This window comes from Sorghum bicolor, chromosome 8 (genome assembly GCF_000003195.3).
Source record: "Sorghum bicolor cultivar BTx623 chromosome 8, Sorghum_bicolor_NCBIv3, whole genome shotgun sequence".
Lineage (NCBI taxonomy): Eukaryota > Viridiplantae > Streptophyta > Magnoliopsida > Poales > Poaceae > Sorghum > Sorghum bicolor.
The window spans coordinates 43,418,646-43,490,734 of NC_012877.2; the positions used below are offsets into that span (position 1 = coordinate 43,418,646).

General features: G+C 44.0%; 1 protein-coding gene across 3 annotated transcripts; it reads left to right on the forward strand.

Moving 5' to 3' along the window:
• LOC8063242 (protein WVD2-like 7) lies at positions 17,604-42,029 on the forward strand. Of its 3 annotated transcripts, XM_021445608.1 has the most exons (8): positions 17,604-17,920; positions 18,039-18,626; positions 18,708-18,931; positions 19,034-19,106; positions 19,200-19,258; positions 19,611-19,701; positions 40,373-40,489; positions 41,528-42,029. In XM_021445608.1, the coding sequence occupies exons 1-8, from the start codon at positions 17,837-17,839 to the stop codon at positions 41,660-41,662; spliced, it is 1,371 nt and encodes a 456-aa protein (XP_021301283.1). In that variant the 5' UTR covers positions 17,604-17,836; the 3' UTR covers positions 41,663-42,029. The 3 variants fall into 3 exon arrangements, with proteins under 3 accessions (XP_021301283.1, XP_021301282.1, XP_002442118.1); XM_021445607.1 differs by having other exon boundaries at positions 18,708-19,106; XM_002442073.2 differs by lacking the exon at positions 40,373-40,489 and having other exon boundaries at positions 18,708-19,106.

Genomic DNA, 72,089 nt, shown 5'->3' on the forward strand with positions numbered 1-72,089 from the left:
ACGTGGCAACAATTGGCAAAGAGAACTCGTACTTCTTCCCCTGAGGAGAAATTAATACTATACCGATTCCTGCCCCCCAGTCACACGTGGATCCATCAAAGAAGAGCGTCCAAGGAACGATCTCCAAAGTTCCTACTACACCACAATGCTGAGTCACAAAATCGGCCATAATCTGCCCTTTGACTGCCTTAGCCGATTCATAGCGCAAATCAAATTCCGACAGCGCTAAAATCCATTTGCCGATTCTACCACTCATAATCGGCATAGATAGCATGTATCGGACTACATCATCTTTGCATATAACAGTGCATTCGGCCGATAGCAAATAGTGTCTCAACTTGGTACATGCAAAGTATAAGCATAAACATAATTTTTCAATTACCGAATACCTTGTCTCAACATCAACCAGTCTTCTGCTTAAATAACAAATCACACGTTCCTTCCCTTCAAATTCTTGAATTAGAGCCGAACCGATGACCATTCCATCGATAGACAAATACAATTTAAAAGGTCTTCCTTGCTGAGGTGGAATCATAATTGGAGGATTTGTCAAATAATTCTTGATTTCGTCCAATGCTGACTGTTGCTCCCTTCCCCATACAAACTCTTGATTGGCTTTCAACTTAAGTAAAGGACTAAAAGCACGAATCTTACCAAACAAGTTAGATATAAATCGCCTGATAAAATTTATTTTGCCGATCAGAGATTGGAGTTCAGTCTTGTTGGTGGGAGCAACTATTTTGTTGATAGCATCAATAGATCTCCTACTAATTTCAATTCCTCTCTGATGCACCATGAAACCAAGAAATTGTCTTGCCGATACACCAAATGCACACTTATTGGGATTCATCTTTAAACCATGTTTCCTTGTGCACTCCAACACCTTTCGTAGATCGGCAAGATGCTTTGTGAAATCTCTAGACTTAACCACCACATCATCAATATAGATTTCCACCAACTTGCTGATGAACTCATGAAAGATAAAATTCATAGCCCTCTGATAAGTAGCACCAGCATTTTTCAAGCCAAAGGTCATGACTATCTATTCGAACAACCCAACATGACTAGGACATCTAAATGAAGTCTTTGGAATATCTTCTTCAGCCATGAATATTTGATTGTATCCTGCATTGCCATCCATAAAGCTAATGATCCGATGTCCAGCTGCAGCATCAACTAGCAAATCGGCAACTGACATTGGATAACCATCCATCGGTGTAGCCTTGTTAAGATTCCTGAAATCAATGCAGACACAAAGCTTCTCATTCTTCTTGTAAACTGGAATGACATTACAAATCCACTCGGCATACCGACACTACCGAATAAATTTAGCTTCGATGAGTATCTTAGCCTTAATATCAGGAAGAATATTAGGATTGCATCAGCGAGCTGGTTGTTGATGCGGCCGAAATCCAGATTTGATAGGTAACTGATGTTCAACAATCGATCGATCTAAACCAGGCTTCTCAGTATAATCTCAAGCAAAGCAATCTTTATATTCCTTTAACAAATCGGTTAATTGTTGCTTACACTAAGAATATAACTTAGCACTAATAAAAGTAGGCCTTGGCCTATCACCATTACCTATATCTACTTCTACTAAATCATCGGCCGATGTAAACCCCTGTCCTAACTTTCCATCATCGGCGAACCTATCCATTAAAACTCTTCGTCAGAATCGACTGCTTGGATCGGTGGAATTTCATAATCGGCGACCTTGAGGAAATCCTTCTCCCAAACCTCTCCTGAAATGCATCTGGTCTTTTCATAAGTATCTGCTTCTGCCGATGCAATGACATATGAAGAATCCCCTAGGACAATTTCAATTTTGTCACCTACCCACTGAACCAAGCATTGGTGCATTGTAGATGGGATGCAACAATTGGCATGAATCCAATCTCTGCCCAACAGCAAATTATAAGCACCCTTTCCACTAATGATGAAGAAAGTTGTCGGCAAGGTTTTGCTGCCGATAGTCAACTCAACACATATGGCTCCCTTGACTGGAGACACATTACCCTCAAAATCCTTTAACATCATATCGGTCTTGGTCAAATCTTGATCTCCTTTGCCAAGCTTCCGATAGACTGCATACAGCATGATATTGATAGCAGCCCCACCATCAACAAGTATCTTGGTCATCAATTGTCCATCAACCCTGCCTTTGACGAACAGAGCTTTAAGATGTTGTCTCTCATTATCAGTGGGCTTTTCAAAAGTAGCCGTCATTGGATCCAGAGCCAACTGAGCTATCTGATCAGGAAAATCTACCCCCTCATCATCACTGAAAGGCGCAACGAATTCCATCGGCAACATGAACACCATATTAACATCTGCCGATGGACCTTTTCCTTTAGGATCTGACTGCTGCCGATCTCCAGACTTAGTAGAATCCTCTTCTCTGCTCAGTTCTTCTTGTTGCTCCCGCTGCAACCTTCTTTTCTGTGTCCTCGTCAACCCCTCTAGACACCATGGAGGAAGTTGTAGTTGCTTTACCGACTGGCGACGATTTTCCCTTGATTCCATCCGATAAGTATTTGCATCACTACAGAATATGAACTCATCGGGAACTCGTGCATCCACCATCTCCTCGAGCTCCTCTCGGTTTCTTGGAAAATAGCCAATACGTTCACTAAGCCTATCGTGCACACTGAGTCTGCCCCCAGTCGATCATGAACTGATGTCCTTCCTCTAATCGGCCCACCAAAACGCCGATCATTGTTTTGATACTGCCGATCTGGTCTATCATACCGATTATAGCCATTGCACTCAGGGCAGTCTCTAACAGTCGGTAGCTTGATGTTTTGCTCCCAACAGTGAATGAAGACCGGGCAATTCCAATGATCTTTATGCCGATTCCAATCGTGTCGGCGTTTTTCTTCTTCCCAACGACGATCTTCCTATTGGCGTTGATACTGATCTTCACGCTGCTGCCAGGTTTCTCGATGCCTTCTATGAGTGATTACAATGCCAGATCGAGGAGGCCTTCCTGAGCTGGTTCCTTCCTGGATCAAGCCCTTGCCTTTGGCATCGTCGACAGTAATTTGATGCTGAGGATCTACCGATGCACTTCTTTCAGCTGCTTCTGACATCAAGACTTTAGTCTTTCCCTTAGCATCCAACATATTTGTAGGGAAAGGATGCTGGTCGATCTTCATCGGCTTCTGAGCTTTGGAGCTATAAAACTTAATTCTCCCACACTCTATGGCCGATTGCAGCTGTTGCCTAAAAACCTTGCACTCATTTGTACTATGAGATGTTGCATTATGCCACTTGCAATACTTGATCTTCTTTAACTCTTCTGCCGATGGAATCACATGGTTGGGTGACAACTTAATTTGCCCCTCCTGAAGTAGAAAGTCAAATATCCTATCGGCTTTGGTGATATCAAATGCAAACTTTTATAGTTCTTTATGCCAAAAAGGGCAAGACATCAGCTTCTTATTCATTACCCACTCTGCCAAGCCAATGATTGGTTCTTCATCAGAGTCTGAGCTTGTTGCCTCATCGACAAATGACACATTTTTGTTCCACGCTCTCTTAGGTTCAAAAACTTTGATATCTTGGTCAGAAATCCTCTACACTAAATGACTCTGACTTTCGAACTCTTGAGAAGCATACTTATCTCTGATATGTGGCAACAATCCCTAGAAAGCCACATCAGCTAGCTGCCGATCATCCAGAACCAGACTATAGCATTTATTCTTGACATCTCACAACCTTTGCACGAAGCTCTCAACCGATTCATCGTTGCGTTGCTTCAGCCTGACTAAATCGGTAAACTTCTTCTCATGAACTCCAGAAAAGAAGTATTTATGGAACTATTTCTCTAGATCGGCCCATGTGGTCACTGAGTTTGGAGGTAACGAAATAAACCAAGTAAAGGCCGATTCAGATAAAAGATGATGAGAATAAACGAACCCTTAACTCATCTCTATTAGCAGCTTCCCCACACTGGATGATGAACCTGTTAACATACTCCATGGTTGACGTGTCATCCTGCCCAGAAAATTTGGTGAAATCTGGCACCTTGTACCGATTTGGAAGCGGAATTAAGTCGTACGCAGCAGGATACCGTGTCCGATAAGAGTAAGTGTTGACTTTGGGTTTTATCACAAATTGATCTCTCATCACCTCAGCTATCTTATCGGCCCAATAAGCATCGGCATCTTGCCAATGAGCTGGTTGTGGATCTGTCATCTACTGATAAGCTTCCATGTGTCTCTGCGGTGCACGATCTCCAAGGAGCATAGGATTAACCACCGCCTGTTGACCATCAACTTGCTGACCAAGATTCATTGGCTAGTTGATTAACCCTTGATTCTGAAATCCAGGTTGCATTGGTCACTGTTGAAATCCCATAGCCTGATGATTCTGCTGAGGCATCTGTGGAAAGATAAACTGCCCTGTCTATCCATTATTGACATTCGTCGGCGTAGGCCCTGCCGATGGCTGATAATTGGGCATCATCATTGAATTGACATACCCTGACTGTGTCATAAACCTTTGCTGCGTCGGCATTGGATCTGCCGATGCATTAGGCATCTGGAATGTTAGTATGTGAGAATTCCCAGTAAAAGGTTTTGCAGTAGTAGTTGTAGAATATTGGGGATTCTGGGACATCGGCGATACTAGAGATACCGATGCCATAGGAGCCTTGCCTGTCATATCAGCCACTTGAGGTGTCCCAGAGCTATTTGCCATAAACTCTGGGGGCATACCATATCCCCACGAGCCTTTAAACACAGATCCTGACATTGTCGATGCCAATAAGTCTATAGCGAGTTCAACTTGTCCCTCTGATGTTGATGGATTAGTCGTCATTGGTGTAGATTGCGCATTAGTCATCCCTAATGTGCTCGGAGGAGAAGTAACTTCCGTACCCACAACGGCCGTAGTAGCCGATGGAGCTGTAACCGATGATGCTCCTGGCTGATGATAGGCTGGGCCCACATAAGATGGTGGTACTTTTCCTTCTTTCAAAGTTCTAGCCACAACATTGAAAACTGTATTGGACAGCACAATAGATTGATTGATTAGAGCACGATTAATAACACTATCACCCATCTCTTGTAGTTTAACAGGATTGGCTTCAAAAGTGATTTGCCGAGGCATCGCAATGCTTCCTTTTGGATCACCTCGCCACTCCTGTTGATACTGAAGGATTTCAAGCATAGCTGCTTGTAGTCCTCCATAGCTTTTGCCATAGCTTGCTTCGGTTCATCTCTAAGATTGGCTTCCGTCACGGGGATGACGTTCTCCAAGTCGAAATCGGTGTTCGACATGTTGATCTTGATGTTGAATCTCTGTCCCACTGGGCGTGCCAAAAGATGTGTTGGTGCAAAAGTAGATCTGCAAACACAAAGGGCTAATACCCGATTTCAACGTTAAGGCATGCCAGCCGATTTGACCTTACAATCGACAAAGGTGACAACACGAATACTTTGGTCCCGACAATAGCGATGCGCCCGGATGTCACGGCCAAGAGGTATTCACACGAAACTCGAGAACTCGTCGAGATTGACTCGATGAATTCCTAAGAACTCGTAAGTAAAAAGAAAATACGCAGGTTGACGAAGTCGTCGAAAAAGTAGATGCTGGAATATATGTAAGAACTTGTGTTGGATTGATTGTGTATTCTTACATCGCTGCGGGGTCTTATATTTATACCCTGCCCAAAAGAGTTACAATCAGACACGACTAGGACTTGAATTCCAAATTGAACAGAATCCGCATATAAAACAAACTCTAATAACTATGGAAAACATTAATTTATCTTCCATAACCGATCGGTACACCACCACTACTTGATCGACAATTCTTGCATCTCTCTTTGTGACCATCGGCAAACCACCTCTCATATCCATCGGCAACCACCAGCACCAGTCATCGGTATTGATCCATCATCACTCCTCGACTTGGCCATATTCTGTCGCTTTATCATTGGCACCAACCTTCATAGGCAACTCTTCTGTCAATCAGTCACCTCTTTCCTACCTGCTGATATACGCCTCATTGACTCTAGATACGCATCCAAAGATACGTGTCCAAAAATGGTGTCAACACCTAGGTCCAGGTAGAACTCTGGACAATGTACTTTGATGGGTCACTCATGAAGATGGGGACTGGGGCAGGCTTGCTATTCATCTCACCTCTTGGCGTCCACATAAGGTACGTCATCCGAATACATTTTTCTGCATCTAACAATGCTGCGGAATACGAGGCCCTCATCAATGGGTTAAGGATCGCTATCAAGCTCAGGGTCTGATGCCTCGATGTTCGAGGCGACTCTCAGCTGGTCATCGACCAAGTCATGAAAGCCTCAAGCTGCCATGACCCAAAAATAAAGGCTTACTACAAGGAAGTACACAAACTTGAAGACAAGTTCCATGGCCTCGAACTCATTTATGTCGCACAGTGATACAATGAAGCGGCTGATGAACTTGCCAAGATTGCGTCCACTCGAGGCACTATCCCACCAGACACGTTCTCAAGGGACCTGCTCGAACCATCTGTCGACCTAGGCACGGGGGCTAGCGTTGAGACCTCTGTTCCCGAGCACATCGACAAGATCGAGGCCATACTTGCAGCAACAGAATTGATGGAAATCGAGCAACCCCCTTGACACTCCAGTCGACCGTTTGATTGGCGTACACCCTTCCTCGACTGCCTGATCCGGGGTGAATTACCAGAAGATCGAGCTGAGGCCCGCCGTATCGCTCGACGAGCCAAATCATACGTGATCTACGGCGAAAGCAAAGAACTGTACCAGCGAAGCCCGACCGAGATCTTGCAGTGCTACATCACCATAGAAGAAGGTTGGAAGCTCCTTGATGATCTACACTCGAGGGTTGTGGCCACCATGCGGCTCCTAGAACCCTCGTCGGCAACGCCTTTCGACAAGGCTTCTACTGGCCAACTGCCATCGCTGACACCATCGAGCTTGTTCGTTCATGCCACGGGTGCCAATTCTACACCAAGCAAAGCCAGCTCCCCGCTCATGCTCTACAGATGATCCCCATCACTTGGCCGTTTGCAGTATGGAGCCTCGACATCGTGGGCCCTCTCCAAAAGGCACTAGGAGGGTATACCCATTTGATGGTGGCCATCAACAAGTTCTCAAAGTGGATCGAGGCTCGACCCATCACAAACATTCGCTCTGAGCAGGTTGTCCTCTTCTTCACCGACATAATCCACCGGTTCGGGATACCCAACATCATCATCACCAACAATGGCACGCAATTCACCGGCAAAGTTCTTGGACTTCTATGATCGGCATCACATCCGTATGAACTAGTTTGCAGTAGCTCACCCTCGAACTAACGGCCAGGTCGAGCGTGCCAATGGCATGATTTTGCAAGGCCTCAAGCCTAGAATCTACAACCGGTTGAAGAAGATTGGCAAGAAATGGGTCGAGGAACTCTCCTCGGTCCTGTGGAGCTTAAGAACGACGCCGAGCAGAGCCACGAAATACACCCCGCTCTTCATGGTCTATAGCTCTAAGGCCGTGCTTCCAACAGATCTCGAGTACGGGTCACCTCGACTCAAAGCCTACAATGAGCAGACAAACAAGGAGACCTGAGAGAACGCGGTCGACCAACTCGAGGAAGCTCGAGACATAGCCCTCCTCAACTCAGCAAGATATCAATAGAAGCTTCATCGCTACCACGACAAGCACGTACGCAAAAGGGACCTAAACGTGGGTGACCTCATCCTACGTTGACGACAAAGCAATCAAGGACACCAGAAGCTGACTAGGAACCTTTGCTTCATCGATCTAGGCATGGAGCCACTCCTCGTTCTCAGCATCTGTTGATATTTGGTAACGCCATGAGCAAATGATCCACAAGCTCACGGATATCGGTGAGCATTTCACCTGGGAGGTTATCTAGAGTATCGTATTTATATTTTTACCACTGGGAGAAAGCGTGCATCTAACTAACCAAATCTATTGCTACTACCATTTAGGCTATAAAGAATGTTTCTCGATGTGAGCGATGTATAGAGAAGACTGCAACCGTAGTCTCGTTCTAACCTTGGTAAGGATGATCTACTGTTCTATTGGGGAAGCTTACAGAATCTAGACACCACAAAGGATGTTCGACCCGCACCTATAAACCCTATCCTTCCTGCTAACGAGATATGGGCTGCAAAGGTAACTCGGAAATGTCATGTTCCTCGCTACTACCACGGTCCAGCTAGACAGGGGATATCTATGAGTACCCTAGCCCAAACACCACGTTTACGCTAGCAATGATTACTCCAAACTCAACCGAAAGAGATTAAAGTAAAGTCATAAACCAAAGAACAATAAGAACAAGCCTCGGGTTAGGAGACTTACTAGAATTTAGAAGTCGAATTATTGAAGAATCCTAGGAGCAAGCCTCGGGTTAGGAGACTTGATCCCGCAGGTACAACCTCGGAGTAGACACCGACAGGCCGGGCTTCCTCTGATCTACACCTCCACTCTATCTCTCTCAATCTAGTAGAAACTAGAAGATCTAATTCTACTCACATTGGATGCTAAGGCTAAAAGAAATTCTATTTAGAGGAGAGGTTATCCTTCTAGGGCACCTCTCAACTCTATGATGAACTTGTCTCCTCTAGGGGCCAGGGGGTCTGGTTTTATAGTCCCCTCAGGTGAACGTGGGCCGTCGGATCAAACCGACATTGATTGAACGGTTATCCTTGATCCTTTAGGTCGGTGGAGCGTAATCCCCGAAGAGAGTGCTGATTGGACTCTAGGACAGGGTGGGCGCCCTGCCCCCAAGCCCGTTCGCCTTCTCGTTCGTTCCCATGGCTTTTGGAGTCTTCTAGATGACAGAAAATTGCGCGGCACGTTAATATCTCTATGTAAACCCGACGTGTGGGCCTTTCTTCCGTATTTCTTGATAACCCCCTGCAGAAATAGACAAACACCAAAACTCATGGAATTCTGTCAGATAAAACCCTAAGTCTGGGTGTTGGTTGCATTTGGATCCTTTTCTTTATTTATTTGATGATTATATTTGGTACTTAAGGACCGTCAACAACTCCCCAAAGCTTACCTCTTGCTCGTCCCTTTGCAAGGATGAACTTAAGAGTTTCTGTAGTGCTTTCATGCCTTAAAAGTAAGATCTCATCTCTGAGTTAGAGTAAACTTGTTTAGACTTAAAACTTACTCATTTTACCTTTCACCATGGGAATTGTAACCGTCACTTGTGTCTTGAGTAGTTAAAAGATAGAACGGTCAAGTCAAGCGCCATGTCTCTTATTCTTGATCAGCTATAGCTCTGGAGTTTTTGCAGATTTTCAAATAAAACTCAGAGATTCCTTATATGATTCTCTCAAATCTCTCTTTTGTGGTATTTCTGGATCCTTTCCAAGGCAGTAATGGTATATGCCTTCTCTCAAAGTATGTGGTTTTTTGGTATGAGGCATAGTGATATTGCCTTCTCTCTCACCCTACTCTAATAAGGTTTTGATATCTAGAGCTCATAGGTGGGAGACAGATAATACATACTTACAAGACATTTATTGCATAGTCAAACCATGGATCCACAAGAACAAGTCAATAAGTCAAATCAAGATGTGCATGTGTGGCGAGTGAATGGTGTATGGTGATGATGGTGATAACAATGGTGAAAGTCTAATTCTACTTTTGCTCTTTTAAGGGGATACATACCTTTCTTGCACTTTGAAGCTTTTTGAGGAGAATGAGATGCTCTATATATATATATATTTTCTCTCAGGTGGGTATCTTGTACCCCTAATTCTACTGTCGGACACTTGTCCATTTTTACCTCTCGTCTCACTTTTTCTTTTCTTTCGAGGTTCCGGGCACTTGCCCCTTTTTATTTCCTCGTATCCTTCTTTTTTATTTTTTTAGAGCACTCATCTCCTGAAATAATATAGCAAGTGGTAGTAACCAAGATAACTCGAGCATTTATTTCATAGGGAAAAACAGAAATGTTTTTGGCTATTCTCTCCCGAATTAGGAGTAGAATACTTTTAGGTGAATCTGGAGACAGAATTTAGTGGATGTATGTGGATGCATACTTCTGCAGTAGAAGCAGCATGTATGAGTGAACGTGCAAGTGAATCTTGATTTTAACCGCATGACAAGCTCCTAAGGGTCTACACAGCTTGACCACACTCAATGCTCATAAGCAGTAAAAAGTAAATGTGTGGCTCAAAGTCTAGCAAGCATGTATATATGGCTGTGGTAGGATTTTAATCTCTCATCATACAAGAACTCATCATGTGTTATTTCAAAGATTTTTCAAAGATAAAATTCTCCAGAATTATAGCATCTCTAGGAACAGATAAACAGCAGCTCAACCTTCCCATATCATATCCGTTAACGACTTAGACTTCAGATTAAGTACTCTTCCCACAAGTTGGCAGAACCTTGACAGCAATTAGGATGTCCTCTGTCTGCTAGCCTTCTTTGATCCTGGAATTCTGTGGAGCTCAAATAGACAATAAAGCTTTGTGGAACTGGTTAAGTGCTAGCATAAATATCTAGCCTTTATCATGTGGAGCCTCCTTAATAAATGTTATTTATTTAGCAGGATCATGCACTTATTATTTTTATATTTTCATTGTAAGTTGAAAACATATTTATTTTATGCCACCACAGTGAATGTACCTATGAGTTTTATGCCATGAGCATACTCACATGGAGCTTACTATTTTTAAAATTTTTATTTTCTTTTCAAGATAGCATGAACCTGATTAGCTAAGCAAACTATTTTAAATAGTTGAAAGGAAAAAGGATAACTACCAAGTTTACCTCTTGGCAAGGCGTTCGGTGTTTTTAAGTCCTCCGAACGGGACTCTCTGTTTTCTCAGTCGTCCTGGGATTTGCTAGGTGGCGTAGTCGGTGGTTCCGGTGGCGCCTCCTCTTCGTGTATAACTATCTTCTCTCTCCACACCTGACTCGGTGCTACGGTCTCCTCAGGACAGTTCTGTTCAAGTTGTATGTCTTCAAACCTTATCACTTCTCCTTCGTAGTTTGCCCATCCTTCCTTGATGATTTGCCTCCTCTGGTTGCGGTTGCGTCGTCTTCTTCTTGTCCTGACCTCCTTAGAGTCTTCAACTATATAGTCAAGGTCAGTGAAATAGCGGCGTACCTTCTTAGATGGGAAGTGCATGTGGACTTCTTTGGTTCCAATATAGATGATGGCTTTGATAGTGTTGAAGAACGGTCTTCCAAGGATGGTGGTTGGATCATACTCGTCTTCTCCCATGTCAATGACCTGAAAATCATCTGGAGTTGAATATATATTGGTTGTAGGGGCATGGTTCCATGCAGGAGCTGATAAGTGACTACGGCCATTATGTTGTCGTCAGATCCGGTGTCGTAGAGTGTCTTCTAAAAAGAGTATCCATTGATTGTGCATTCGATGCTTGGAATACCAGGGTCGTCCTTCTTGATTAGGAAAGGCGACTTGAGTCGATGATCTTGACCTCCTCCGACAAGGATCCAATGTTTTAAGTCTTCTAGACAAGACTTCTCACCATCTTCATCCTTTAGGTGCATCATTTGATTAGGTGTGGACCTTGACGTCTGCACCTCTTGATACGGAGTCACCTATGTTCTTTGTTTGCCCAGCAATTCGAAGTGCGGTGTTGGCAATATCCTGTTCAATGTGTTTGTGCTCGTAGATCTAGGTCCTTCACTTGGTGGAGTCTGGGAGTTGTAAAACTCCTCCATGTTTTGCTTGAAGTGTACCTGTTCATAGAGACAAGGCAGAGATCAAGTGCATGGGCCCTGTTGGTGGAAAACCCCAACAGAACCAAAAGTGTATTTGTTCTTCTCTAACCTTAAGCATACTAAGCAAGACAAAGTTGATGGATCATGAATGTAGCATTTGTCAGCTCAGATGGCTCAACCTAATGGAAAGATAATCTATCTATATTTATGTTTTGTTTAAATCTTCCGAAGATTGAATGTGCAACATTTTAGCTTATATGATTAGGAGTGTGGGATCACGAAGGTAGTACTAAGAACAAAGATTAAAGGACTAGACATGTTGAATTAATTGGGTTGGTTAATTTGGAGCTACAAATCATACATGTTTGTCTCTTTTATTCATGTGTATGCCACAACCAAGGAGAAGCTTATGAAAGTGATAGTCGCGTACCTTAAGATGTTACCTTACTTGAAGAGTGATGGTATAGTATCACCTTGTGAAAGCTTTCCTTTCTTAGCGGTTGTGCATCTTGTTTGTGGCACTCTCCATGGATCATCTTTTTATGATGAATGAGCTATGTCCTTCTTGTGCAAATTGTTAAACTTCATGTGTCTCCTTTATCTCCAATGAGTTTATATCTCAGGACTTCCCAGGTTGATATTGAAAGTTTTCCAACAGGGGTTAGTTCGACAAAATATACCAATGTCTACTCAAGCAGTTTTTAGTTCAGTAACAAAACTAGACTCCATGTCTAATCAGATTAAGGAAGGCTGTTTAACCTAAGCACCACGCTTAATTTAAAAGCCAATAGAAGTATGTACAGTACTTCCAAACTAACACTTACTAGGATAAACAAAGGTAGCGTGATGGCTTTTATAGAGATCTACTCAAGTGGAGTTGTGCGACTAATATTTAACAAATTAAGCATGTCTCAAAGGTAGGGACAACCAACATAGCAAGATGGCAAATGATGTTTTTATGTAAAGTACTCCCCCAAGCTTGAATTTTGCAAAATTCAAGATTGGATGAATTTAATTCAGTGTTGCAAGATGATTGGTTGGGCATACCTTGCGATTGTCATTCCTCGGATCTTCTTGCTCCAATCCTAGAATGGTTAGTGACACGAATACCCAAAGAAATATTTCTAAAATTATCTCTATATGCTCAATACACAAGGCAATGTTGCAAATAATTAGAAGTTCATGTTACGATCTCATAAGTGCTTGTTTTAGGACACTAAGCTTGTCCTTGGGAAACCATCAATCAACTCAACGAGATCTGCAATATTTATTATAGACATATGTATCGACAACCGCTCTTTTAAAGTTGTTATAAATAGAAAGGAAGAGAGGGTTGGAGATCTCAAATGTGGTGATAGCACATGAATTTTTAATGCCCCCTAGCCATTGATGTTGCTCTTCTCGATCCTCCTTCTTATGCATGGGATGTCTAGAGAGATTCATAGGATTATCAGGAGGTTCAAGAGAAAGAGCATAGTAGAAATTATTAAACTCAAGGATGGGTTGGATAGCCGAATCATGGGATTGAAATGTTTGGAAATTGGCTATTGAATCTTCCTTTCCTCGTCTGGGAGATGATTCCTTCTCTATCTCTAGGATATTTTTATGAAGACTAGTGCAAGAAGGATGTCCACAAATGAATACATACCTTCCTTTACTAATAGATAAAGAAAGAAAGACTCTACCAAAGTTTATATGATTAAGACCAATGTGAAAATATCAAGAAAAAACATGGTCTTGTAGGGCTAGGTCTAAACTAGAATTTATAGAAAGATCAAAAGATTCCCTAGGTCTAGCTAAAAGTTCATTATCTTCTTGATTAAAAGATAGGACCTCAGCTATAGAAAAGGGTTGGTTTTGACCTATTGCAATGAACTCCGGACACAGATCATAATTAGGGGCAGGACTTGTTGACTCCCATGGTCTATGGCTGGTCTCCGAAGGTGCAAAGAATTCAATAATAGGTATGAAATTTAAGTTATCCATAAAGATAAAAATAAAAAGATAAAAGAATAAAAGTATAAAAGTATAATACAATATAATAGCAAGACTTAAAGTTATTTCAGCAAACCGTCTTTCTCCCCGACAACGGCGCCAGAAATGCTTGTTGATATTTGGTAACGCCATCAGGAAATGATCCGCAAGCGCACGGATATCGGTGAGCATTTCACCCGGGAGGTTATCCAGAGTATCTATGAGTACCCCAGCCTAAACACCACGTTTACGCTAGCAATGATTACTCTAAACTCAACCGGAAGAGATTAAAGTAAACTCCTAAACCAAAGAACAATAAGAACAAGAACTTACTAGAATTTAGAAGTCGAATTACTGAAGAATCCTAGGAGCAAGCCTCGGGTTAGGAGACTTGATCCCGCAGGTACAACCTCGGAGTAGACACCGACAGGCCGGGCTTCCTCTGATCTACACCTCCACTCTATCTCTCTCAATCTAGTAGAAACTAGAAGATCTAATTCTACTCACATTGGATGCTAAGCCTAAAAGAAATTTTATTTAGAGGAGAGGTTATCCTTCGAGGGCACCTCTCAACTCTATGATGAACTTGTCTCCTCCAGGGGCTAGGGGGCCTGGTTTTATAGTCCCCTCAGGTGAACGTGGGCCGTCGGATCAAACCGACATTGATTGAACGGTTATCCTTGATCTTTTAGGTTGGTGGAGCGTAATCCTCGAAGAGAGTCCTGATTGGACTCTGGGACAGGGCGGGCGCCTAAGGTGGGAGGGCGGGCGCCCTTGCCCCCGGGCCCATTCGCCTTCCCGTTTGTTCCCGTGGCTTCTTGAGTCTTCTAGATGACAGAAAATTGCACGGCACGTTAATATCTCTATGTAAACCCGACGTGTGGGCCTTTCTTCCGTATTTCCTGATAACCCCCTGCAGAAATAGACAAACACCAAAACTCGTGGAATTTTGTCAGATAAAACCCTAAGTCTGGGTGTCGGTTGCATTTGGATCCTTTTCTTTATTTATTTGATGATTATATTTGGTACTTAAGGACCGTCAACAGCGTCGGTCTTTGAGATGTCGGTGACAAAGTCATGGGACACTACCTCCATATCATAGGAGAAGCCCGAGAAGACAATTGCCATAGCCTGCTTCACCCCAGTATGGAGTGTGTCCCGCACTCGGTCTCTCAGAGTGGTGCCTAGGTAGCATAGCTGGTCGACCAGAGCGTCGCCTCGAGCCGCCTCCCCCATCTCATTTGCAGGCTCGAGCTCCCAAGAGCTCGACCTCTCCCTCAAGCTGTGCCTTAAAAGATTGGGAGTCAACCTGGGCTGCCAACAGATCATCCTTAAGCCCTGTAGAGACCGAGACACGGAATCAGACGATAGAAAAGAAAACAAGCTCCAACAAAGCAAACACAAAGGCATAGAAGACTTAACGCGGATCTTCTCCTCAAGAGCCATATTTTCACCAACCAGGTCGGTGTTGGCCCTCTCAATCTTCTTGTAGGAAAGGGCCAGCTCGGTCTTGTCAACCCATAGGTCCTCGATTAGCTTGCCAAACTGTAGGATAGCGTCCTCTTTCTCCCGCAACGCCTTCTTTAGACGATCGACATCGTTGGAAAGGTTCCGAGAGCGGGCCTGCTCCGCCACGAGATCCTCCCGGGCCTTCCTCTCGGCCTCCTCCACGATGCCTCAAGCGATCTCGCTCGTCAGAAGTGCCTCCTTCATCCTAGTGTAATTGCTCTGAGCGGCGGCAAGGTCTGACTCCACGAGCCTCTTCCCTTTGTATAGCTCAATAGCTTCACCCTTATACCGAGCTGCTTTCTCCCGGGCTTTAGCAGCCGCTTCCTCGGCCGAGGCAGCCTGCTCCCTCAATCGAAGGGCCTCCTCCTGGGCTTTTTCTGCTGCCTCCTTAGCGACATGGGTGTCCTCCTCTGCCCGATAAATCTTCCCATTGAGGCCGGCTAAGGTTTTCCAAGCTTTCGTCAGGGCGGTCCCCTTCTTCTACTTCTCCTCCTTGGCCGCAGCGAGCTCCTTGTACGCCTTAAGGAGCTTTTCTTGCGACTCGAGGAGCTAATCCTTGAGAAGAGGGATCTACTCCTAGCCACCCCTTGTCGCATGAATGAAGCCCGATTTCAGCCGAGAGGTTTCCTTCAAATCCTACAATAGAACGCGAGGTCGTAAGCACACCAACAAGGTATAAAGATCCGAAATAATGAAAGTCGAAGACGTCCTTACAAAGAAGGCCTGGCCCAAGCCGTTGTTGATGATGTCGGACATGAGACCCACGATGTGCTTCATCCAAAGACGAAGCTCTTTGAGATGCTCCCATTTTTCAGATTCCTCGTCACATAAAATCTTTAGACGTATATTTGTAACTTTAAATAAATTTATTCAAAAATTAGATTTAAATATCTATCTAATGATACTAATTTTATATTATAAATCTAATTTTTGAATAAATTTATTTAAAGTTACAAATATACGTCTAAAGATTTTATGTGACGAAGAATCTAAAAAATTTTGCAAAATTTTTTGGGAACTAAACAAGGCCCAACACCATAGACTGATGTTGCCCATGCGAGCAGCCTACCTCTCTCTCCACACATACACACTATGGCCTGACCTTATTTAGATCCAAAAACTTTTTAGATTTTAACACTGTAGTAATTTTATTTTTATTTAATAAAAATTATCTAATTATAAAGTAACTAGGCTTAAAAGATTTTTCTCGTGATTTACAGGTAAACTGTATAATTAGTGCAATTTACAGACAATAAATATCACAAATTAACGAATGTGCCACCAGAGAACGCAGAGAAAGCAAGGGGTGGACTGTGACAGGGAGCACCCCGCCATGATGCGCGGCGGGGTTGCATCCCGCCATGATGCGTGGCGGGGGTACTCTTTGCCACGTACCCCGCCACGTGTTAGCCACGTCAGCAGTTGTACCTCTAAACCATGCCACGTCAGCAGTAGTACCCCGCAGCCATGCATGGCGGGGTTCTGTGTATTTGCCCCGCCATGCATGGTGGCGGGTCCAAACAGCCTAGTTTTAAAAATATTTTCATAAGCGGGTTAAATTTGAAATATGTTTCAAATTTGGACTAAAAATAAAAAAAATCACCAAGGGCAGATAATTTTAAAGTCTTCATTGAGATCATGGATTTCTAAGGTGTACCAAAGGTGACCCGCTTGTAGCTCTGACAAGAGAAGCATGAGTGTTAGGAATAAACCCTCCAAGTGGGATCATGGTGGGGAGCCGACGGAGCGGCAAGCAGCGAAGAGCAGGGTGAGGCAAGGCGGGGTCCATGACGGGGTGTGGTTGGCGTGGCCAGACAAGACTGTAATGGGGAGCAGCTAGCCTAGGAGGACCATGCAGTACTTGCCTAGACAACATTCTACAATGAACTTTTACTTAAAGTGTTAAAGAAGACAAATTGTAGATGTTGTTGTGGGTAATCTAAATCATGGAATGGGTCTCTTGTTAGGCCTGTTTAGTTCCCCACTTAAAAAAAATTTATTTATCGAATCTTTAGACACATGCATGGAACATTAAATGTAGATAAAAAAATAAACTAATTATACAGTTTGGTTGAAAATCGTGAGACGAAACTTTTAAGCCTAGTTAGTCCATGATTAGCCTTAAGTGCTACAGTAACCTATATGTGCTAATGACAGATTAATTATACTTCATAAATTTGTCTTGTAGTTCTAGACAAACTATGTAATTTGTTTTTTTATTAGTTTCTAAAAATTTCTTCCGATATTCTTCCGATACATAGTGACAGTCGAAAATTTTTCATCTCCAATCTACACAAGGCCTTATCCTTGGTGCTGTCGGAAATAGTTGGATCTGCTCTGGCCGCATAACGGTCAAAGAACTGTGCAACGGTCGCCTGGGCGCCGCGGTTGCGCGGTCCATCTCGTCCAGCTCCCGTAACGTACACTTGCCAGCAATTCAAATCGAACGGACCACCGAAAGCTACTGCAATTACACTCGCTGCTTCCTCTCGGTCTCCCCCACCCGAATTAGAAAAGGCGGCGCTGATCGCACCAATCTGATATCGATCCGCCCTTTGTTCCCCTCAATTGCGTGCGCTTGATTTGCCCCCAAGGGAGTGTCGCAGTTCTCGCACAGATCCTACCCAAACCCCAATCTCTCCGCGATCTCCTCCAATGGGAGCCGAGCCGGACTTCTCGCTACCGCCGCCGGAGCCCACGCACTCGCCGGAGCCGGAGGTCTCCGGCAAAGACAGTCGGGTAAGCATCTCGTCCTCCTCCTGCTGGTGCTATTCCTGTCTTCCTCCTGCTGGTGGGATGTCTTCGGATTTCGTGACAGCTTACGTTTCTGTCTGTGCGTGCGTGGTGTGGGATCCAGAACTGGAAGGCGGAGATGATGTCGGCTCTCGGCGAGTCGGTCTCCTTCGGCCGCTTCCTCACGGAGCCGCTCGAATGGGGGAAGTGGTCCACCTTCGCGCACAACCGCTACCTCGAGGAGGCGGCAGTGCAGGCGCGCTCAGGCTCAGTCGCGCAGAAGAAGGCATTCTTCGAGGCGCATTACGCTAGGAAGAAGCGCAAGAGCGAGGACCACGCCGCCGCCAGTGATGATGTTGCAGGCGGTGATGGCGATCTCGAGGCGGCAGAGGATGGTGGTACCGCCTCGTGGTTGTTGTCTGCTGCGGAGTCTTCCTGCATGACCGATGAACCACCGGCACCAGCGGAGGAGGTGTGCTGCGGTTGGGAGGACGGAGTGGATTGTGGTGGCAGCGCCAGTGACAAGCCAGTACACGTGCCGGAGCAGCTCGCAGACATCACCGATGCCGTTGGGCCTTCTTGCAGGCCGGATGCGCCCATGGATGAGATGTGCGACATGGAGAGCAGCAACCAAGTGGTTGAAGCAGTTTTGCAATTGCAGAAGCAGGATTTGTGCATGGATAGTTTGACGGCCGTTGATGCCACTTTGAAGGTGACTGATACACTGTAATAGAAGAATACTATCGTGAAAATGTGCTATTAAATTGCTAACTGAAGTACGTGTTCTGTGTAGGAAATTTCCATTTTGAATCAGGATATCACAGATTCTGCCAAGAAAAGGAGGATTCAAACTGGGTCCCTGCTTTCAAAGCCGGCAAAGCTCAGCTCTCCCCCCACAGCAAAGAAAGGGCAGTCTTCTTCAGCTAAAAGGCGGTCGATGCGGCATTCTGCAAAGGAGAACTCACCTCCTAGTGCAGACAGTAGCAAGCTAGGAACAACTTCGACCCCCAAAAAGAGGTCAACACTGTCAGCCTTGCATATGTCTATGAATTTCACGAGATGTGAATCTGGCAATGCTTCCATGGACTCAAGAAATCTTGGTACCACAATTGCTGATAGGATTAGGCAGCTGGAGTATGCAACCAAGCCTGCAGAAAGCACTAAGCCTCATGATTTAAGGCTATCAAGAAAGGTATAAAGATCCTAAGCATCGAATGAGTTTACCTTTCGAGAGTAAAAATCTCAGTCTTACTTGCATATTGGTTTACTATGGTGATTATTTCAGACATTTTCCAGTGCTTTGCCTGAAATTGCTCCAAGGACATCTCAAGTGGATGAAGAAAGGTAGCACTAGAAAGCTGAGACCTTGAATATCCAAAAATATTGTAGGAGTTGATCAGAATTCAGAACAACCACCTTGTACCTCTATGTAACATAAAACTGAACATTCATAGAAGTCCTACAAGGGAACAAAAAGAGTCAGATTCCTTACTCCCAATGTTTATAATTCTCTAAAAAATACAAGGGAACAAAAAGAGTCAGATTCCTTACTCCCAATGTTTATAATTCTCTAAAAAATATGACAGTAGTAAATTAGTAAAATTAAAGCTTTCTTCTCAATATAATATTAGTACGTGGACTACCCACAAAATTTATAATTACTAATTGTATCATCTATTTCTCTTTCACCGTTCAGATCATCACATATAATGAAAATCAAAGAAAAGCTATTTGGTTTGACATCCCCAAGAGTGCATCAGAAATCTGGTATAACCAAAGAAAAAGAGGTAAGTATAGCTAAGTGTTAGCTTTTTCTTTTTTGACATGGACCTAAATGTTATGTGATTAAATAAAGGTCCCAATGATACATAAGAAAATAATTGAAATGTTATGTAGGTTACCATAGTGTTCTAACCAATTTGTAGAAGCAAGTATGCTAGTAACAATAATTGTTATCAATGTAGAAAAAACAAGATGTGATTGGCATAGATTGTTTGGGTGTGGGAAGAGTAGATTGTAATGCAAGGAGGTTGGATGGTGACGGACTAGTGCTCGGAGGCAGCTCGTGGCGCCCGTGTCGCGGGATGTCGGGTAGTAGCGCATAGGCGAGGGGTGGCATGTAGAGGGATGTCACAGAGGCCTACGTAGCTAGGTAAACTTGATGGACCTGGAGTTTGGCATGTCCATCAAAAAAGATGATGTCGTCGTCCATGGACCATGCTTAGGTTGTAGTATGGACTTAGTGATGAAATGCAGCTCCGTTACCTCTTGCACCATCTGTCTGATGTACGAGAGGGGTAGCTGATGTCAAAGGCATTGGGTTGTCGACATCCATTGATAAGTGCTTGAAGTTGTAGTGTTGGGGGCACTTGACACGCTTGAAGGCATGCCAATTAAATACATGGATGGTTGGGGTCTGTTTTGTCCCTATGTGCATGCATGTTAGTAGGGCCTTCGTGTCTGTGTAGCCAGCTTACGTGGGTGTCGAGCATGTCAAGTAAGGAGCGGGTGAGGGAACGAGAGAGAGGTGAGTACGGGCTGTTCTAAGTAGGACAAAGCAAATAGGAAGGGGGGAGAGAGCAACTAAGGGTCACCAATCTATGGGTGAGGGTGGCAATGGCTGCAAAGGTCTTGGCAAGGCAGGGCCCACTTGTTGGCCTCCCATAGAAAGCACAACAAATGGGGCAATTCAAGCCACCCGCTTGGGCTAATGGCAGCGTAGCCCAGCTGCTAGTGATGCGGGGAATGCATAAGGTGAGAGAGGGAGGAGCGATCCATGCCATCCGCACGTGACCAACTTTGAGGCGCCATGCGAGCACTTTGGTGCTAGCTCAGGGTAGCACGGAGGAAGCCAAAGGGGCAGGGGCAGTGTAAGGATCCACACACAGGTTAGTTGCCAATTGTCACATAGCCACGCAAGGTTCGGTTGCCAGCGTGTGTGAGTGGGAAAGGAACAATGCTGGGTTGGCTAGGCAACGTGGATTGGATGGAATGGATGGGAGGAGAGTGGGCTGGGGCCAAAAATGGGTCACACTAGCTTTTCCTTTTGTAAATTATTTTCTCTCTCCAACTCAATGCTTGCCCCTAGGTAATACACATTCACCTCATGAAGCATGTTTGTAGAAAATTTTTAAAAGTTACGATTTATTCAGGAGTTTCTGTGGATTGTTACAACCATTGTATAGGGCAGTGATGTTGTCGGGTCACTGTAGTCATTGTCATATTGGATGACATTGGTGCGAGCCATGCCAATGACATTATGTTTAGAGGTTCCAATAGTTCTGTTGTGTAGATCTTCACTTGTTGAAGCTTGCCGAGAGGTCCTTCTCATGCCACATCTGTGAGAAAGCACTTAGTGTAGTTGTCGATAGTGCCTATCTTGTTGTCTGCACGAGGCATATGTGTTGTTGCGCTCCTCTTGTCAGATGAAAAGACATGTATCACACCTTTTCATTATTGGGTGTCCACTGTCCCTAATGAACGGAGTCATCCTTGGAGCTAACTTGCTCCATAGTTGTGAGGCATTTGTCGACATTGTCAATGCGGCATTCCGAGTGTTGCCTTTGTCATTGGACATCGATACCTGGTCACTGGTACTAGATGTGATGAGTGTAGATTGGTTAGGCAAGCATAGATCGGTTGGAAGGAGAATGGGAGACCGTCGGCTGAGCAGTGGCACGAGCATATATTTTATCCCTGACCTATTTATAATTGAAGTTGAAGGCCTATTTGAAGCCTACAATAGTTATGAAGTTGGCCCATGTGGAGTTGTTCTTGATGGGTTTAGTACCACCTTGGAAGTTTTAGAGGGTGGGGGCCAACTTATAATCCTTCTCTTTCTAAATGTAGCACTTCTAGGTCAATCCTTTTAAACAAAGCAATTAAAAGCCTATAGTAATTATGAAGTTGGCCCATGTGGATGTGGAGTTGTTCTTTGTGGGTTTAGTACTATCGCTAGATACATAGTTGTAAACATGTAGAGAAACACCACACACCCTAACGAGGGGGGTGACCTTCATTATATAGCCAGGAAGGCTTGCAGTACATCTACAAGTTACAATGTGGTACTAATACAAGTCAGGCTAGGAGTACAAGGCCAATGGGTCGTAAGCCCAACATGGGCTGTTATAATTATATTCTAACACCCTCCCTCGGTCTAAGCGGGAGTGTCACAAACACAAAGACTGGACCTAAAATCAGTGAATAACTGTATAGGTAACCCTTTGGTCATAATGTCCGTGAACTGATGAGACGATGGAACATGGAGCACCCGAACCTATCCCAAAGCAACCTTCTCACGGACGAAGTGAATATCTATCTCAATATGCTTCGTGCGACGATGATGAACTGGATTCTGGGCCATGTAGGTAGCGCTGACATTATCACAGTAGACGATCATCACCGATGAGATGGGTGCATGGAGCTCCTGAAGTAACTGACGAAGCCAACAAGTCTTAGCCACAGCGTGCGCAACTGCACGATACTCAGCCTCCGCACTAGAATGAGAGACCGTAGTCTATCATTTGGAGGCCCATGAGACTAAGTTGTCGCCAAGGAAGACACAATAGCTTGAAGTGGAGTGCCGAGAGTCTGGACAACCAGGCCAATCAGCATCAGAGTAGGCGGTCAAGCTGGTGATGTTGCCTGTCCTGATTTGAAGACCGATGGACAGGGTGCCCTTGACATACCGCAGAACACGCTTGAGCATCGCAAGGTGAGGCTCTCGCGGGTCGTGCATGAAGAGGCAAACCTGCTGAACTGCATAGGCGACGTCCGAACGAGTCAGCGTGAGGTACTGTAGTGCACCGGCGAGGCTGCGGTACTGAGTGGCATCCGACACCAGTGCGCCGTCCGTAGCATAGAGCTTGGCATGAGTGTTAACAAGAGTTGCCGTAGAGTGACACTCAGCCATGTCGGTGCGCTGGAGTAAGTCCACAGCGTACTGGCGCTAAGGCAGGAAGAGGCCATCCACAGAACGCGTGACAGAGATCCTGAGGAAATGATGAAGATCCCCGAGATCTGTCATAGCGAACTCAGAGTGAAGGAGCTCGGTGAGGCGTCGAAGAAGCGAGGTCGATGAGGCTATTAGGATGATGTCGCCGACGTAGAACAGCAAGTAGGCGATGTCGGCACCCACTTTGTAAACAAAGAGGGACGGATCGAAGGTCGAAGCAGTGAAGCCAGACCGCTGGACGAAGCCAGAGAACTGTCACACCCTGGCTTTTAAAATAAGACTAGAGTCGTCATATGTGTGTCTAGGAAGTCCACACATACAACAAAGAATAGAAATATCAAAAACAATGTTATATATAGCAGAAAACATATTTATATTAACACTTACAAACATCAGAGTACGCGGAAACAGAAGCTAAACTTCTTAGGCTCCATTCTTCTCAGAGACGGTTGACTGGGGGGTCCGTACGCCAAGCACTTCTGATAAGCTTATAGAAAACTCCATAGCATCTCTATGTCCTTCTTCTGAGCAGCACTTTACTACACACTGGGGTGTGGGGGAAATAGCAAGGGTGAGTTCATGTCGAACTCATCAAGTACAGGCGGAATGTATAATGACATGCAAGGCTTAATCAAAGGAAAAGCGGACACTATTTAACTGCAGGTGAGCTTTTAGGTTGGTAAAGTTTTATTACAAATCTTTCATTAAAACAACCAATTACTAGTTGTGAGTAGAATATCCCAACCCTTATTTAGATGAAGGTTAATTAGCAATATTATTAGTCATCATTATAATTACTATTATTATTAAGATCGCCGAGGTAGCAACCTCGGATAGTAACTCGGGGTAGCAACCCCATTAAGGTCATGGGATAGCAATCCCAATTAAGAGCACAGGATAGCAATCCTGCCAACACGGAATTGCCATTCCGCCAAAGCACGAGGTAGCAACCTCAACCAAGTTTCGCCTCCAAGTTCCATGTGATTCCAATTTGCTCATCATGTGAGGGTCTGGGCCGCTCGTGACCGTGAGCACGGCTGATATATCAGTTTTACACTCTGCAGAGCTGTGCACTTTCACTCCAAGTCATGATTCCCATTCGCCTGGGGTCGTGACTCCCCAAAACACTACCAAGGTGAGCAGATAGGGTTTCACTACGAGATCTTTCACAGGGTCCAACTAATAGGATGCCACTCGTAAGTCTTTGCCGGGACGCGCGGTAGCCGTGCGCATAGCAATGGGACCCCGAACTGACCGACCTCTTAATATAAATACCCAAGCTACTTCCTTACGCCTACCCGGAAAGCAACACCCTACTAGTGGAGGTCCTGATAATTAGTTAAGCCAGAGCCATATAGCTTGGAGCTGCACTGTATGTCCCAGGGGCCGCTCCATGACTAAGTCCTTACGGAGAGCAGAGACGGGTACGCCTGGCAACCGGGCCAACCAACAATACCCGCTCCCCCTTTCCTCAACAAACCACGATACTCACAAGCACTGCAACATCTCCGTCACCGAAGTGACCATTGTCCATCATTTAAACATTAATCATCATTGAAGAATTCATTAGGCAAGATTATTACTTTTACTATCATATAAATTAGATGAGTAGAGCAGCTCAGCATAACTACTGTTCACTATACTACCCATAAAACCCAGGTATTCAAGGAATAGTAGTAGAGGGCTAGTCGAGTCCTTAGGGTTTGCAGTATTAAGACTCATGCAATGAAAAGTAAATGTAATTAAAGTTCATAGGTACAATATGATCAAAGGGTGCCTGCACTTGCCTTTATTCTCAGTGTATACCTGCTCAAAAATCTTTAACTTCTTTCTTGTGATCTTTATCTTCTACTGCAACTGTCGGTCCTCAGCTCCTGATCTTCACTGTTGACGAACCACACTTCTACTCGTAGCAAACAAGCAACACAAACAAACAAACAAACAAACAATCACGACTAAGAACAAGCATCAATCAAAAGAAAAGCTTTGAAAGAGAGCGTACTAAACGACACGGTTTGTTGCTATGATCTTGACAACGCAAGAACGATTGAGAACGGAGCTATCGTTAAACGGACACGACTTTCGAGGTTCGAAGTGTAACAGAGAAGACGACTACACGCTGGTCATATTTTATTTAATAAAAGAAGGTGATAGACTTTACAAAGAAATATATCAAAGTCGAATTGACCAGATTGTAAAGAATTATAAAAGCTGGAGTTAAACTTTAGTCATAACCTAATTACAAACCATTCTACATCACTTAAGTTAGTTTACTATTTATAATTAGAAAACAAGGAATTTGTGACAAGTTAAACAGAGCATTTATGAAATAAGATTAGATTAAGTAGATCACGACTAAAAAGGCATTTAAGATGGCATAGAACATACTAATACTTATTTTATGAAAAAGATCAGAGATTTATTAACCCCTAAGTTGCTTTTGATTTCAACGATTATTGAATAAGCATTTACAAAATAACATTTATGGTGAAATCTAAAAGTGTCAAACATGGTGAACATTGATACTAACGCGTAGTTTACGTCGATACGAACCTAACGCGACGACAACGGGCTCAATAGCAGCTAAAATGCGGATTCTATGGCCAAAACTAGGTCAGTGGCAAAACTGTCTATAAACAGGACTATTTTTCATATTTTAAATAAATCAAAACTGAATTTAAAAAGTATTTTGGACTAAATCTACGAATACCCGGATCGAGGGGTTAAACTGCTAAAATTTAGACCTAAACCTAATTACTTTTGCACTGCTGTGGACTTCGGGTTGATTTTGAAAACTAGCGGGGGCCTTTCTGCAAAAGTGGCGGTGCTGACCAGGGCTACTGACCAGATTGACTGGTCAGCGCTGACATGGCGCTGACGCGGCGCTGACGCAGGCGTTGACTCGGTCCGCGGGCAGATCTGGACCGCAAGATCCAGATCGGGTGGCTGAGGCGACTCCAGTGGGCGGGGGTCGCCGGAGCGACCTTGGCCGCGGCGGCGGCTCGCCGGAGTGCGGTGGCGCGGTTGATTCCGAGCGTGTAGGGTGAAGGCGAGGGGCTAGGGAGGTGCGGTTTGGCCTCGCGATGTCGATGTAAGGCACCGAGGCGACTACGGCTGGCCGAAACGGCGTTGTGCGCGTGGTGGCGCCATGGAAGGCGGCCACGAGCTCACCGGAGCTTGGCCAGAGGGCGCTGCAGGGTGCGAAGAGCGAAGGCGAGGGTACGAGAGAGTTCCTTACCTCCTTGCGAACATCAGGGTGCCATTCTTGTCGACCGGGGCGCAGCAGGCGAGGAAACCGGCGGTGGCGCGGAGCTCGGCACGACGGCGGCTATGGCGGCTCGCAGCTGGGGCTTAGGGCGGAGGCGGCGGTGCTCGATTAGGGTTTCCAAAGGGGGCGCGGGGCTCTAGGCAGGGCCTTTATAGGCCGCGGCCATCCTCGGGAGGCGCGCGGGCTCGGATCGAGCGGCGGTGGCGGCTCCCGCACGATGCGGGCAGAGGTTTGAGACGCACCTGACGTGCGGGGCCCACCTGTAAGCGGCTCTGCGCGTCTGGCAAGCGGGGCCCGCATGGCGGTCACACAAGGCGCGGGTGGTGTGCGGGCCACTGCTGCTGCTGGGCGGAGTCCCAAGTGGAAGGCGGGGGCAGGCTAGGGCAGGCCGGGTGTGGGCTGAAAGTCTGGGAAGAGAATAAAATCTCTTTTTTTTAATAAAAAGTGTGTTACAAACTATTTTACAAAGTAAATTTCAAACCATTTTGAATTCAAAAAAAAACTTGAGATTATTTTAGAACTTGTTTTTGGACTATTTTAAATTCTAAATATATTTTAGTCTAAACATATTTTTTTAAATTGTTTTTTTTCAACTCAAATATAGATTAGTTTTCAAATATGACTTTTTTGTGTTTTATTTTTTTCGAGAAACAAAAGGGCCTAAACGTGGCTCGTTATAAATTTTAAAATTTATTTTTCTCACACAAGATAAACAAAGCTAGGACACAAAGCACACAACAACAAATAAAAACACCCTTCACTTATCTTTATAAAAGTTTTAAAATTCCACATTTTTCTCATTTTATAATAACAATAATTAATAAAAAATCTTGTAATGTTTTAGAAAAATTTTAAATCCTTATTTAATTTAGTGTTTTCTAATAACAATCCAAAATTAAAATTTTTGGAGTGTTATAGATCTACCCCACTTAACATAAATCTCGTCCCGAGATTTGAAGAAACTAGAGAGAAAGATAAAGTAGATCATCGAAGTTGTTTCAAGACTTTCAAGACGTGACCAAAGGATTAAAGATAGACATAGGGTAAAAAGTATGATAAAGATTGAAAAGATAAACGTATGAGATAAGAATTGATCTTTGAATCCTGTATTATGATAAGGTGCAAGCGCGAGGAGCCAATATTAACAAGAGATGATACATAGGAGTTAAAGATAGATATTATAGTGCTCATAATTTCCTTGATTGATTTATGAGATAAAAGATGAAAGGCTAAAGAATTAGAAGTTGACAGAGAAGACCTAAATTTATTTTCTAGTCTTCACACTTAATCATTTGTACTCATATGAGAGGTAAGATCCAAGGTCATAGGTTGACAAAAATGATAAGGGTTCATCGCAAGAATGATAAAGATTCTTATATAGTTCTCCATATCTTTTTGATTCGAGATTTTCGTGAGTGATGATCGTAGCGGGCGCTACCCCACTTAAACCAAGTGTTAGCTTATCTTCCGAAATCCTGTATAAGAACACTCATCTTGTTGGTAGATAATCTGCAAAGTTTTCCTTTGGAGATTGCTAGTCCGACAATACACTGCACCTCTTGAGATTTGAGGGACACGAAGAGATACAAAATGATGATTGGAAAGAATAGATTGAAATAATCTCAGGTATCTCATTAAAGGTGTGAGACTTAAGCCAAAAGTCATTAAGGTTATCTAGTAGAAGGTTCTTGAACAGTATCTAGAAAAGCGACCCAAGGGGTCTGTTAAGATTGGCCATATATCGGTATGGTTTTCATCTGACTTTCAGGTTTCATAAACCATTATAGACTAGCTCAAATCCACCTAGGTCCCTTAATATAACTTGCTTCACATAAGCTGTTGAGAATATACCGCCTCTATATAAGGTCCACATTTCTTTCAAACTGCCTCATTATCGGTACTATCATTCCATTAGTCCTTTAAACCTTGGGTCGAGTGCCTTCATACACAAACCTGTCTCCTGATGGGGTGGTTAGGGACACTGATTGTTGGTTAGAATCAATCTTTTCATGACAAGCAGTTAACCATCCTCTTCCAAGAACGACAACAATATCCAATGATTCTAGGACTATAAGATTTACCTTAAAATTTACACCTTTTATACCAAGACTAACTTTTGGGCACATGTGTGTTGCTTTTATCTTCCCTCTTGGTGATTTGACTAGTATGGGTTTCTTCATTTCCAACATAAGCATCTTATGATCGGCAACACATTTGTTTGAGATGAAAGAATGTGAAGAACCTGAGTCGAACAAAACAGTGGCAGGAGTTGAGTTGACTAGAATTGATCCAAACACCACATTTTGTGCTTCACGAGCAGTACACAGATCGACATGGTTCAATCTGCCATTAACATGAACTGGGTACTTCTTTGGACAATGCTTCTTGTGATGTCCCTCTTCGTGACACTGGTAACAAGCACTGCTAGCAGTTTTACTGTAGGTGCTATCCTGACGTTGAGCTCCTTGAATTGATATGCCAGGAGTAACTAAAGTACTACTTACTTGTTGGTTCTGAGGGTTCACCTTCAATGGAGTCTCTTCACTATTTCACTTCTTAGCTTGATTACTCTTTCGAGGCTGAAATTCTGTACAGGTGATGGTATATCCATCAAGGCATATCTCTGGCATAGCAAGTGAAGCTGAAGGGGTATCTAACTCTTCAAGATACGAGTGTATCTGAGGAGAGTTTGGAGCTATAGGTAACTGCGATGTAGATCTCAGATTTGGCTCGACACTTAATAGTGGCTCTAGGAAGATTGCCTTCCTTTTCTTGTTACCTTCAGTTTGTTGATCCTGGGATATCTTAATCTTTCCTTCATCTGACTTGTTCTGAACACATGGTAAACCATAATATCTGTAGCAGTTACACGGCTCTTGAATCCCAAGTGCCTCGTTAATACCACCTTTCCTAGCTTCCATGTTCTTCCAGATTTCTACTACTTGTCTCTTCATTGCTCCTTCCTGAGTTTTGGTCATGGTCTTCTCTGAAGGTAGCTGAGAATCTTTCTGTGGTCCCACTCCACTTAGTACTTGATATTGTGTAAACAAGGGCTTCTCCTTGTTTACAAGAGACAAGGGTAGCATAGCTAGGTCTTCCTGACATTTGATGTAAGCTTCTTCAATGTCACCTTGGAGAAGTAGAGCTTGTACTATCAAAAGCTTCTGGAGTCTAGCCATATGATCAGCTGTCATCTCTAGGATTTTGGATTGCCAAGCTATCGTCTCTTCACTGCTCAATTGTGTTGCAGAAGTCATTTGCTGACTCTGATCACTGGTATTCTTTCCTTTGATGTCATCACTGGTGTCAACCATCTGACAATATGTAGTAGTAGAATGAGCTAGAGTAATATAGACAAAGAGCATGACATGAAGGGAGAGAAAATAGGTGGAGAGGATCAATATTGACAATAGATGGATAGGATAAGAGAGATCACTACCCCACTTAACAGAGATCGAGCTAATCCCTAAACGACTTCTTCCAGAACTCCTGCAAAACACTAGAACAGAGACAACACACAAAACAACAAACCAAACAAAACAAGCACACAACACATCAACGATACTACACGTGCTTCTTCAACAGTGGTGGTCATCCGAAAGGGTAAGTCTGAGATGATGAAGGGCCATCGAATTTTGGAATAAAATAAGTTTTGAAAACTTAAGTAAGACAACTAAACAAGAGTCAAGGAGATAAACAGAAATAGCTCAAAGGCAGCTATTCAAGGAGCGGATACAATATGACAAGGATGAGAAAATAGTCAGAGTCAAAGAGCCAAGGTATAAGAAAATAGTTTTATATTAAAATAAAATTTAGAAATCGACTTGTGCTATCTAGGCATACGTCCTACAGTCAACATTGCTCTGATACCATTCCTGTCACACCCTGGCTTTTAAAATAAGACCAGAGTCGTCATATGTGTGCCCAGGAAGTCCACACATACAATAAAGAATAGAAATATAAAAAACAATATTATATATAGCGGAAAATATATTTATATTAACACTTACAAACATCAGAGTACGCGAAAACAGAAGCTAAACTTTTTAGGCTCCATTCTACTCAGGGACGGTTGACTGGGGGCTCCGTACGCCAAGATAAGCTTCTAGAAAACTCCATAGCATCTCTATGTCCTTCTTTTGAGCAGCACTTTACTACACACTGGGGTGTGGGGGAAATAGCAAGGGTGAGTTCATGTCGAACTCAACAAGTACAGGCGGAAAGTATAATGACATCCAAGGCTTAATCAAAGAAAAGCTGACACTATTTAACTGCAGGTGAGCTTTTAGGTTGGTAAAGTTTTATTACAAATCTTTCATTAAAACAACCTATTACTAGTTGTGAGTAGAATATCCCAACCCTTATTTAGATGAAGGTTAATTAGCAATACTATTAGTCATCATTATAATTACTATTATTATTAAGATCGCTGAGGTAGCAACCTCGGATAGTAACTCGGGGTAGCAACCCCATTAAGGTCATGGGATAGCAATCCTAATTAAGAGCACAGAATAGCAATCCTGCCAACACGGAATAGCCATTCCGCCAAAGCACGAGATAGCAATCTCAACCAAGTTTCGCCTCCAAGTTCCATGTGATTCCAATTTGCTCATCATGTGAGGGTCTGGGCCGCTCGTGACCGTGAGCACGGCTGATATATCAGTTTTACACTCTGCAGAGGTGTGCACTTTCACTCCAAGTCGTGATTCCAATTCGCCCGGGGTCGCGACTCCCCAAAACACTACCTAAGTGAGCAGGCAGGGTTTCACTACGAGACCTTTCACAGGGTCCAACTAATAGGATGCCACTCGTAAGTTTTTGCCGGGGCGCGCGGCAGCCGTGCCCATAGCAATGGGACCCCGAACTGACCGACCTCTTAATTTAAATACCCAAGCTACTTCCATACGCCTACCCGGAAAGTAACACCCTACCAGTGGAGGTCCTGATAATTAGTCAAGCTAGAGCCATATAGCTTGGAGCTGCACTGTATGTCCTAGGGGGCCGCTCCATGACTTAGTCCTTACGGAGAGCAGAGACGGGTACGCCCGGCAACCGGGCCAACCAACAATACCCGCTCCCCCTTTCCTCAACAAACCACGATACTCACAAGCACTACAACATCTCCGTCACCGAAGTGACCATTGTCCATCATTTAAACATTAATCATCTTTGAAAAATTCATTAGGCAAGATTATTACTTTTATTATCATATAGATTAGATGAGTAGAGCAGCTCGGCATAACTACTGTTCACTATACTACCCATGTATAAAACCCAGGTACTCAAGGAATAGTAGTAGAGGGCTAGTCGAGTCCTTAGGGTTTACAGTATTAAGACTCATGCAATGAAAAGTAAATGTAATTAAAGTTCATAGGTACAATATGATCAAAGGGTGCCTGCACTTGCCTTTATTCCCAGTGTATATCTGCTCAAAAATCTTTAACTTCTTTCTTGTGATCTTTATCTTCTACTGTAACTGTCGGTCCTCACCTCCTGATCTTCACTGTTGACGAACCACGCTTCTTCTACTCGTAGCAAACAAGCAACACAAACAAACAAACAAACAATCACGACTAAGAACAAGCATCAATCAAAATAAAAGCTTTGAAAGAGAGCGTACTAAACGACACGGTTTGTTGCTATGATCGTGATAACGCAAGAACGATTGAGAACGGAGCAATCGTTAAACGGACACGACTTTTGAGGTTCGAAGTGTAACAGAGAAGACGACTACACGCTGGTCATATTTTATTTAATAAAAGAAGGTGATAGACTTTCCAAAGAAATATATCAAAGTCGAATTGACCAGATTGTAAAGAATTATAAAAGCTGGAGTTAAACTTTAGTCATAACCTAATTACAAACCATTCTACATCACTTAAGTTAGTTTACTATTTATAATTAGAAAACAAGGAATTTGTGACAAGTTAAACAGAGCATTTATGAAATAAGATTAGATTAAGTAGATCACAACTAAAAAGGCATTTAAGATGGCATAGAACATACTAATACTTATTTTATGAAAAAGATCAGAGATTTATTAACCCCTAAGTTGCTTTTGATTTCAACGATTATTGAATAAGCATTTACAAAATAACATTTATGGTGAAACCTAAAAGTGTCAAACATGGTGAACATTTATACTAACGCGTAGTTTACGTCGATACGAACCTAACGCGACGAGAACGGGCTCAATCGCAGCTAAAACGCGGATTCTATGGCTAAAACTAGGTCAGTGGCAAAATTGTGAATAAACAGGACTATTTTTCGTATTTTAAATAAATCAAAACTGAATTTAAAAAGCATTTTGGACTAAATCTACGAATACCAACAGATCCAGGGGTTAAACTGCTAAAATTTGGACCTAAACCTAATTACTTTTGCACTGCTGTGGACTTCGGGTTGATTTTGAAAACGAGCGGGGGCCTTTCTGCAAAAGTGGCAGTGCTGACCGGGGCTACTGACCAGGTTGACTGGTCAGTGCTGACGTGGCGCTGACGCGGCGCTGACTCGGTCCGCGAGCAGATCTGGACCGCAAGATCCAGATCGGGTGGCTGAGGCGACTCCAGTGGGCGGGGGTCGTCGGAGTGCGGTCGCGCGGTAGATTCTGAGCATGTAGGGTGAAGGCGAGGGGCTAGGGAGGTGCGGTTTGGCCTCGCGATGTCGATGTAAGGCGCCGAGGCGACTACGGCTGGCCGAAACGGCGTCGTGCGCGTGGTGGCGCCATGGAAAGCGCCACGAGCTCACCGAAGCTCGGCCAGAGGGCGCTGCAGGGTGCGAAGAGTGAAGGCGAGTGTACGAGAGAGTTCCTTACCTGCTTGCGAACATCAGGGTGCCATTCTTGTCGACCGGGGCGCAGCAGGCGAGGAAACCGGCGGTGGCGCGGAGCTCGGAACGGCGGCAGCTATGGCGGCTCGCTGCTGGGGCTTAGGGCGGAGGCGGCGGTGCTCGATTAGGGTTACCAAAGGGGGCGCGGGGCTCTAGGCAGGGCCATTATAGGCCACGGCCATCCTCGGGAGGCGCGCGGGCTCGGATCGAACGGCGGTGGCGGCTCCCGCACGATGCGGGCAGAGGTTGGAGACGCACCTGACGTGCGGGGCCCACCTGTAAGCGGCTCTGCGCGTCTGGCAAGCGGGGCCCACATGGCGGTCACACAAGGCGCGGGCGGCGTGCGGGCCACTGCTGCTGCTGGGCCGAGGCCCAAGTGGAAGGCGGGGGCAGGCTAGGGCAGGCCGGGTGTGGGCTGAAAGTCCTGGAAGAGAATAAAATCTCTTTTCTCTTTTTTTTAATAAAAAGTGAGTTACAAACTATTTTACAAAGTAAATTTCAAACCATTTTGAATTCAAAAAAACTTGAGATTATTTTAGAACTTGTTTTTAGACTATTTTAAAATCTAAATATATTTTAGTCTAAACACATTTTTTAAATTGTTTTTTTTCAACTCAAATATAGATTAGTTTTCAAATATGACTTTGTTGTGTTTTATTTTTTTCCAGAAACAAAAGGGCCTAAACGTGGCTCGTTATAAATTTTAAAATTTATTTTTCTCACACAAGATAGACAAAGCTAGGACACAAAGCACACAACAACAAATAAAACACCCTTCACTTATCTTTATAAAAGTTTTAAAATTCCACATTTTTCTCATTTTATAATAACAATAATTAATAAAAAATCTTGCAATGTTTTAGAAAAATTTTAAATCCTTATTTGATTTAGTGTTTTCTAATAACAATCCAAAATTAAAATTTTTGGAGTGTTATAAGAACCGCTGGTGCCACGCCCTGGGCGCCTGCTTGGGTTCGTACAAGGACTTTGGCAAGAGAAGACCCACTTGCCGGTGATGATGTTGGCACGATGCGGTCGAGGGACGAGGCACCATGTGCCATTGTTGATTAGTGCCTTGTATTCGTCCGCCATGGCTGCGCGCCAATTTGGATCAGCCAGGGCGGCCCAAGCATTGGCGGGTAGTGGAGAAGTAGAGGTCGATGTCATAGCGAAATCGTAGCGCTTCATAGGCGGTGGCAAAGAGCCCGTCCTAGAGCGGGTCGCCCGTAGTGGAGGTGCCTCCGCTGGCTGGTGCTCGGGAAGAGGTGCAGCCGACTGCTGTACTGGAGGTGGGACAACCTGCTACTATTCTAGAGGAGGGTGCCGAGTGTAGACGCGAGAGAAGCGCCGGTCACCACCAGGCTGGGGTGGCGCAACAGCCATGGCAGGAGCACCCGAGGTACCAGCTGGAGCAGGCGGGCGCACCCCCTGGAGCAGCCTGTAGGCGGCACCATACAGGGTCGCCGGCGACCTTAAGGAGCAGCGTGTGCCCGGCCAAGGTGGACGGAGCAGGCACCGAAAGTATATGCTGTATAAAGAAATCAAGTGAATCCGGTCGAGGCTTGGAGGCCACAAACAGAAAGTGAGTCTCATCAAAAACGATGTGACATGAGATGATAATCTTGCGGTTGGACACGTCAAGACACCGATAGCCCTTCTGTGAAGAAAGGTAATCGAGGAAGACACACGTCGTGGAATGAGGAGACAATTTGTGGTGAGTCATGGCACTTAGGTTAGGGTAGCATAGGCAGCCAAAAACCCTTAGAATGGAGTAGTCTGGCATCTTGTGATGAAGAAGGTGATAGGGTATACCGTTGTTTTTGGACGAGGATGGCCATCGATTCGTGAGGAACATGGCGGTGGAGAGAGCTTCGGCCAAATAAGGGGGAGGCATGGCGGCATGAATCAGTAGTGTGCGAACAACGTTGTTCAGGGTGAGAAGCATACGCTCGGCTTTGAGGTATGACTCCATCCGTATTTTCCAATACGGGAAGTCATCACCATCGAACATGGGTGGCGGTCCATCCCCGTTAGACATCTTTTCTCTAGGCGATGAAGCCTAAATAATAAGCACTAGGCTCCGATACCAATTGAAAGGATTAAGATGCCCAAGAGGGGAGGTGAATTGGGCTTCTGTAAAAATTTAAGCAACCTATAAGCTCCAATTCAACCCCTTGTGCCTAATGTGATCTAGAGAGCTACCGGATAAATAGTTTTGCAACCTAGTTCCAATCCTATTCTAGCATGACAATTCTAGGAATGTAGATGCCCAAAGTAAATGCTAGAAAGTAAACGAGTAGAGCAAGAGGAACGCGGCGATGTTTTGCCGAGGTATCGGAGAGTCGCCACTCCCCACTAGTCCTCGTTGGAGCACCCACGTAAGGGTCTTGCTCCCCTTGGTCCGCGCAAGGATCAAGTGCTCTCTACGGGCTGATTCTTCGACACTCCGTCGCGGTGAATCGCCCAAAACCGCTCACAAGCTTGACACGAGCCACCCATAAGAACTCCGGGTGATCTTCGTGCCTCCAATCACCACCGAACTGTTTAGGTGATGGCGATCACCAAGAGTAACAAGCAATGAACTCTCACTTGACCCAAACAAGGCACTAGAGAGTGGTAGATGCACACTTGACTCTTGGAACTCACTAGAGAAGGATTCACTCAAGAAATCTCTCAATTCTCAATCTTCTCTAGGCTCTTGCTTCTCTCTTGCACCACAAGGTGATTCTCAACTGATCAAATGGGCAAGAGGCCTCCCATGAATGAGGTGGAGGAGTATAAATACTCCCCATCAAGTCCAAGGGCCGGCCAACCGTTTTACATTGAAAACGGGGGCACCGAACGCTTGTAATGTTGCACCGGACGCACTGCACCGAGCGTCCGGTGACACATTAACGGCTAACCGCACTGTCTCTAACAGAGCACTGGACGCACCCTTAGTGGGTCCGGTGACACCGTTCGGTGTGAGGGGAAATTTTCGCCCTCCATGGGTATGGGACCGGACGCTCCCCGGCGAGTCCGGTGCTAGCGTCCGATGCCCTGGTCTACTGCAGACCTCCCTGGGTATGGGACCGGACGCTCCGTGGTGAGTCCGGTGCGAGCGTCCGGTGCCTAACCCTAGGCACCCAGTCACTCTGACTCAAGTCAACCTCACCGGACGCACTCACATAGCGTCTGGTGCCTACTTAGGCACCCAAACTTCGTCGAAACTCGATCTTTCCAAAACAAAGTTTGTTTCTCTCGATCTAAGGACTTTCTCAGAGATGTCTAGTGCTAGGTTTACCAAGTGTGCACCACAACTAAACCTAAAGTCTTGCCTAGGTCAAGCTACCCATTCAATGCCCCTCTTAATAGTATGGTCAAAGGAAAACAAAGTCCTAAACTGGCTTCACCAAATGGCACTTAGACCTAGTCTAGTCCCGACGATGTCCAACCATCCTTTGAAAACCGAAACGATTTCCACCATTAAGTCGACATGAATGATCTAATCCATCGATCACCATTACCATGACCTAACTCAAATGATTTTGCCTCTGCAAAACACATGTTAGTCATAGTAATCAACATTGTCATTAATCACCGAAACTCATTAGGGGCCTAGATGCTTTTCACACGACTAAGAATAGGAATAGATTGCCTATTGCCAACTATGATGGAGGACGGTGGTGACGGAAGGCGGGAAAGGAGTATACCGTCGTTGGAGGACATGTGTAATGTCGCTCCGCTGTCCATGACCCAGGAGTTGGACCCATGGATCGCCATCTGGTTGAGGGCAGTGATCAGGCCCGCCTGATCCCAGGCCCGTATGCCTGAGGGTCCAAAAATTGAGGCGGCGCGAAGGCGGTGTGGGCCTGGTGCGGAGGTGAAGGCGATGGAGTAGGCGCTAATGGCGCCCCCCACTGCGGCGGCTGCTGAGGAGGCCACTAGGCGAGCCAAGGGTTGTAGCAAACCCAGGGGCCGACCGCTGAGGGGCTTGATGTCCGCCCGAGAAACCCTGTGGAGCACCATGCTGCTGCTGGTGGTTGCGTCCATTGCCACCGCGCGCCTTGCCCTTGTCTCCCTTGCCTTTGCCATTGCCGCCGCGATTAGACGTCGGGGAGGAAGTGGACCTGCAGGATGGGGAGGTACAGGAGGAGACAGTGGACGCAGCAAGGGCTGAAGCGGAGGTCTCCTTGCCCTTGTTGCCAAGGCCAAGGAGAAGTTCCTTGACGCGAAGCATGTTGGTGGCAGCCTTGAAGTCGGGTAGCGGCATTGCGTTGGCGATGATGTCGGCGGTGTTGGCGAAGCGAGCGTTGAGGCCACGTAGCATATTGAGCACAAGTTGCCTTGGGGAGATGGTGTGGTCGACTTCCCGGAGGGCATCGGCAATGTGCTTCATCCGCTGGGCGTAGGCGTCGATGGAGAGGTCGCCCTGGGACATGCTGTGGAATTCCTGCCCGAGGACAACAGCGCGAGACTCCTTGCTCGCTTGGAACAGGGCCTCGACGGAGACGAACAGGGCACGCGCATCCTGATCAGGTTCCATGGTGAGGTCGAGAACCTGATCATCGATGGAGCTATACATCCAGCCATGGATGTAGGCATCAGGCTGAGACCACGTGGGGTCAGCTGGGTGCGCGTCCTCGAGCCATCGACGTGATCGAGCAGCCCGTACTTGGCGCAGAGAGCGGTGAAGAACGCCTTCCACTTGGAGAAGTTGGGGCGCTCGAGGCTGAGGGCGATCGGGACATGCTGCTTCACGTTGACGGAGGCGTAGGCGATGTAGAAGGGTGGAGCGACAGCGTCCCCCAGCGCGCCAGCTGTCTAGGCACCAACGACGCTAGAGATGGTGGAAGAAGCCGACGACAAAGTCGACATGCCGATCGCAGCTTGGAGACGACGTCCCTGGTGAGGCGCGCGGCCTGGGCTGCGGCTTGGGGAGGCGGCGGCCTAAGCGGCGCGCGACCTGGAGGTGGTGCCTTGGTGCGGTGGTGACGCCCTAGGGCACAGAGGAGGCGGAAGCAGGGAAGGAAACCTAGGATTGGGGCCCTAAACTCGTGATACCATGTAAAGATGTAGAGAAACACCACACACCCTAACCAGGGGGTGACCATCATTATATAGCCAGGAAGGCTTGCAGTACATCTACAAGTTACAATGTGGTACTAATACAAGTCAGGCTAGGAGTACAAGGCCAATGGGCCGTAAGCCCAATATGAGCTGTTATAATTATATTCTAACAATAGTATCCAGGATACTCCGCGTAGAAGGCAGAACATCTAGTCCGACTAGGATTCCTCCCGTGTAATCGTAGTAGTAGTGCTATCCTATAGTCCTACTAGTACTACATCATAAACCGACTAGGACTCTTGCCTCCTAGACTATATAAAGGAGGCAAGTGATCCCTAGATCGGTAGACTAGTACTCTACAACGTAAACCGACTAGGACTCTTGCCTCCTAGACTATATAGAGGAAACGGATCCCTAGATCGTTAAACTATAACAACGAACAATACAATACGATCAATACAACGCAAAGGCTAACGCCAACTGGATGTAAAAGCTATTTTTCCTCGAGATCAAACTCGAGGGACCGAACCAGGATAAATCGACTGCCTCTTGTGTCAATCATTGAGTTCCAACATATGTCGAAGCCCGAACAACTGTCCCGGGTACCCCTATGGTAGGCTATCGGTGGTAAAACATCGACAAGTACATCTACAAGTTACAATGTGGTACTAATACAAGTCAGGCTAGGAGTGCAAGGCCAATGGGCCGTAAGCCCAATATGAGCTGTTATAATTATATTCTAACAATAGTATCCATGATACTCCGCGTAGAAGGCAGAAGATCTAGTCCGACTATGATTCCTCCCGTGTAATCATAGTAGTAGTGCTATCCTATAGTCCTACTAGTACTACATCATAAACCGACTAGGACTCTTGCCTCCTAGACTATATAAAGGAGGCAAGTGATCCCTAGATCGGTAGACTAGTACTCTACAACGTAAACCGACTAGGACTCTTACCTCCTAAACTATATAAAGGAGGGAAGGGATCCCTAGATCGTTAAACTATAACAACGAACAATACAATACGATCAATACAACGCAAAGGCTAACGCCAACTGTATGTAAAAGCTATTTTCCTTGAGATCAAACTCGAGGGCCCGAACCAAGATAAATCGACTGCCTCTTGTGTCAATCATTGAGTTCCAACATACGTCGAAGCCCGAACAACTGTCCCGGATACCCCTATGGTAGGCTATCGGTGGTAAAACATCGACAAGTACCACTTTGGAAGTTTTGGAGAATGAGGGACAACTTATAATCCTTGTATTTCTAAACGTAATACCTCTAGGTACCTTTTACACAAAGCAAGAGGTGTCCATCAACTCTCTCTGCATGTGTCTGTGGAGGGGTGTCCCAAGGGCTAGTCCTAGACATCTGTTGCGTATGTGGGGTGTTATAAAATGTATTCAAAGCATCAACCCTTGCTACATGTACCTGTGGAGGGATTGCATAGGGATTGCGTATGTGGTGGCCCATGTTTCTGGTGGCGTGGGTGGCTACAAATGGTATTCAAAGCATCAACCCTTGTTGCATGTACCTATGGAGGGATTGCGTATGTGGTGGCCCATGTGGCACACGAGGAATTATCGGTGGGCTACACGAGGAATTATCGTTTACAAATTGTATTCAAATCATCAACCCTTGTTGCATGTACTTGTGGAGGGATTGCATATGTGGTGGCCCATGTGAAACATGGGGAGATGTCGGTGAGGAGTAGTCCCACCTTGGAGGTTAAGGAGGGTGAGGGCGCATGTACCTGTGGAGGGATTGCGTTTATGGTGGCCCATGTGGCACATGAGGAGTTGTCGGTGATGAGTTGTTGGTGGATTTAGTATCATCTTGGAAGATTAGGAGGGTGAGGGCCAGCCTATAATCCTTGTCATTCCAAATGTAGCATCTCTGGATTAACCATTTTACACAAAGCAAGGATAAAAGTGTAAGAGGTACTACGCGTATGTAGGTTTGTTCCACGTGTGGAGCTGGGCCATATAAGCATAGTTTGGACGCAGGGTGTTACAAGGGCACCACCCGCTCTTGGCACGCCTCCTCTAGAGGTGCATGGCTAGGTCTCAACTGGGCCACGTTAGGCCCACCACCTTGGGTACCAATTGAACCCATAGCACAATAATTGTTAACACAACAATTGGACCTATAACACAACAATTGTTAACATTGCTCTTTATTTATGTGCCACCACCTTGGGCACCAATTGGACCTATAACACAATAATTGACATCACTCTTTATTTATGTGTATTAGCAACGTATGCCATTGCTCTCAAAAAATCTTACAGAACAGAAGAAAATAGAGAAAAATTATGGTGCATCACATAATATCTATGGAGCTTGTATGATGCAGAGAAAGTTCAACAATGAACCCGGGTTTAAAGAATCACGACAGAGCTTTTGCTTCAAAGCCAAGCCGCTGCCAAATTTCTATCGAAGAAACAGACAACCAAAGGACCCAAGTCATCAGGTGATAATACTTCTATTTGGTTGTTACCAAACCCTCCAGTAAATCTCACTGGAAATATGCTAAACATGCAAAAAGAAAAAAATGAGACCATTTACGATTGCAGCGACATTGGTTACTTGACATTTTCATAGTAAACAAAATTTGTTTCAAATATATTAAACTTTGTCTTTCTTGATCTTACTGATATCGTTTGAGGAGCTTAGCATAGATTACAAGATTTGGTTAACATGATAGGAAAATTTGTCTATAACACTTAATATTATCAATACTTTAAAGGGTACATGTCCGAGGAACTACATAAATTTCAAGATGTTTCAAACAATAAATGACACTAAAGCATGGAAAATACAAATGCCCATTTGAAAAAAATTAGAATACTTTCATTCCATTGCCTTTTCTATCCCGTTGACAATTTGGTTGACATGATCATTATTTTATTCCCTTTCTGTTGCTTACCACACTCTATCATCTATTGGCTTCTATTATAAGGAAGAACAAGCACTGATTGTTTTTTCCTGGTTATATATGACTTCAATAGTGTTTTTTTGTACATCAAAAAGTTGTTAACTTGTTCCTCGAATAATGGAAAGTTACAACTTTCAGACTCACATCGATTTAAAGAAAGCATTCTAATTTTTTATGATATCATTTTGGATTTTGTCACCATATTCTGTGTCCAAGATTCCCTTCTTTTAGTTAGCCCATCTTTCTATTCTGTCAGAACCATAAACAAATGAATGCCAAAATGTCGATAGATTAAAGAATCTTATTCTTATAGTTTGAACTCTGTACTCATGACAGTGCTTTTTCATTACCCTATCCAGAGTCATAAACAAATGCAAACTGTCGAATGGAAATTGTTTAAGCTGCAGAATGCAGCAAACAAATTTATGTAAAGCCTTTGTCTCCGAAAAGACATCAGTGAAAGTTTTCACCTGTTTGATTTGGATTTTCCTTTCACCACTGCAGTTTTCTACCTTTAACAATGTTTTCTATTTATAAATTTACAATGGCGAGTTGGTGACAATCTAAATGCAGACTACTCAAGAGATACCAAGTTCGTCGAAGAGTGGCCGCAATCTACTAAGTGATGTTAATGAAGCACACCAAGCGGGGAAAGGTGCATCTGATGAGAAACAGATATGTTGCTTCCCCATCAGAAAGATGTATTAGATCTGTGTCCTCTTCTAATTCCTCGTCGATTCGCGGTTTCCAGTATATATTAGCTTATTCTTTTCATTCATATTCAGTTACCAATTTGGGGACATCTGTAGCAAGGTTATCTTCTGAGCCACATTGGAGGATACAATTCTCAATCCATCCAATTCTCGGGTCAGTGTTTGTGATGGTAATCCGGACTGGCGTTTCCGGGCTTTGAAGTGTAATGGTTTCATTTTTAGAGCCTTGTAATAAAAATGGGCTCACAAAAACTCGCCCTACCTCTGTCTCCCATCTTTTCCCCTTTTTTTTTTTTTGTTAATGGTGTCAGTGTGCCACTCTCCACCATATTGATGTCAACCAAAGTTTGCCTTCTTCACCACTACTATGTCAGGCCTACACCATTGAGTCAAATTGCACTTAGGCTCATCTACAATGGTGGTCGCAAGAAAAATAAAACTTTTTAAGCCGCTCAGCATTTTTTTATAGTCTGATTTTCCCACCTCATTTAAACCTCCCTCAACTTTTAGAAGTTTTTGCATGAGAAAATTGGATCTATATATAATAATGGACTACGCCAATTTATGCTCCTGGTCATGGGTTTTGCAAAATTGTCATGCAGTAAAAGGACATCTTGGTTTTCATGTCCTCTACTTAATTCCTTTCCTTCTTATTTTCCTAAAATCAGGTATGGAAAAGGATGAATTTGCCCCTAGCAGAATTACATGTATGTATACCCGTAGTACTTAGGGCACTCACAATGCAAGACTCTATCATAAAGTCCAAGACAATTAATTACATATTATTTATGGTATTTTACTGATGTGGCAGCATATTTATTGAAGAAAGAGGTAGAAAAAATAAGTCTTATTTAGACTCTAAGGGCACTCACAATGCAGACTCTATCATAGAGTCTAAAGTTATTTATTACCTCAAACAATGTAAATTTAGAGTCTTATTTTTTCTACCTCTTTCTTCAATAAATATACTGTCACATCAGCAAAATACCTAAAAAAATATGTGATTAATTGTTTTGACTCTGTGATAGAGTCTTGCATTGTGAGTGCCCTAAATCTACATTGTTCGAGGTAATAAATAACTTATCATAGAGGATGTGAGTTTACTTGATCGATCGCCTGCTGCCGCCCTTGCTGGCTGACTGCCTGGTTGGCTGGGGCTGGCCGCCCTTGCTGTATCCGGCTTCCGCCGGCTCAAAGCCTACATTTAGAAAAAAAAAAAGCAAAAAAAAAAGAAAAGGTCTTTGGTTCAAATCAGTGAGACGGTGACCAACATGCTAATAAGATTGGTTCACTTATGTGCTTCACTAATTCTAAAATGAGCCTAGTGCAACCAGCTCGAAGATCAATCGGGTTGGCGGGTTGCTATCGTCATCATTCTTTCTTCCTCAGCGCAAGATTTGAATGGTTCCCGGCTGTACTTTATCTTGGCATTGCAGCTTCCATGACCAACTCGAGGCCGCCAGCGCACCGAGTCGAGGCTGCCGGCGTGCGGGAAGTCAGGCGACATTGCTTGCAAGCGAGATCATGCGAAGTCGAGGCTACGGGTGATGGCACTTGTGGGCGAGACCACGGTGGACAGCGGATCGCGGCAATGCGAGAAATATTTCTTATTCAACTTAGAAAAAAAGAAAGTCATTCTGCGAAAGGAGCGTATGCTATGAAAACTATGCAAACTCTAATTAAACGTACACGATTCTAATCCGATGGCTTCAGGTGGAGAGAGAACAATTAACCACTTAAGCCCTCCCACTAATCTAATCTTATTCATTTTTTTAACTCACTCCACCTCCACCTGATCGTGTCTCCTCGAGTCGAGTCGCGTCCTGTACGGTGCCGCCGCCCATCCTGTAGGTACGGTGCCGACGCCCCTCCTGCCTCCTGTAGGTTGTTGCTGCTGTTGGCGTGTTGGCTGAAACAATAATAAACCAGAAAAAAAAGAAGCAACATAATGTCATCCACTGTACAACAGTGTGGTGTTCAGCGGATCGGAGTCAGTAATTTTGGCTGAGGTTCACCATCACTTAGGCTAGGGGCTGACCGTGTATATATACATTAGGCAGAGTGATACCTGAAGCTTTGACCTAAGTGCCTCCAGCGGTCCTTTGGGTTTGGCCACACCTTGCTGTACACAACCAAAGTGTTATGCATGGTACTAATTCATGCAAGTTTCAGAATTTCACCCTCAACTCATCACTAGATTAAACGTACTGAAGCCACAGAAATCAAAGAGAAGAAGAGTAACAGCAATACCTTTCCTAGAGCCTAGGAGCACATGAACAATAATTAACTGCAAATAATTCTCAGAATTGCAAGTTTACTTGGACAATGGTATTGATCAATCAAACATAGGTTCTTCCAAATAAAAAAACAAATTGTGTGTTGTCGGACAGCCAAACAACATTCTAGGTATAAAAAAATATTAGCCAACAACATTGTTTGGGCAGTTGTGTGTATCATGACCCGCATTTTCGACATTTCCGTTTACCCTGACCTCCACTTCCAGCATTCTGCTCCTTGCCCTTCTTAATTCTTTTGCATCTCCCTTTGGACTTGATATCATTTGGTGGATGTATATCGACTTCGGTTGGAATTATGCTACCCAAGAATGTTTCATATTCCACCTGTTTATATCCTCTCACAGCAGGCGTGATTTTTTGGAGAGGTTCTACTAGACTCGATAAACTAGAATATAAAAAATCTATCCCTTGTTCTGAGTTCTTGGCCATTTGGATAAGATCTTCAAACTTGTTGCGCGATTCTGAAATCTTTTTCCGCATTGCCACCTCCATGGGTTCCTTGGGCTTGTCATCTAGTAGATTCCCTTCCTCATCAAAGAATAGTTCACTGTAAAACGAAACAAAAGGACTGTTGACCTATATAGAATGAAACAAAATAACCAACCATAGAAAAAATATACAGTACGTACCTTTTACATCTTGTCTCCCATCTCTTCATAATATAATTTGATGGTACCTTATTTTGCTTCTCCACTCGAAGAACTTGAATGATATGACGACAGGGGATGCCATATGACTCACATAATTTACAGGAGCACCTACAAAACATGTTTGACTTATTCATATGAACAACTCGATCTTTTCCAGTGAGGCTGCTGATGGTGAAACATCTTATATCTTCGGACTCTGAAATATCTTGCATAATGCAATGGTCTCTTGCAGCTACGATTTGTTCTTGAAATTTACTAAAAACTTCATGTGTATATATCCCTCTACATTGCTCCTCCATGTCCCAAGGTGTCATCAATTTAGGAGTGTTGTGAAGACTTGCATTGTCAGCTTTTAACTCCTCTTGGCGCTGGGACTCCAAAGCTGTGTCAAACCTTAGCCAGAACTCAACAAAGGTCAACTTTCTATGAATGAAACGCTGAAAAAAAAAAGAATTTACACTCTCAGATCGTGATGTAGTCCGAAGCATGCCTGCTAGAGGTATGTCCAAAAAATATACCGGAATCCATGATTCTCGAATGGCAAACCTAGTGGAAAACCAATCATTTTCCATGAGATCATAATCGGATATGATAGAATTCCATTGTGACACAAAATCATCTGAACTCTCAGTCCCCCAAACACACTTGTTTAGTCTTTCCCAAAATTTCTCATCATTTCTTATAGAGGGCCAAACCTTCTCAGGTACCTTTTCCATGATATGCCACATGCAAAATCTATGAGCTGTATCTGGTAGAATCTGAGCAATAGCAGCCATCATGCTCGCATCTTCATCTGTTGTAATTAGCAGCCACATGCAAAATCTAGGTGCTAGTCCATCCATGGCCTTAAGAAAGGTCTTAAACAACCATACATATGACTCGATTTTTTCATCTGCTAAGAATGCTGCCCCAAGAAAAACACTTTGCAAGTGATGATTGACTCCAGTAAATGGCACAAATTTCATATTATACTGGTTGGTGGTGTATGTCGCATCTACCGCAATCACATCACCAAAAACACTATAGTTTTTCCTGCATACAGCATCTGCCCAAAATACACGAACTAGTCGTCCTTGCTTATCCACCATAAATTCATAAAAGAAGGCAGAATTTACTTCCTTCTTTCGCTCAAGCGTTGCCACAAACATTTGTGCATCTGCATCTTTGATTTTTTTCTAAGGTCACCGAAATAGTTTTGCAAATCCCTCTTTGTGCATCCAACATTCTCAAACCCACCCTCGCTGACATGGAGAAGTTGATATGCTTGTGATGTGCCAATGCTAGCCTTATGACAATTGAACAAAGTACTCTTTGCTCTCTCACTGACATTTCGGTTGGACCGTAGCAAATGCCTCTTATCTGGTGACACAAAACCGTGGCTGTGCGTCTCAACCATTGAATATATTCGATACTTCTTGTCACTGTCAAGCTTGACAACAATATGTGCCTCACAACTGCATCTAGTTTCCATCACATTTGATGACTTTTTTTTTCCGGACTGACCACTAACTTTTTTTACGCTCTCCTGTCTGTACCCTTCCCTCAAACAACAGTACCGCTTGAACAATATTTCATCATTTTCCTTCTTCTGCTGACCAACACGAACAGAGAAACCAACTTCATGTGCATATGATTTGTAAAAATTTTCCACCTCTATGAGAGTATCAAAAATCATTCCAATCATAGGCTTCAAATGATCTTTGGAAACTGTGTCCTATACAAATGTAAAATTATATGAGCAATAGAACATGCATACTGGTTCTTTGCAAAAAAAAGTCACGTGTTCTTCGCAACTTACAACTAAACTCGGAGAAGGTTTCGGCTTAGGTGTGCTTGGCTGCACAAGATGGGCTCCAACTCTAGCGTCGACCGCATCGATCGTGATGTCGGCGTGATCAGCGGCGATCTCCACATCGGCAGCGGGTGCCTCCATGCTGGTCTTCGTGATGGGGGGCTAGCGATCCCTACTTCTCCTGTGATGGCCATCTCCATGGGAGGCAGCGGCAGGGACTTCTCCTCGATCGGGAACGGGCTGGCGGCACCGTACGTACAGGAGGCAGGAGGGGCGGCGGCACCATACATACAGGATGGGCGGCGGCACCGTACAGGACGTGACTCCTCGAGGAGACATGATCGGGTGGTGGTGGGGTGAGTTGAAAAAAAATAAGATTAGATTAGTAGGAGGGTTTAAGTGGTTAATTGTCCCACCTCCACCGGAAGCCATCGGATTAGAATCGTGCGCGCTTAATTAGAGTTTGCATAGTTTGCATAGCTAGTTGGTTTTCATAGCATACGCTCCCGTCTGCGAAAGGATGGTGGTGCAACCTGCGATAGCAAAGAAGAAGAAATTGTTGAATGGATTTTGTAACATATAAATCCACGGAAGATTTAGGAGTATTGTTAACAAGGCGCATTTATGAATTATTACGAAACAATATTATTGGAAGCTAAAAATATCTGAGGTTATAAAATAGTGTAAACAAATTTGATTGAAGGTGAGTAACTAATAAATAATACTAGGAGAATTCCCCGCGCATTGCTGCAGGTATGAAGGATGAATATAAATGTGTCACAATGTTAACTAATAAGAATTAGAAAAATTAAATGTACATAAATGGAGTTGGTAACACAGAAACATGATATATAATATAAGAGGAAGCAGATGTTGTGGTCCGTGGAGTACATACATATACATGCGAGGAGTGGTGTCCTTGCAGTAAACAGCTAGCTGCAGCTTGACGTTAGAAGCGTATTTGTTCGGTACTCGATGGCGATGGTGGCGTGGAGCCTGGCCTCTTCCATGTCGAGGTGCAGCGAGTCACGAGTGCACTATCTTGTTGATGCCAATGCTGAAGAAAGCCATCGGGATTCTACGAGTAGAAGCCAAAGTCCCCAGCTGCCATGAAATGGGGGCACAACCTCGTTGTTTATGGATCTCCTCCTCCATGTAGTCACGGCTGCCGTACACCACCCCATGGCAGCCAGTCCTTCTATCAGCTGACAACGGAAGCTTCACACCACTCTGATGAAGGTCACGGACACCACCTGCGTGTAAGTAAGAAGATGCCATGCATTACAACACGACCAATCTGTTGTGCTAATAACGGGACATACTATCCTCATCTTCTTGAGTGAAGAAAGCACTACGGAGTACGCGTAGGATCAATGATCCTTGGGGATTGTTGACGGGAAATATGACCTAGTTCTATATACTTAAAAGCCCGTCAACAGTCCTCGATTGAAGGAAGATAAGCATCACATGAACACATTTATGACTAATAAAGTTCCATTTGTACTCTTAGCTTGTTCAATGCAGGGAAGAAGGAAATGAGCCCTTTGGTCAGCCGACCTTGGTTTGGGCCCTCCATGGGCTCCCCTCCATGGCATGAGCCATGGTATACTCCAAGGAGTCAATCCCAACCCTTGGATCCAAGTGTACTTATCATCAACGGTTCAAACACTTAGTGCATGGATCCTTGGGCCCACATGGAAGCAAGCAAGTGTGCAACTAGACTCAACTTTGGACAACACTTGACATGATAAGTGGGGACACCACCAGGAGGCCAGTGGTAGGCTAGGGGCCCCAAAGGTCGGTCGGCCGACCGACCAATTGGGTTATGCCACCTGGCCCAACCTCCGACCAACCAAAGGACCTTCCAGAAGGTCAGTGGGGCCCACTATCATCTAGATGGCAGGTCGGCCGACCAACAGGTGGGCCCCATCTAGTGTCGGTTCACTTCCACCGACCTTCCTCACATTTACCATGTGTGGTAATTCCCCAACCGTACATCTAAGGTGATTGGGAGGTCGGTGCATCCAAGGGTGGAGAAGGAAGGAACACGCGGATCGCTAACGTGGCACCCCCTCACTCACCCCTATATAAGGAGGGGTCCTCCACCTTCCCAAGACATCTTCCATCTCTCATCTCCATATTTCATTTCCAAATCACACTTGGGAGATCAAGTGTAGTGTAGTCTAGTCTAGAGTGGGAGTTAGAGTCAAGTCGAGTGAAGCTCGGGTCTCCGGAGCTATCTTCTGGAGAGTCTGGTATAGCTCTTGTAGCTTTTCTCATGTATTATATTCTTTATATCAATATAGTCTTTCTTTACTTTACTAAGTATTTACTTGAAGTCTTTACTTTGAGTATTGCTTAGTGCATTACTATACTCGTATTAGTGTTGTGTCTTAGTCTTACTAGTGTAGCTGCCTTAGTTAGATTAGTATCTTCAACACCTTGTGTGTGTTTCACTACCATTAGGGGCTTTGGCTATTTACGTGATAGTAGAAGTTATAAGACTAGTGTAAGCGAGGTGCTTAGGCTAGCGCTTATTAGTGGATACCACCCTATCAAATGTGTTAGCGGGCGGCAGCGAAGAGTGACAGGCCTGTGCTTCCTAGTAGGTTCTATTCACGTCGGGTACGGACTGTAGGCCCCCATAAGTCAAAAGTCTACTTGGATAGGAGTTTCATCCTCCTATTGCAGTCGACTTCCACAACACAAGACTATTTGGATACTAGTCTAGTTGAGTCATTTACATTGGTTAGGATTAGAACACATAAGTAGAGTTAGATACATAGGAGTCCTTACTCGTTGTCCTCCCACCTATCTAGCTCGCTACCAGTTATCTTTACTTACCTTTATCTAACTTATTTATTATTCTATCTTGCTACTAATACCCCCTATTAGCACTAGTGAACTTAGATTGAGTAGACACAAACCACGGATATCCACCCATATATTTATTAGAGAGTCTTAGTTCGCTTCCCGTGAGCGAACTATAAATTACGACACCACGGATACTCACCACAGTTGAAGTGCTACAGCAGTACCTATGCGCTTGCAGAGTTACCCTTGGTATGTCTTGTATCACCGCTAGAATTTAGCGTTGCTTAGCATTTCTATAGCCGTCGCTCTGGGTAGCCTGACAACCTATCCTAGTAACAACTCAGGCTTGCATTTAAGTAGTGCTGGTTAGGCGCCACAATTTCTAGATACTTGTCACATCTTACTCTAGCCGGTGCACGTTAATATTTGCCAACAAGCATTTCTAGCGCCGTTGTCGGGAAAACGTCGTACTAGGAATCGCTAAAGAATTGAAATTTGTGATCTACTCTAAAATCTAAGTATCCGTGTTGAGGGCTTACCCTTCACTTGTCTTGTTTCTCGTTATCATGAATCTAGACAGTGCATGAGCGGTTTACAATTGTCGTCAAACTTCACTGAAGTTCCTGAGCATTTGTTGAGGAGAACTAGACGCCGTCAGGTTCCTCCTCAAAGGTTCATCTTAGAGACGGAACCGCTCGTGGAAGGAAGTCCCACACCAGTTGTTGAGGCAGTCATGGCCCAGAAGACCATTGCTGAGTTCTCGTCCCCGTCAGGTGACTTTGTCGCTACGGGCCTGAACCTGAACTTGGGCGATGTGACCTTTGAGCTCAAGCCTGCAATGATCAATATGGTGCAAGCCAATCCATTATGTGGGAAGCCACATGAGGATGCCAATGACCACCTTCAACACTTTTTGGAGGTGTGCAACACTTTCACCGTCAAGAACGTCACGATGTACACCATCCGCCATCGCCTTTTCCCATTTTCACTCTTGGGGAAGGCGAATCAGTGGTTCTACGCCAACAAGAGTGAAGTGACATCTTGGGACAAGTGTGCCAATGCTTTCCTCAAGAAGTTCTTCCCAGCGGCCAAGACCAGTGCCCTGCGTGGGAAGATTTTGAGCTTCCAGCAACAGTTTGATGAGACGATTCCTGAAACATGGGAATGTCTCAATGAGTACATTCGTGCCTGTCCTCATCATGAGATAGACGAATGGCTCATTATTCAAGGTTTCTACCACGGGCTGACCGGCATGGCCTGTAGTCACCTTGATGCCTCAGCTGGAGGGGCATTCTTGCAGAAAAATGTCAAGGATGCCAAGGACCTCATTGAAAAGATGGTCATTAACCAATGATGGAATGAGGAGCACCTCTAGCCCAAGAAGAGAGGTGTCTACACTCTCAATGTGGTGGACATGCTCTCTACGAAGATGGAAAGGTAGGATCAATTAGCTCAATTAGCTCAATTAGAAAGGTAGGACATAGTTAGCTCAATGTGGTGGACATAGTTAGCTCAATTAGCTGCAGCTGTCCCATCATATGAGAAGGTAGGATCCCAAGGAAACCTAAAGACCCGCTAGAGTCTGTTAAAATAGTCTCTAAGAGGTATGGTAAGCCTCCGGTCCGTTTAAATTGGGGATATCTCCTTGATCCCCCGTTCATAACAAAGAAGGACAACCCAGGCATGTCGACCATCACTTGCGAGATCAGACCACAGCTCTTCCACAACATCTTCTGCGACCTTGGATCAAGCGTCAACATCATGTCCAAGGTAATTTATGAAAATCTGTTAGGGGGCGCTTTGCTCCCTACATTTACGAGATTGCAGATGGCGGACCAAACCATTCGGTTCTCGGTGGGAGTCGCTCACGACATCTTGGTTAAAATCCAAGATGAATATTGTAACACTCCTAGTGTTAGCTTGCATGTCAACCATGAGCATTGCATCAACATAAGCATCATCATACTCATTCATAAGCATCCATCATGATCACATGTCATCTTATGTATACCATGTATGAGTGAATTGCTGGTGTGACTTGCTATGAGTGATAGTAATGGGTGACAATGCAAATAAGTGTATATTGTCTTCCAAATACTTTAATGATGTTTAGAATAACATTTTGAACAAAGTTTATGTTGGAGGTTTTGCCCAAAAATACCCCTAAGTCATGGTTAGCCCTAGGTTGACCTAGTTGACCCTCTAAACCTCTTTTCAAAGATGTTTTATGAAACCAGTGCTAGAAACCTTGCATGTACATGACATCTAAAGAAAATTTATAGCAAATTTCATAAGCTACAAAAGTTATGTTGATGACTCTTTATGAAAATTCTTGGAACCTGACCAAAAGTGGCCCACAAGCCAGAAACTAGTGCTGTTTCCACACTTAGCCGAATTTGGCTAAGTCTGGAATTCTGCAGTTTCGACATATGGTACTTGGGAGCTTTGTAGTTTGAAATCCAGGCTGAGTTAGACTTTGATCTTGTAAGCAAACCTATAGATCTCGTGTAGCTCTATCCAATGGAACAAATCTGAGCTAAAACCATCGAGTGAATTGAGAGTAGAACGTCGATGAACATCGGGTGTCAGTCACTGCCGCCGAAGACTGAATCACCGATTCAGTTTTGGACAGACGCCGTCCGCCGCCGTGTGTCCGGCCAGGTGTCAACCGTACACCATTGACGGTCCCGCCTGTCAGCTTTGACGATGCCCTTAAGTCGCCACGGAGCCACCCCGTGCCTCAGACGCGACATCCACTCCACCAAAGCCTCCCATTTCGCTCCGCCATCGCCTCGGCGAGCTTCTCCGGCCACTCAACCGCATCTCCGGCCGAGCCAGCCCGCCCAGAGCTCCGCCTCGACGTCCTCTACCTTGATGTCTATCTCTTTCCCTTAGCCGAGCACTGGCGAGGCCGCATTGTCAACTCCGTCGCGAGCTCCACCTCGCCGGAGTTCGCAGAGGTCACCGGCGATGTGGCCAGGCCACCTTGCTCCACCATTTCTCCCCATTTTTGTTCCTAGTGCTTTCCCTTGACTCACTGATGCTCGGCGTGAACCTCAACTAGGTCGGCATCGGCTGTGCACGCCGGCGTATCGCCCGTAGCGCCGCCGAGCCGCCTTTCACGCCGACGAGCCCTCTAGAGCTCGGTAGAGTTAGGGTTTCGCACCTCGATAGGTCCACCTTGGTGAGAGGGTCACGACTGTGCCCTTGAATTCGACCGAGACCTCGCCGTCGTCGAGTTTCGCCAGCAACGAGCTCGTCTCTGCTTTCTGTCTCTCTGTCACGTGGGTCCCGTGTGTCAGCGGACCCCACCTATCAGCCACTCTCTCTCCCCTCTGGTTCACTGTTTTGCAGATCGTGTGTTGCTTTTGTAAAATTCATAACCTAGGCTAGACAGATCTAAATGAAATGATCCTAATTTTGCTAGGCTCCTCTGTTAGTCTAGTTTTTATTAAAAATATAAAACATGCCATGTTTTTGCTAAAATAAATAGATATGATTTAATCTTGATTAAATAGAAGGTAATTATATCTTGAGATCTGTGAGTCTGATGGCCATGCAAATTTAGGATGTTGTTACTTATGACATGCATAGTCTCTGATAAACATGATTTTTGGATGACTGTTGGTGAAGTTATAATTATTTCTTGTTTAAAGAGGAGTTTCTTGTGGTATTTTTGGTAAATAGATTATAACTCCTTTTACGGTGAAACTTGCTGAGTGATGTAATCATGTGTAAACAAAGCCTAGAAAAATCTGAAATCTGTTGTTTGACACTGTTTAATAAGGTTTCACATTTATGCCTTTCATGCTATTGCTAGCTTGTTATTTTTGTATCCCACAATATGCATGTGCAAGTGCCCTGAAATATTTACAGTAAACTAGTGGTAGTCTAATTAGCTTGCTGTAATTTTCTTAGGTTTTTTGGAGCACTTGTGATATATGCTCATTAAATCATCTTAATAAATAAATAAATAGAAAAGGTGATGATAGAAATGACTTTAACCCTTACCATGATGTTTTCTGGTGTTTCTTAGACATGTTTTATCTACTGGTGCATTTGGTTTGAACAAAGGTTACATTATGTGTTAAAATATTAATTTACTAATTATGTCTTTCCTAGAGCATGATATGTGTAGCTGATAGCAATTGTTTAAGAACTGCTTGAAGATGAAGTTTTCTGGAAAACTTGTCTATAACAAACTTGTAGCTAACTTACTTATCTACTTTGTATCCACATTTCAAGACATTTGGCTGAGTAGTTTAAAAGTTATAAATGTTACAAGTAGCTGCTGCGAAGTGCTTGCTCTCTGGATTTTCCAGAGCAGCCAGCAAAGTGCCCACTTGCTAGAAAGTGCCCACTTGCTTAGTTTGGCCAACTGATGCTTAAGTTATATCTGAAACTTGTGACTAGTTAATCTGTCCATGAAACCAGTGACTAAGTAGGAGTAGCTAAGGTTGATTGACTTGTCTAGTTAGCTCTCTACCAGGGAAGAAGTATACACTGCTTGTTGTTTCATGATCCTCTTATATTTAGGAGCTTATGCTCATGTTTGTACCTTGCTATGTGTTCCTTGTCTCAGCATCATGACATTTTGCATCTTATGTGCATACCCTATGTTTATCGCCTTGTCATGCATACATAGGTGTACCCAAGGGCGTGACGGTCTTGGAGTTCGAACTGCCCGAGCCGGAGAGGCAGCAGGGAGAGCCACCTCAAGGAGCTGAGGAGGAGGAGGAGGATCTACCAGAGTGCCCTGACCACCGTCCCTCTACTTACGTTGAAGGCAAGCCCCGGAGCATTATAAGCCTCCTACTATTTTTGTTGTCATGTCCAGCTATCAATTAACTATGGTTATGTATTGTTGCATTAAGTGTTAGGCGTTGATATCACACCCTTGTTGCATAATGACTACCTTGTCCACCTTATACCTTGCCTAAATAGGTCCAGGATCGAAATGATGCTTAGCCATGCTTAGCTCGGTAGAAGCCGGGTGATTTCCTGTCACCTGCGCGAGATAGGTGGATACTGATCACGGTTGGCTATATTTGCTATCGTGGAGATAACCATGTGCTAATAATGAATTTGAGACCGGGCGGAAGGACGATAGTGCAGCAACAAGGCATGGAGGTCTTGGGTGTGAATCTATCCCCGTCTCTGTCGGTTAAGGACCGAATTACTGTACGTCCTCGTGTCATGTTGAACGCATGCCTAACACTTAGTTGGCCGGATAAGTCATTCAGACCGCGAAGCCTACGAGTGCATCTCCGGCCGGATACCCCGTTCCGTTTAAGTGCGCACCCCGGTTGGTAGCAAGGATGTGCGGGGAGTCAATGGCGTAAGACCGAGGTGTCAGGTTAGAGTCCTGACCCTGGTAGATTGGCGGTCCCTGGGGGTGCGGCGCTGTACGGACCCGAGAATTGGTCCGGAGTTCTGCTAAAGGTGATCCGAGCTGCCCTCATGAGGTATGCTTGGGTGAGTGCTAGGAATACTCCTCCAGCTGGATAGGAATCGATTCGAATCGCCGTCTCTCCCGGATAGTGAGAACTTGACTCGAGCAGCGGCAACATAGAACTCACTGAATAAACTTGATGGTTATGATGAGAATTATGATGGCTATGTGATAATCCAGATATGGTGATTATTGTGATGCTTAATACTCAAGTGTGTGCTTAGAACATGTGCTAATCTAGTGGATAGCTGCTTTAAGTAATGAACTTGCTGCTGAAAATGTATAACTGTGTTATATAAAACTAATGCTTTTTATGCAAAAGGTAAGGTCAAACCAGTCCACAAATATCAGCCTTGCATACTCCTTGGTGTCACTTTATTTCTGGTTTATGACGGGTAAGTCTAGCTGAGTACATTCTCGTACTCAGGGTTTTATTTACCCTTGTTGTAGATGATGTCGTTTATCACGGCTATTGTGCTAACTGTCATCATCCGGCTGCGGACGATGAGTAGATCATGGCCATGATCACCTCTATTACCTTCAGTTGTGCTTTGTTGGGTTGACTATGGATCTGGCATGTAATTAAACTGAGTGTGTGTTGGTTTCAAAACTACTTTGCATCCGCTACTAAACTGGTTTGTAATAACTTTGTTTAAACTCCGATGTATTGTAAAACTATGCTCTGTGATGAATGTATATAATCTGTGATGGCAATGCTTGATCATGTACGATCATGGTTGTATGTTGGTTGAATCGAGGTCTTTTGAGATTTCGTCGGACTACCGGGTTTATATGGGTTCAAGTCCATTGGCTTGACTGCTTTGTGGTCGCTAATTCACTTGAATTCTTATAAATTGGACGGTTCTGTTACAGCTGGCATCAGAGTACGATTAGGCATTTAACCATCATAGATATATTTAAAAACAAATGAATTTGTTTTTCCCAAACTAATTGGCAAATTAGACTATATATAGGGCTGTTTTAAAAAATGTTTTAATAACGTATACCATGCCAGTAGTCATACCCTTTATGCCCGCTTAAGGACTTCTAGGTGGCTTAATATTACTAACATAGGGGTTTTTCCTTTCGTCGTCCATATGGCGTGTAATAATATGGATGCCACTTACTTAAGTGGTAATGAATGGATCATATACCTCTACGCCTTGGTAAGCAATGATTGTTTTCTTTCATCGTCCATACGACGTGAAATTGTATGGATGCCACATGCTTGGGTGGTAATGTATGGATCTATATGCCTCTACGCTACGGTATGTGTGAGTTGTGAGAGCATGACTGTCCAACCGCCGGTCTAGGGGAGTGTTAGCTGTGGTTACTGGAATATTTACATATTGCACACATGTATATATGAAGGAACTTAATAGTGGGTAGTAGGTGCAGCCACGTATATATGTTTGATGTATATATGGGTGTATCCCAAATGGGTAGGGTGCTGCGATATATGTTCGGGAATATATATCGGAGTACCTAGCTGGTTGTAGATGATTAGACTTTCATTTATGCAAATATACTCTTGTGGGGTTGGGCTGAAATGAAATTTTCTGTAGGTACACAAACAACGAAACGTGTAGACCGTGTAGTTACGTATACAGAGTGCACGTATGTATGCCACTGACTATACCGTTAGAACCCTCTTCTAGGAATGGTAAGGACGTATGGAACGTGCATGCATCATGAATCATTCATGCATCCCTCATGTACTACTTAATTCTTGTAATTCTGAAACTTGTACCTAATTACCTTTTCTTATAATTAATCTTCCTTACCCAAACTGTGGTCTTTCCCTACAGATGGCAGCCCCACATGCAAGTGAGACTTTTCTAGACATGTTTGGCACTCCTACCTTGTTGTGGAGGGTGCTAAGTTCAGTGGGATATGAGGAACCACCTCAGTACACTTGAAAACAGAGGCCGAGCATGCAGGATATTTACCTTGGGTAGATGTCCAAATTACAGTTCCCCCTTGTCCAAACAACCCACAGTGGCTAGGTTGGATAGTAGAGTCCGATGGTCAAACTCCTTGGGAGGGTGCCCAAGTAGCAGCTTTAGAAGTGCTGTTAGAAATATGCCAAGACTATGGTGATGAGCTAGTTAATGGCCCAGCGGGATCTTTTTCTAGAGTGAGTGTGACTGACACCTTTGTATCCCAGATAGGAACTGAGCCCCTGGAGATGAGAGAAACCATACTAGGATATAGCTCTAGCCCTGCTATGAGTGCCATGCTAGCGGTACTTAAGCTGTACTATGTACGCCAAGACATCTACATAGAAGCCATGCTAGCGCTTCAGCAAGCTCAAATTGGGCAGCGCAAACTGCGCAAGCGCGTGCGCAAGCACCGCAAAGCCTTTAGTGATGCACAAGCTGAAATTCAAAACTACCATACCGCTTTGCAAGCCCGCCGCAACCAAGTTGAAAATGCAGTTAGAGAGCGCAATGAGGCACAAGCTCGCATGATGCAAATGACTAGAGAGCGAGATGAGGCTATGCGCTTGGCTAAAAATAGAGAAGCTGCTAGAGTTAGAGCTCTATTCCATGCTGAGTTTAGAGAGGAAGAGCTGATCAGTAGGATTACTGAGCTGCAGTTAGACGTCCATCGTCTAAACAATATCATCAATCCCATTCCACACCCTGTCCCCATTAATCATGAAGAGGACCCCAGTGAGGAAGATCAGGATGATGGCATAATCTCTAATGGAGAATCTGAAGAAGAACTGTAGTGCTGCAATTGTTTCCATATTTATGTACCAGTTCCCAACTCTTTATGTAATGGACATGTAATCTAAATTTCTAGTGAGACTCTATGTATTTGGCCATGATACCCTTTCCTGTAAGACTTAAGCAGTGACAATGACTCTGTGTAACATTATGCACCTGTATGTGATGCTCCATGTTTATGTTGAGCTTAAATAATTTCCAGCAATGTCTTGAATCCTTGTGTAATGTGGCCATGAATGATCGTGAGAATAACCAGTGTCGTGGATGATGTTCCCTTGTTGTACATGGATTATTGTGCCTTGTATTATGTGAATTTACTTCATTAAATTCCGTACGCCATCAATCGAGATTCATGACAATTATATCTGTTATCCTAAACGGTCACTTGGTATTCCTTGTGCAGATGGCTCGCAATACTCGCTCCGGTCATGAAAGAGCATCTAGCCCCCTAGTGATTTCGGTGATTAATGACAATGTTGATTACTATGACTAACATGTGTTTTGCAGAGGCAAAGTCATAGGTAAGGTCATGGTATTAGGTACTCGATGGACAGGGATGTACATGCCTACTTAATTGTGGAAATCGTTTCGGTTTTCAAAGGATGGATGGACATCGTCAAGACTAGACTAGGTCTAAGTGCCATATGGTGAAGAAGGGCACTTAGAGTAGTTTAGGACTTTGTTTTCCTTTGACCGTACTATTAAGAGGGGCTTTGATCTAGTAGCTTGACTTAGGCAAGGCTTTAGGTTTAGGTGTGGTGCACACTTGGTAAACCTAGCACTAGGAAGCTCAGAGATAGTCCTTAGATCGAGAGGAACCAACTTCGTTTTGGAGCGATCGCGTTTCAACGAAGTTAGGGTGCCCAAGGTGGCACCGGACGCTGCACTGGACGCTCTGTGAGTGCGTCCGGTGAGGTCCTTCGCCGTTGGAATAGTGTGGTGCTTAGGGTTAAGCACCGGACGCTGGCACCGGTCACACCGGGCAGCGTCCGGTCCCACACCCAGGGAGTTTGTAAACTTCCCCTGAGCACCGGGCGCTAGCACCGGACGCACCGGGTAGTGTCCGGTCCCATACTCAGGGAGGATGTAAAACTCCCCGGAGCACCGGACGGTGCCACCAGACGCTGAAAGTTAGCATCCGGTGACCTATCAGACGCAGGTACAGTTAGCCGTTATGGAGCACCGGTCGCTCGGTGCAGAGCGTCCACTGCAACATAAAGAGCGTCCGATGACCCCGTTTTCAGTGGAAAACGTTTGGCTGACCTTTGGACTTCGTGGGGAGTATTTATACTCCTCCACCTCGTCCATGAGAGGTCTCTTTCCCATTTGAACATCTGAGAAACTTGTTGTGGAGCAAGAGAGTAGCAAGAGCCTAGAGAGGATTGAGAGTTGAGTGATTTCTTGAGAGAATCCTTCTCTAGTGAATTCCAAGAGTCAAGTGTGCATCCACCACTCTCTATAGCCTTGTTTGGGTCAAGTGAGAGTTCTTTGCTTGTTACTCTTGGTGATCGCCATCACCTAGACGGTTCGGTGGTGATTGGAGGCACGAAGAGCGCCCGGAGTTCTTGTGGGTGGCTCGTGTCAAGCTTGTGAGCGGTTTTGGGCGATTCACCGCGATGGAGTGTCGAAGAATCAGCCCGTAGAGAGCACTTGGTCCTTGCACGGACTAAGGGGGAGCAACACCCTTGCGCGGGTGCTCCAACGAGGACTAGTGGAGAGTGGCGACTCTCCGATACCTCGGCAAAACATCGCCGAGCACTTTCTTCCACTACTCCTTTACATTCTAGCATTTACTTTGTGCTTTTACATTCTTAGAATTGCCTTGCTAGAATAGGATTGGAACTAGGTTGCAAAACTTTTATCCGGTAGCTCTCTAGGTCACATTAGGCAGAGGGGGTTAAATTGGAGCTTATAGGTTGCTTAAATTTTTAGAGAAGCCCAATGCACCCCCCCTCTTGGGCATCTTGATCCTTAATTGGTATCAAAGCCTAGTGCTCATTATTTAGGCTTCGCCGCCTAGAGAAAGATGTCTAACGGGGATGGACCGCCACCCATGTTTGATGGGGATGACTTCCCGTATTGGAAAATACGGATGGAGTCATACCTTTGTTGACGGTCCTTAATGCTCACAATTAACCATCAATTAATCATGGAAAAGGATCCAAATGCAACCAACACCTAGACTTAGGGTTTTATCTGACAGAATTCCACAAGTTTTGGTGTTTGTCTATTTCTGCAGGGGGTTATCAGGAAATATGGAAGAAAGGCCCACACGTCGGGTTTACATAGAGATATTAACGTGTCGCGCAATTTTCTATCATCTAGAAGACTCTAGAAGCCACGGGAACGAACGGGAAGGAAATCGGGCTCGGAGGCAGGGCGCCCGCCCAACTCTCCTGGGCGCCCGCCCAGCTACAGTGCCCAATCAGGACACGTTTCGCGGATCATGCTCCACCGACCTAATACTTCAAGGAAGACCGTGCGATCAATGTCGGTTTGATCCGACGGCCCAGATTCACTTGAAGGGACTATAAAACCAGACCCCCCTGGCCCCTGGAGATCATACCTCTTCTACAGAATCAAAGTTAGGGTTTCAATTCTTCATCCAAGTAGAGAGGATCCCTCTAGTTCTTCTAGTTCTACCTCTAGTTCATCTAGATCTAGTTCTAGTTCATCTAGTTCTAGTTCTAGTTCCTCTAGTTCTAGTTCTAGTTAGTTCTAGTTGTAATCTAGAAAATAGGGAGAGAGAAGAGGAGAGCGGAGGAGGAGCCGGATCTGTCGGATCTTCCTCAACATTATACTTTTGCAGCATCTGGTTCGTTCTTCATCGTTTTCCAGGTTCTTCAATTCATAATTCCTGAGTTCTTTAATTACTTTTATTTACATTCAAGTTATTTATTGGATTCCCGCTTGCATCAAGTGCTCTAGTCTTTGTAACGCTAGAGTAGTAATTAATAGATTAGACGTGGTGTTTAGTCTTGCGATTACCTGGAATTGCACCCAATCTTGCGGATTGTTGTGGTAGCCTTAGGGTAGTGACAGCCCTAACGGTCGACGTATTCCACCACGTTCGGATCGGTGTTTGTAGGACCGTAGTCAGACCTTCCTAGCCCCCTTCTCATATCTTTCTGTGGTTAGTGCTCTGATGTCCCGATATAGATACTCTTGAAGTAATTCTTGATTCTTAGATCAACTAGAGAACTCTCAGGAAACTTCCTCTCTTCCCACCAAAAATAATTATATAGTTATCCTTGGGCGATCTTGGATTTTAATTAGTACACTCACGTTCCCTGTGGAAAATCGATACTCTGGAATACTCCTGGGTGAAAGCTACATCGGTATCCGTGCGCTTGCGGATTTTTCTGTTTGCGTTTAAAATACCCAACAAGCTTTCTAGCGCCATTGCCGGGGAACGGTAGCTGTGCTAGTTTTGAACCAAGTCGTCCGTGTATCCTTTTTCTTTTCCTTTTTTACCAAACTCACCTTATCACTTTCACCATACCACATGGATTTCACTCTAAGCATTAATGAGCATGGAATTTATTTCATAGCCACTTCATTTACTCCATGCTCATATGCAACATCTTCACAATCCATTGGTCTCTCCAACATCACCACATTCGAGATCTCCAACCCCCTCATCCTTTCTATTTATAAAAACTTTAAAAGGGCGGTTGTCGATGCATATGTCTATATTAAATATTACAGATCTCGTCGAGTTGATCTTGATATAGGTCAGCGTTGGAGGGGAAACCACTTCACAGACATAAATTGATGGTTTCCCAAGGACAAGCTTAGCGTCCTAAAATAAGCACTGATCAGACCATAACATAAACTTTTAATTATTTGCAACATTACCTTGTGTGTTGAGCATATCAGGATAATTGTAAAAATATTCTTTCGGGTATTCTTGTCACTAACCTTTCCAGGATTGGAGCAAGAAGATCGGATGAATGACAAGCACAAGGTATGCACAACCAATCATCATACAACATTGAATTAAATTCATCCAAACTTGAATTTTGCAAAATTCAAGCTTGGGGGAGTACTTTACATAAAAACATCCTTTGCCATGTTGCTATGTTGGTTGTCCCTACCTTTGAGACATGCTCAATTTGTTAAAAACTAATCACACTACTTCATCTCCACTTGAGTAGATCTCTATAAATGCTCTCATGCTACCTTTATTTGCTTTAGTATATGTTTAGGTTTGGAGTAGTTTTATTTATCTCTTAATTAAGCATGGTGCTTAGTTTAGGGCTGATGATCTTACTTCCAAGGGAGTTTAAATTAAGCATGGTGCTTAGGTTAAAATGCCCTCCTAAATCAAATTAGACATGGTGTCTAGGTTGATTTTTGAGCCGATAGTATGCTATAGTAGATATTGTATATTTTGTTGGACTAAGCCCTGCAGGAAAACTTTCAATATCGACCTGGGAAGTCCTGAGATAAACTCACAATAGAGACAAAGAGAGACACACATGAAGTTTAACAATTTACACAAGGAAGGCATAGCTCACAAGAGATGATCCATGGAGGGTGCCACAAACATGATGCACAACCGCTAAGAGAGGAAAGCTTCCACAAGGTGATACGGTACCATCACTCTTCAAGTAAAGGTAACATCTTAAGGTACTTGACTATCACTTCTATAAGCTTCTCCTTTGTTCTGGCGTTCACATGAATAAAAGAGACAAACATGTATGATTTACAACTCTAGATTAACCAACCTAATCGATTCAACATGTTTAGTCCTTCCACCTTTGTGATCCCATACTCCTAATCATATAAGCTAAAATGTTGCACACTCAATCTTTGGAAGATATAAACAAAACATATATATAGATAGATTATCTTTCCATAAGGTTGAGCAATCTAATCTGACAGATGTTAAATACTACACTCATGATTTTATTATCCATCAACTTTGTCTTGCTCACTATGCTTGAGGTTAGAGAAGAACAAATACACTTTTGGTTCTATTGGTGTTTTCCACCAACAGAGCCCATGCACTTGATCTCTGCCTTGTCTCTATGAGCAGGTACACTTCGAGCAACATATGAAGGACTTTTACAACTCCCAGACTCCACCAAGTGAAGAACCTAGATCTACAAGCACAAACACACTGGAGAGACTGGACACTCAGGCAATCACTGCCCTGAGATGCTTGAGGACATAACTACTGGAGTAACCCGTGGAAGTAATTACTGACCTTCTGCCGGTCAAGAGAGGCGATCCAGGACGCACCGTCATCCCGATCTCCATCGGCATGGTGGACTTCCTAGAAGCACTCTGTGACTTTGGCTCCAGCGTTAACATTATGCCCAGGCTTGCAGATCGTACGCTAAGTTTCCCAAAGGAAATAGTGAAGAACCTCTGCGTCCGAGTTGGTACCTTGTACACCCCAGCAGACTTCGTGGTGATAGAAACTGTTACTAATGAGAAGACACCCATCATCATACGGAGGCCATTCCTGAACACCTCGGGAGCTGTCATCTACGTTAGTGCTGCCAAGATCAGTTTCTACATCAAGGGGAGGAAGGAGACGTTTTCCTTGAAGAACAAGACTACACAAATCTCAGAGCATTCCCGACATGAACCAAGGAAGAGGACCAACAGGAGGAACAGGAACAAGCAAATGTGGACTGAGTCAGCTAAGATGGTCACTGCAGCACAAGGAGGTCAAGATCGTCAACTCAAGTCGCCTTTCTATATCAAGAAGGACGACCCTGGTGTTCCAAGCATCGAGTGCACAATCAACGGATATTCTTTTCAGAAGACACTCTACGACACCGGATCTAACGTCAACATAATGGCCGCAGTCACTTATCAGCTCCTGTATGGAACCATGCCCCCACAACCAACATACATTCAGCTCCAGATGATTTTAAGGTTATTGACATGGGAGAAGACGAGTACAATCCACCCATCACCCTTGAGAGACCATTCCTCAGCACCGTTAAAGCAATCATCTACATTGGAACCAGCGGAGTCCACATGCATTTCCCCTCTAAGAAGGTACGCCGCTATTTTACTGACCCTAACTATATAGTTGAAGACTCTAAGCAGGTCAGGACAAGAAGAAGACAACGCAACCGCAACCAGAGGAGGCAAATCATCAAGGACGGATGGGCAGACTACGAAGGAGAAGTAGTGAGGTCTGAAGACATACAGCTTGAACAGAACTGTCCTGAGGAGACCGTAGCACCGAGTCAGGTGTGGAGAGAGAAGATAGTTATACATGAAAAGCAGGCGCCACCGGAACCACCGACTACGTCATCCAGCGAATCCCAGGACAACTCAGAAAACGGAGAGTCCCGTTCGGAGGACTTAAAAAAACCGAACGCCTTGCCAAGAGGTAAACTTGGTAGTTATCTTTTCCCTTTCAATTATTTAAAATAGTTTGCTTAGTTAATCAGGTTCATATCATCTTGAAAAGAAAATTAAAATGTTAATAATAGTAAGCCCCATGTGAGTATGCTCATGGCATAAAACCCATAAGTACATTCAGTGTGGTGGCGTAAAAATGAAATAAATATATTCCTGTCCTATAAAAATAAAATTATAAAAATAAATTTATGATCCTACTAAAGAGAGTAACATTTATTAAGGAGGCTCAACATGATGAAGGCTAGATATTTATGCTAACACTTAACCAGTTCCACAAAGCTTTGTTGTCTATTTGAGATCCACAGAATTCTAGGATCAAAGAAGACTAGCAGACGGAGGAGATCCTAATCACTGTCAGGGTGCTGCTGACATTCAAATACACCTCCACCACCTTCTACATCAGAAGAAATTATGTCAAAATCCAGCTTGGGGGAGAGCACCCCCATTTATCCAGCTAAGTATTCTACTCACGTTTATACTTTACTCTAATAATAAAATGATGCATAATCATAGAAACCCAAATAAAGATTTTGTGCTTATATATATCTTTGCTTAGTTTGCTAAATAAATAAATAAATAAAGTTTGCTATGAACCCTCATGATAAGCTCTCACATGGAAATGATGAATAGTTGCTCTACCATGACTAGTTATCAAAATTGAAATCTCTCTCAAGTTTAGGCATGACTGTTATTAATTAAGATTTGCTCTAAACCTGAACTTGTGGGGAGAGTACTTGATCTAAAGTCTAAGTCGTTAACGGATATGATATGGGAAGGTTGAGCTGCTGTTTATCTGTTCCTAGAGATGCTAGAATTCTGGAGAATTTATCTTTGAAAAATCTTTAAAATGTTGCATGATGAGTTCCTGTATGATGAGAGTTTAAATTCCTACCACAGCCATATATACATGCTTGCTAGACTTTGAGCCACACATTTACTTTTTACTGCTTATGAGCATTGAGTGTGGTCAAGCTGTGTAGACCCTTAGGAGCTTGTCATGTGGTTAAGTCAAGATTCACTTGCACATTCACTCATACATGCTGCTTCTACTCTGGAAGTACGCATCCACATATATCCACCCATTTCCATCTCCAGAATCACCTAAAAATATTCTACTCCTAATCCGGGAGAGAATAGCCAAAAACATTTCTGTTTTTCCCCTGTGAAATAAATGCTCAAGTTATCTTGGTTACTACCACTTGCTACATTATTTCAAGAGATGAGTGCTCTAATATAAAAAAAAGAAAAAAAAAAGAGATACGAGGAAATAAAAAGGGGCAAGTGCCCGGAACCTCGAAAGAAAAGAAAAAGTGAGACGAGAGGTAAAAATGGACAAGTGTCCGATAGTAGAATTAGGGGTACAAGTTACCCACCTGAGAGAAAAGAAAAATAAAATATAGAGCATCTCATTCTCCTCAAAAGTTTCAAAAGAGCAAGGAAGGTATGTATCCCCTCAAAAGAGCAAAAGTAGAATTAGACTTTCACCATTGTTATCACCATCATTACCATGCATCATTCATTCGCCACACATGCACATCTTGATTTGACTTATTGACTTGTTTCTCTGGATCCATGGTTTGACTATGCAATAAATGTCTTGTAAGTATGTATTAGCTGTCTCCCACCTATGAGCTCCAGATATCAAACCTTATTAGAGTAGGGTGAGAGAGAAGGCAATGCCACTATGCCTTATACCACAAATACCACATACTTTGAGAGAAGGCATACACAATTAATGCCTTGGTAAGGATCCAGAAAAAAGAGAGACTAGAGAGAGTCATACAAGGAATCTCTGAGTTTTATTTGAAAATCTGCAAAAACTCCAGAGCTATAGCTGATCAAGAATAAGAGACATGGTGCTTGACTTGACCGTTCTATCTTTTAACTGCTCAAGACACAAGTGACGGTTACAAGCCCCATGGTGGAAGGCAAAATGAGTAAGTTTAAATCTTAACAGTTTACCCTAACCCAGATATGAGATCTTGTTTGAACGCATGTATATCTTTAAGGTATGAAACCACTGCAGAAACTCTTGAGTTCATCTTTGCTCAGGGACGAGCAAAGGTTAAGATTGGGGGAGCTTGTTGACGGTCCTTAATGCTCACAATTAACCATCAATTAATCATGGAAAAGGATCCAAATGCAACCAACACCTAGACTTAGGGTTTTATCTGACAGAATTCCACAAGTTTTGGTGTTTGTCTATTTCTGCAGGGGGTTATCAGGAAATATGGAAGAAAGGCCCACACGTCGGGTTTACATAGAGATATTAACGTGTCGCGCAATTTTCTATCATCTAGATGACTCCAGAAGCCACGGGAACGAACGGGAAGGAAATCGGGCTCGGAGGCAGGGCGCCCGCCCAACTCTCCTGGGCGCCCGCCCAGCTACAGTGCCCAATCAGGACACGTTTCGCGGATCATGCTCCACCGACCTAATACTTCAAGAAAAACCGTGCGATCAATGTCAGTTTGATCCGACGGCCCAGATTCACTTGAAGGGACTATAAAACCAGACCCCCCTGGCCCCTGGAGATCATACCTCTTCTACAGAATCAAAGTTAGGGTTTCAATTCTTCATCCAAGTAGAGAGGATCCCTCTAGTTCTTCTAGTTCTACCTCTAGTTCATCTAGATCTAGTTCTAGTTCATCTAGTTCTAGTTCTAGTTCCTCTAGTTCTAGTTCTAGTTAGTTCTAGTTGTAATCTAGAAAATAGGGAGAGAGAAGAGGAGAGCGGAAGAGGAGCCGGATCTGTCGGATCTTCCTCAACATTATACTTTTGCAGCATCTGGTTCGTTCTTCATCGTTTTCCAGGTTCTTCAATTCATAATTCCTGAGTTCTTTAATTACTTTTATTTACATTCAAGTTATTTATTGGATTCCCGCTTGCATCAAGTGCTCTAGTCTTTATAACGCTAGAGTAGTAATTAATAGATTAGACGTGGTGTTTAGTCTTGCGATTACCTGGAATTGCACCCAATCCTGCAGATTGTTGTGGTAGCCTTAGGGTAGTGACAGCCCTAACGGTCGACGTATTCCATCACGTTCGGATCGGTGTTTGTAGGACCGTAGTCAGACCTTCCTAGCCCCCTTCTCATCTCTTTCTGTGGTTAGTGCTCTGATGTCCCGATATAGATAATCTTGAAGTAATTCTTGATTCTTAGATCAACCAGAGAACTCTCAGGAAACTTCATCTCTTCCCACCAAAAATAATTATATAGTTATCCTTGGGCGATCTTGGATTTTAATTAGTACACTCACGTTCCCTGTGGAAAATCGATACTCTGGAATACTCCTGGGTGAAAGCTACATCGGTATCCGTGCGCTTGCGGATTTTTCTGTTTGCGTTTAAAATACCCAACAACCTTGAGGCATGTGATGTAAAGTGCCTAAAAGCCGCGACCGAAGGGTTTACCCCTCTGGAAAAAGACACCACTTTTACTCCACAAGATCAAGAAAACGAGAAGTGGAATGCGAAGGCCAAAAACCACATCTTTAGGGGCCTTTGCAAAGAGGTGTTCAACCGCGTTCGGAGCCACAAAACCGCCAATGCCCTTTGGAAGGAACTTTGTGCGCTCCATGAGGGATCAAAGAGTGAACGCGAGGAACACTATCACTTAGTCATGAACAAGCTTAATACATTTGAAATGCTTCCTAAAGAAAATGCTAATGAAATGTATTCTCGCTTGAATGTGATTGTAGAGGAGCTTAATGGACTTGGGCTCACTCAAATGAGCGCGGTGGATGTCACAAGGAAGATACTATGTGTGCTTCCCATTGAAAAATATGGGCACATAGTAACGGTGCTTCACCAAGGCGATCTCTCCACCGCTACTCCAACAGCCATATTGGGGAAGATCAATGCTCATGAGATGTACATGCACATGAACCCCCAAGATGGCTCCTCATCGGCCAATAAGGAGAAGAAGGACTTACCCCTCAAAGTTTCTCACAAGGGCAAAGCCAAGAAGATTGAAGTTGAGTCATCAACTTCAAGTGATGATGATGCATCTATTGCCCTCATGGTGAGAGGAACCACAAAGATGTTGAAGAAGCTCAATAAGAATGGAGTCAACTTTGACTCCAAGAAGAAGAAGTTCTTCACAAGTAGCAAGAGAAAGCCCATCTCCGAGATGGATTGCTACAATTGTGGTGAGCTTGGCCATCTTGCTCATCAATGTCCAAAGCCCAAGAAGGACAAATACAAAAAGAAGAACAAAGAGCAAGATGATTCAAGTGATGATGACAAGAATGACAAGAAGCAATACAAAAAGAAAGGTGGCAAGAAGAAGGATCACTACAAGAAGAAGAATGGCAAGGCTTACATTGTTGGTGATTGGCTCACCGACATTGAGAGCTCTAGTGGTGACTCCTCTGGCAATGAGAGTGATGATGAGAAGGTTGCCGCCATTGCCATCGATGCTCCATCACCATCATCTTCACCACCATCTACATTCTCGACACACCTATGCCTCATGGCTAAGGGTGACCGGAAGGTAAGGATGAGAGTACTGAAAGTGATAGTGAATACGAATCACCTTCTTATGATGAACTTGTAAAATTGCTTAACAAGTACACAAATGTCATAAGAAAATCTAGAAGTGAAAATGAAAAACTTGAACTTGAAAATGAAACACTTCTAGCAAAGCTTAAGTCTAGTGATGAGCTTAGAGACCAAAATGAGATCATGACCACTAAGCTCAAGGAGCTCAAACTCTCATTAAAAGACGTCAAAGAAAAACATGATAAACTTGAGAGTGTTCATGATGAGCTTATCACTAGATATAGAGCAATGAAAGAAGAGCTAACAACTCTAAAAGCAAACTATGACAACCTTGAGATAGCTTATGAACTTGCAATTGATGAAACACATGTTGATACTAACCATGTTGCTAAGCTTGATGTAGCCACATCTTGTGATGACTTACTTGTGGAGAGCACAAGCAAATGTGTTGATTGCAAGGGCAAGAAAGTGGTAGTGGCCGAGAGTTATGAGGACACTATCAAGCTCAAGGATGAAATTGTCATGCTCAAGAAAGAGTTGCAAGACCAAGCCAAGCACAAGACCATTGTGATTGAGTCACTTGATCAAGACAAGAAGCTTGCATACGAGAACAAGTTACTCAAGGAAGAAAATCAATATCTCAAGCTTGGTTTGATGTATGACAAGCAAGAAGAAGATGAGACATTCATCTTGGATGAGTTAGCTAGCAACAATGACCCAATCATCAAGAAGCTAACTCAAGAGAACAACAAGCTCAAGAAAGAGAAGGAACATCTAACCATGGGGTTAGCAAAGTTCACAAAAGGAAAGGACCTTCAAAGTGAGCTTTTCATGAACACCATCATGAAGATGGATAAAAGTGGGATTGGCTACAAGGTTCATCAAACAAAGCTCATCAAGTCACTAGCCACTCATGATCAACCAAGCAAGCCAAAGCCAAAGAGATGTTTTGAGTGTGGTCAAGAAGGTCATTTTGCTCATGAGTGTAAGGCACCACTACCACCACCCTTGCCCAAGCATGCAAGACCATTTGCCTTCAATGCTCACTACATTGTAAGGAAAGACAAGAGTGGCAAGGTCAAGGTTAGCTTCATGGGGCCGCCCAACAAGCAAAGGCCAAAGAAGATTTGGGTGCCAAAGCAACTAGTAGAGAAGGTCAAGGGCCCTAAGCAAATGTGGGTCCCTAAATCTCAAGCTTGATCTCTTGTGTGTAGGTGAACTACAAGACCGGTGGATCACATTGGGTAATTGATAGTGGTTGCACTCAACATATGACCGGAGATCCTCGGATGTTCACCTCTCTTGATGAAGATGTTGACAACCAAGAGAAGATCACATTTGGTGACAATTCAAAAGGCAAGGTCAAGGGACTAGGAAAGGTTGCTATATCAAATGACAACTCCATCACCAATGTGATCTATGTGCAATCATTGAGTTTCAACTTGCTCTTGGTTGGACAACTTTGTGATCTTGGATTTGAATGCCTATTCAAGAAGAAGGAAGTAATTGTGACCAAGGAAGATGACAATGAAGTGATATTCAAAGGCTTCCGACACAACAACTTATATGTAGTTGATTTCTCATCCGATGAAGTTGATGTCAAGACTTGCTTATTCACCAAGGCTTCTCTTGGGTGGTTGTGGCATAGAAGGTTAGCACATGTTGGAATGGGCACACTCAAGAAGTTGATGAAGAAAGAATTGATTAGAGGCTTGAAGGATGTGACATTTGAAAAAGACAAGCTTTGTAGTGCATGTCAAGCCGGCAAGCAAGTTGCAAACACTCATCCAACCAAGGCCTATCTCTCTACTTCAAGAGTGCTTGAGCTACTTCACATGGATCTATCTGGACCAACCACATATGCTAGTCTTGGAGGCAACAAATATTGCTTGGTCATAGTGGATGATTTCTCCCGGTACACTTGGACATTCTTCTTGCAAGACAAGGCCGAAGTTGCATCAATATTCAAGAAGTTTGCAAATAATGCCCAAAATCAATTTGATGTCAAGATCAAGAAAATTAGAAGTGACAATGGCAAAGAGTTTGACAACACCAACATTGAAGAGTATTGTGATGAAGTGGGAATCAAGCATGAGTTCTCCTCAACATACACACCACAACAAAATGGGGTTGTAGAAAGAAAGAACCGGACATTGATCACCTCGGCAAGAACAATGCTAGATGAGTACAACACTTCAGAGAAGATGTGGGCCGAGGCAATCAACACCGCATGCTATGCTTCAAACTGGCTCTTTCCTCACAAGTTCCTAGAGAAGACACCATATGAGTTGCTCAATGGGAAGAAGCCCGATGTCTCATTCTTTAGAGTGTTTGGGTGCAAATGCTACATCTACAAGAAGCGCCAACACTTGGGAAAGTTCCAAAGAAGATGTGACATTGGCTACTTAGATGGCTATTCATCAAAGTCTAAGGCATATAGGGTCTTTAACGATGCCACAAACATGGTTGAAGAAACATTTGATGTTGAATTTGATGAAACAAATGGCTCCCAAGGAGCAAGTGATAATCTTGGTGATGTAGGTGGTGAACCATTTGAGGGATGCCATGAAGAACATGCCGGTGGGAGACATCAAGCCAAAAGAAGATGATGATGATGTGCAAGTCATTGAGCCACCATCCACCTCACATGTACCACAAGATGAAGACAAGGATGTGAGAGATGCTCATGAAGACACTCAAGTCACTCATGAGCAAGCGGTGGCACAAGCACAAGATGTCGATGCTCCCCAACCAACCCCTCAAGTGGTGCCAAGAAGAACATCACATCTCCTCCAAGATCACTCTCAAGATCTCATCATCGGGAGTCCATCACATGGTGTAACTACTCGTTCTAGACATGCTTTATTTATTGAACATCACGCTTTTGTGTCTCTTGAAGATGAACCAAAGACTATAGAGGAAGTTGAACAACTTCTCTCGCAACCAAGTATGGACACTTGAAGAGCGACCCAAAGATGCAAGAGTGATTGGAACATAGTGGGTCTTTTGGAACAAGAAGGATGATCAAGGCAAAGTGGTGCGCAACAAGGCAAGACTTGTGGCAAAAGGCTTTTCACAAGTGGAAGGTCTTGACTTCGGTGAAACCTTTGCACCGGTGGCAAGACTTGAAGCAATCCGTATCCTACTTGCATATGCATCTAGTCATGATATCAAGTTATTTCAAATGGAGGTGAAAAGTGCTTTTTTGAATGGTTATATTAATGAGCTTGTCTATGTTGAGCAACCCCCCGGTTTTGAAGACCCTAGGTACCCCAAGCATATCTACCGGTTGTCTAAGGCTCTCTATGGTCTCAAGCAAGCACCTAGAGCTTGGTATGAGAGGCTTAGGGACTTCCTCATTGAGAAGGGCTTCAAGATTGGGAAAGTTGACACAACACTTTTCACCAAGAAAATGAATGGGGAAATCTTCATTTGCCAAGTTTATGTTGATGATACTATTTTTGGCTCTACTAATGAAGATTTTTGCAAGGAATTTGGTGATTTGATGTCCAAGGAGTTTGAGATGTCCATGATTGGCGAGCTATCCTTCTTTCTAGGATTTCAAGTCAAGCAAATGAAGGAAGGAGTCTTCATCTCTCAAGAGAAGTACACACAAGAAGTTCTCAAGAGGTTCAAGATGATGGATTGCAAGCCAATCAAGACTCTCATGGCATCAAATGGGCATCTCGACTTGGATGAGGGAGGTAATCCAATTGACAAGACTCTCTATCGCTCCATGATAGGAAGTCTACTCTACCTCACCGCATCTAGGCCCGATATCATGTTTAGTGT

Excerpts from the sequence above, each read along its gene's own strand:
- LOC8063242 (XM_021445607.1), top strand. The coding sequence starts at position 17,837 with ATGGGAGCCGAGCCGGACTTCTCGCTACCGCCGCCGGAGCCCACGCAC. Across the intron at positions 18,627-18,707 it reads CCGTTGATGCCACTTTGAAG|GAAATTTCCATTTTGAATCA; the intron begins GTGACTGATACA and ends TGTTCTGTGTAG. Across the intron at positions 40,490-41,527 it reads CAAAGGACCCAAGTCATCAG|ACTACTCAAGAGATACCAAG; the intron begins GTGATAATACTT and ends ATCTAAATGCAG.